The 72,089-nt window shown below is 42.6% G+C and overlaps 1 protein-coding gene, 2 non-coding genes and 1 pseudogene across 3 annotated transcripts; all 4 read right to left on the reverse strand.

Annotated features, from left to right (window-relative positions):
* Positions 1-879: 879 nt before the first annotated feature.
* LOC121196719 lies at positions 880-991 on the reverse strand. Its single transcript, XR_005896150.1, has one exon. It is a non-coding gene; the product is annotated as a U5 spliceosomal RNA (small nuclear RNA).
* Positions 992-1,375: 384 nt separating this feature from the next.
* LOC121196711 lies at positions 1,376-1,591 on the reverse strand (annotated as a pseudogene).
* A 13,072-nt stretch (positions 1,592-14,663) lies between these two features.
* Positions 14,664-35,456, reverse strand: LOC121195772 (NLR family CARD domain-containing protein 3-like). Its single transcript, XM_041059433.1, has 9 exons — positions 35,417-35,456; positions 35,164-35,304; positions 34,315-34,393; positions 33,931-34,159; positions 31,965-33,765; positions 31,073-31,246; positions 26,899-27,075; positions 25,974-26,102; positions 14,664-14,685 (listed from the first exon to the last, which is right to left on the reverse strand). The coding sequence occupies exons 2-9, from the start codon at positions 35,229-35,231 to the stop codon at positions 14,664-14,666; spliced, it is 2,679 nt and encodes an 892-aa protein (XP_040915367.1). The 5' UTR covers positions 35,232-35,304; positions 35,417-35,456.
* Positions 35,457-41,210: 5,754 nt separating this feature from the next.
* On the reverse strand, positions 41,211-41,321 carry LOC121196718. Its single transcript, XR_005896149.1, has one exon. It is a non-coding gene; the product is annotated as a U5 spliceosomal RNA (small nuclear RNA).
* Positions 41,322-72,089: the final 30,768 nt, after the last annotated feature.

The raw sequence follows: 72,089 nt of genomic DNA on the forward strand, positions 1-72,089 counted from the left end.
AACTGCAGTGATACTGTAGAAAAAAACTCGCACGGAACGAAAACAAAACACAATTTAAGGCAACTGCTGCGACAGGAACTAACATTATTCACTGCTCACCATTCTCATGTAATTCTACACGTAGGTCACCTGTTTGGGCTTCAAAACGGCGAATTTCGCCATAAGGTGAGCGATTTTCATGACTGTCCATCACCTAAAAGTCCCGGTATTATCCTAACATTACTACCTGATACCTGCTGTGCCTGTGCTACACTTCCCTGGTCACTCTGTCCCTCGGGTTCCCTGTCAACAGTCTCTGGCTGCTCCCTGTTCACCTTCAACCTGGGCTGCAGAGGACATGGAGGCTACAGCGGCCCCTCCAGAGAAAATGTATTTTAGCACATTTTGCAGCGTCTATAACGAGATTATTGAATCTTTTCAACTTCTCCGCACCTCCTTTCCTCCGCTTCTCCATGTTTCCACGCTCAACACTATGAAACTGGCGGGAATCAGTGCAGAGAAAGGGGTGGGGCCGCTCTGGTAAGCTACTATATCCTGATTGGTTTAGTCCACTGTCTATATTGAAGATGGACCAATGGGCCACCCCCTCTAAATTGCGGGCCGGTTTAAAAAAAAAAAAAAAAAAAAAAAACAGCATCGGCCCCTAGGACTGTCAGCCCACCGGGAAAGTGCCCGGTATGCCTGATTATCAGTCCAGGCCTGCTCTTGGGAAAGAAAGCAAAGGCCCACGTGCCTAAAAGCCTAAAGTCTAAAAATAAAGTATACCAGCGAAAAGACAACATCTAGCACACATTTCTTCCGCAAAGAAAGAGCAAAGTCGGACAGGGGAGCTCCCACTTGTGGCGCTCTATAAAGATGTTTGACTTTTCACCAACTCACCAACTCAAGGCCGAGCCAGCCAAAAATAACTTCAACTCATTGGTGTTCCTCTCCACGGAAGTCTTTAGTAAAAGGCGAAAGACTTGTGCGTTATGAAGAGAAACAAGAGTCAGAACAGGCCTGTCTCAGAGAGCAGCTGAAGACCCTAGTCGTCCCAGCTACCACCGTCGCGGTGCGCCTCCCTTGGCTTGCCGCGTGCTAAATCCCAGCCTCCCCTCCATTGCCCCCCAGCCTGAAAAATCCAGGCCTGGCTTTTACATGGAGACTACAAAGTCTGGGAAACGATCAGGCGTCTTCAGGGAGTCCACGACCAATCATCGTAGCTGAAGTGCACTGTGTTGTTGAGCGGGGTTCCCTGGGTGATATCAGTAAATCAACTGACTGGTTGTGCACAATTCACTTGATAAAAACTTAGCCGCATTTTCCTTCAGCCACTGTAAAAGTTTGACTCCTAACTAAACATGCGTGTCAGAGCTTGATTTTCTACAAAGCAAGAGAAAGGTGCACCGTTCCCGGCGACACTGCAATGCCAGGTCGATGCGGGGAGTGAACGGAGCAAGCTCCCTTTTCAGCTCCCTCTCCTAAAAATGGGTTTAATACGTTATCCCCATATAGGGGACATATCAGATATTAATGTGCCAATTTTCCATATGAGCTGTCGTCTTCACCTTTTGTCCTCAGCTCATGTTTTTAGAATTATAAAGGCAGATACTTGAGTCTGACTCATGTTGTTTCCTGCATTAATCAGCTCATCTTCTGTCTTAAGGAAAATAAACTTGCACGCATGTATTTAAACTACACATGGTCAGTGTCAGTGAACATCACACAGCTTTAATATGTGATAAAAGAACTTTTTTTTCCCTCTGGACATTAGACAGTGTCCACTGTGACTGTCCACCTGAGTATGAATGTTTAACGGTGCAGAGACAGAATAACACACACAGACACAGTCGCTTCCTCTCTGGATAACAGTTCCGGTAGGGGTCGCTAATGTCCGTGTGAAAGCAGCAGAAGAAGCAGCGACAGAGTCTCCAGCTCTTGTGTTCATCAGCAGCGTTCACACTGGGATTTCTTCCTCCGCTCGGCTTCATCTGCAGCGCTTTCTCTTCTGGAAATGAACCGCTGGACACGGAGCTTCGTCGGGAAGAGCGCGGAGCTTTAGCAGCTGATTAAAGGACACCATGCTTTACTTCTGGATACACACCGTGTGGATCCCCGCCGTCGCTTTCCTCTTTGGATTTCAAGGCAAGGGATCGTTTCATTTCATGTCCTGGCGTTTTCCACTAGGAAACACCGGAGCTGAGAGGGAAATTCCAGCTACCGTGGATGTTCATCGTGCGTGTGTCCGTCTGATGCTGACTCGAGTTGTGAAGGTCTGTGAAGTGACGTCCCTTCCTGAAAACACCTGACATGACAGAGAGGTCTGCGCTCCTCACGGCGAAGCCTCTGACTTTCTGCTGCTTCCTGTTACAGCAGAGCTCTGTTTGCTCTAAATGAAGTTAGTGATGAGTGGAGCTGAGCCGAGCTGACAGCAGTCTTCATGTACAGTAGCAGTGTGTGACACAGAGAGCAGAGCAGCCTCATTCATTCAGAAAATCTGTTTCCTCTGAACATCATCCAGCCACATTATGTTTCACACATAATGGATTTGCTTTTCCACACTTTACTACAGTTTAGTGTATTTAGTGTATGTGGTTGTAGTGAGCAAGGGAGTGAGAGAATGAATACAGGAAGACAGATGGATCAACACGGTGAACAAAACATACAGGTGTACAATGACAGTGTTGTGGTAAAGCTGAGTTACAATCCAATATCATAATACAGAGAGGGAATATATACTTCATTAAAATGAGCAGTGAAAGAGCACAGACGAGTCACATCAATTCACTGAACTCCTCCTGTCACAGTCACAGAATAATGATCACATTACTATAGAAACTTCTGGATAAATGATGGAACAGTTCCTCATTTTCTCCGACCACCAAGAAAATGTGTTTTTCTTGGAATCATGAAAATCTTTAAAACGAGTTTTGTGAGAAAAAAAAGGGAAAAATGACAGAAGAAATTTTCTCCTCTCTCTTCAAAAACTTTCAAGAGTCATCATGAAGAAATAAAGTACATCATTGTGTTTAATAGTGAACTGGAAACACAGAGCCTGGAAATGACAGTCAAACTGGCTCTTGTGGTGTAATTGTGGTCATAATAATAAAATTCTACAGCTGCTGCAGTGAGAACTTTTCCTTCATCCTTCTTTTCCTATCAAGATGTCAAGATGATTGTGTGCTTGCATCTTAAAATAAGTGTTAGTAGACACATTAAGGTCTCATCTATCTGCACAAACAAATCTCTCTTGTGTTCTATTCATCCAGTCAGCTAATAATATTCACAGTTTCATAGTAAAAAAAACAGAAACATAATGTCTCACTCAAGCTGCTCCACATAGACCTAGCATAGCATTTGGAGCAGGCACACAATTAAATTCCTCAAAGGCCAAATGTATTTTCTGATTGTGTCATTCTTCAGAATGACTGTGGGCTCTGTTACATCTAAACAAGATGTGTGTGTGTGTGTGTCTCACTTTACTCCAACACACCAATCAAATATTTCATTAGTGCTTCAGGACTGTGCAGTTTGTTAAAGTTAAATTTAGGATCCATTTTTCAAGAGAACTTCCCAGAACCTTTTCAGTCTATGAACCTTTAAACATATCAGCTCTCTCACACTGACTGAGGCTGAATTCTGAACAGATACAAGATTTGGAGCTTAGTGACCATCATCAAAAGACAAGGAAACAGAAGAAAGGAAACATTTCAAAGAATGAATGTACCATTTCCTCATATGAAATAGTTTCACTGCTTAATAATTAAGATCCTTCAACAACTAGGACTTAATACAGTCCTGTAGATGAGCTGCATGGAGCAGAAAACAAGAATCAGAGCTGAGAGTCTAAAGTGGCAGAGTTAAACTTCCAAACTTATTCTGTCCTCACAGTCATCAACAGTTTTCCTCCTACACTCAAAACACTGCAAATGAACACTCATCCAAATGCATCACATGCCACCTCAAACACATCAACATATTTTAGATTCCAGTTTCAGGACTAAGGTTTTCAAGGCAGGAAGAATTCTCAGCAGCCTAAATTTCCTCCACAGTGAGGAAATCACTGATTGTTTTACTGTCCCTTAACCAAAGAGGGTGAACATGAACACAGCCTGAAACGCTTCATGCAACAGCTGATCCAGCTTTAAGTCCTACGACTCATTCTGCAGATTTACTACAGGACATAATTGTATTGAACTGGAAATGAACTAAAAATCAAGGCTCAAAGCCAAAAGGAGATTTGAACCTAGTGTTCAGTATAAGACACAAGTGGACTCAGTGATAGGTAAATGTAAGAAGGCTGAAACTTTAAAGCACAATAATAAGTAGATGATTGTAGAAGTGGAAACAGTGTGTGCTGGTTAGTTTGCATTGGACTGGGAGATTATTTCTCCTGAGTCTTAAACTGTGCTTCTTTGTTTTTGGGCCAAATCTTGAGAGATGATGAAAATGATTCACACATTGGAAATAAGAAGATTTTACCAACACATCAAACTGTTTCCTGTTCACAGCACTTAAAGTGAAGTCCTCCATCAAGTATCATAATACATCACAGACCTGACCTACAGTACATTGACGTAACTTCCTAAAATAACACACAGCACTCTCCACTTTGTGCTGTGACATCCAACTCCATCATTTCCATTAGAATTTCTTTAGAAAGGATCTTGTTGCAGACAGTACAGACTTCCTAGAAATCCTTTCCTTTAACACAAACTACAGAGCATCACACCAAAACAAAGTTAAGAAGTTGAGCAAGCATGAGAATATCTCACAGTCATGATCAGCATAAAAAAAAAAACAATATTGTCCATGAATGATAAGCACACAATCAAACCACCGGGCTTATGGGTATGATTACTTGCCGTCACAGTTTCACAAACATATCATTTGGACAAAACATTTCAAAACATTAACTTCTAAACTAAACACTGACATGAACTACTAACATGTACTGACTTACTGAAAACCTTGGAGGTGATCTGGACTTTCCTGTAGTTTCCTCTTGTCCTTGTAACAGCAGTAGCTCCTCCCTTCCTTGTCAATAATTGTGCAGAAATATCTGAGTGCTTCTTTCTTCCTAAATCATGAGCAAGTCCTGTCCAGTCCAACTGTTTCTGCTCCTGTTTGACTTCTGAACTTGTCTCTGGCTGTGTGTCCACTTACTGCAGCCTGTGACATCAGGCTGTAGAATGTTGATACATCAAAGGCATCAAAGGACAAACACACTCTCTCTCTCTCTCTCTCTCTCTCTCTCTCTCTCACACACACACACACACACACACACATTGTTGTCTTAATATAGTTATGAGGACACATCATAACTGAAATACCAAATGAATTACAACAATAAGCACTCAGGACCATTCAGCTGGGTTGGTGAATTCAGCACCAAGGACAGCAGCAGCTGAACTGTACACAACTACATGTACTAACACACAGCAAATTCACAAACAGCTGTTGTTTGCAGATAAGCAACATACAGTATTTGTTCTTGAGACAGCTTTTTTTCTTTCAGGAACACTTCTATGATATTCAAAGGAACAAAGGCCCTAAACCTTTCTTGAGTGGCGCATGAAGACAAATCCAGAACCACCTCTTCATCCCAGAGTAGAGTGGAGCTAAAAGGAGGTCCCACATCATCCAGAACATATGATGATCAGCCAATCAGAGATGAATGCATGGAAGCCATATCTCTCCTTCACCACACAGCTGATCCTGACTTAGTGTTTCAGAGGATGAGAGAAACCTTCTCCTTCCGTCAGCAGATTACGTTGTGTTTTGTGTCGTACAAAGTTGTGCTGCAATGTTTGTATGTAATATGTGATTGTGCCTTCCATGTATTATGAACCAGTGTTTGACACTGCACCGATTTCGTGATATAAACATCACGAAACGGGGGAAACATGGAGTCAGGTTTTGTGCAATGTGTTTATCTATGCCTCACTCATCCTCACCCATCTATGCTTCACCCATCTGTGTAATTCCTCAAGGAGGGTGATTCCATTAGTATTTACATATCCAGCACCTGCTGCTGTCTTTGTGCCACTCTGTCTGTAACTGCTGTATTACAAAGATGTTCACATCCATGTGTTTGTCTGAGTATACAACCTTAGAAAAGGGATTAGTGTGGAAATTGTGGTACATGTGAGACAAGAAGAGACTCCATTAGAGATCAGGTCTGAAAAATACCAGGAAAAAAAGATCTGACGTAGAATTTAAAACAAGTAAAAACACACCAACCAAACAAAGGCAAATAGAAAGGGACATGCCCAGTTACTCCCAGACCTGTCCCAGAACCTGGTCAACAGTCTGCCACTGGTCATGTGTAAAGGCCATTTTTCATACATGATGGGAAGGGCTAAATTTTAGATAAGTAGAATCATCCCAAAAATAACCAATGAAAGGGAAAAAGGGGCAAGGTCAGACATGCCCCTTGGTCTGAAACACACCTACAATTTACAATAAGTGATGCACAGATGGTAAACATCAGTTTTTTCTGCAGAAGAAACTCACGCTTTTGAATTCTGTTTTTGAGGAATAAAGCTTTCTGGATTCAAGTTCTCTGATCTCCTGTATTTGATTGACTTTGCAAATTTTTTCTCAGCAGAAGACTTGAACACTTAGAAGTTTTTGGAAGAAAAAGACTTAGAGAATAAAAGAGAGGGTAAAAGAGTAAGGTGAGAGGACTCAGCCGGATTTGGACTCAGCTTTAACTGGCCCTTGGTGGGGTCCACAGCCTGGCCAGAAAAATCTGCATCAATCCCCCTCTTCAGGTTAGCTCTAGTGGTGCTGTATCATGCCCTATCACCTGACCTGAAGGCGGAGTCAGGGACTGAGGAATGACCGGATGTGGCTGTTCATCCAGGCTTTCTGATTGGAGAAGCCCTGGATGAGTCTTTTTGTTGTCACATGTTCCACAGAGAACCTGATGTAGTTCAGTACAGCTTCTGTGTGTTCAGCCAGGTCCTGGTGTTTGAAGAGCTCCCACTCTGTCTGTGAGAAGCAGTGTTGGAGCTGAGCGAGTGCTTCATCAGGCCAGCTCCAACACTGCTTCTCACAGACAGCGTGGGAGCTGCATGAACTCATCTTCAGGGGATTCCTCACCTGTTCAAGACACCAAAGAAGAAAATGGGACCTTTCTGTACCTGGAAATGAAAATAAATACCTGAAGGTAACTTAACCTTCCTCTCACCTCCTTTAAAGACTGATTAACACCAAAAAGTCAATCAGAGATCAAGAGAAGCTCAGTGGAATGAGGTTCATCAGGGTTTCTGACCAGTTGCAGCATCAGGAAATGTGACCTTACTGTACCTGGAAACCAAAACAGTACATGACACTGCAGCCAGCTGACGTCTATCTATAAATCTAAATATAATAATATGGACAGACGCAGCAGAGCACTGGTTCAGCTATCCCATGTTCTAACATGTAGTCTCTCTGCTCTTCCATCTGTTGAAGCTTTCCTACCAGCAGCCAGTAGGAACGTGGTTAATATACTGAGCATCCCCCACATCCATGTGATGCTGAATCAGGCTGGTGTGTGATGGTGTATCTGAGAAGAGAGACAAGAGAGAATTAAACAGCTTCACTGGATCTTTCCTCTGAGTGTGTGATAGATAATCTGACCGACCGTCTACGAGGTTCAGATGCTCAGAATAGTTGAGTCTCCCTGTTTAGGTGAAGATAAGACTCCAACGAGCTGAACAGGTTCAACTGTCTGTGGAAACTTCAGAGAAAAAGTGAGCACAGTGATGGATGAAAAAACAGAACTGCTGCTAAAGCTGCTGAAATATCACTACAGTCATTAGACCAACTGTTTCCACTTACAGTTACCACTTGCATTGTTTATTCATCTGACAGCTAAATGAATGTGTGTTCCACTGGTTTCAGGCTCCAGAGCTCAGGAGATGTGAAAGTTTGGGTTGTAAATCACTCACATTAATTCAGACTGTGCGACTCAGAAACTGACATAATCAGAGCACTTTAAATCTGTGCACTCCTGACCTCTAGTGGCTGGAGTCAGTGTGACATGCTCTCACATACACCTTCTAATGCACGTTTGAATTTATTCATCAGTTAATAAATGTACTTTAGAATTTTAAACATTAATTTAAAGGAAAATGGGAAATTTATCAAACAAAAAAATTCTTTAGATAAACTAAAAATTAGGTCAGAAAAGAATAAAAAATCATCCCAAAAAAAAAGCATTGTATTTTTGATTAGTATTTTCTGTTGTGTATGTTCTGTCATTATACTGACATATGAACTTTTACCTCTGTCATGGAAGTTATGCCAATTTGGTCTCAATCGACAGAATTATTACATTTAGAAATGTTTTCAATGGTTGAAATACTTTTCTAAATACTTTGGGACTTATACAGGTTTTGTGCATCTTAGTACATAAGTCCCAAAGTATTTAGCAAAGTATTTCAACCAGCTAAATGCTAATTCATTTTTCATTTTTTTTTTTGACTTTAGAAGAAAATTAAAGTTTGAAGGAAGGACTTGGAAAAAGAGTCAGGGTAAATACTTACCATGACTTTTTTTATTAAGCGTTATTAAATACAGTTAAGAGTTAAAATGTATCTTACACACTAAACAGACTAGAAACTTACCTAAACAGTAAAAAGAGTAAAAAGTCATAACTTACTACTACATCTATGTACTAACATGCAATAAACATATATACTTTTTTTTTTTAGGAAAGTGTAGAAGAAAATGAAAGTTTGAAAGAAGGAATTGGAAAAAAAACATTACTTTTTAATACTAAAAGAGAGAAACTGCAGTGCATCAAAAGCAGAGGGATGGTGAGCACCAGGCTGGGGGACGGGCCAGAGGGACAAGTGCATGACGTCATCCTGCTGAACGTGGGCCACAGGCTGTGGGAGGACTCTGGGCTGGATCATATTACAGAGACAGAGAGTGGAGGAAGGTCAGACTGGATCAGCTACACCCTTTAGACTGCTGCAGCAAAGTGGGACAAATGAGTGTGGTGACCACTGAGCCAGGATAAAATGCTTCTGACCAACACAAAGACAGGAGGCAGGTGAAAACCAACACTTGTCTATACATTTAGAGCACTGACGTCCTGCGGGACACTGTCTGGTATGGTCTGTGGAGCAGAGGTGGAGGGCTGGGTGCTGGGGCTCTGGTCCAACAGGACAGCAGGAGTCTCATGGCATCTTCTCGCTGAGGGCTCTGGAGCTGGTCTCCTGCTCCCTTGGTCTCCTCCTGCATACAGCAGCCTGTTACAGAGATGGACACAGAGAGAAAGTCAAGGACCAGGTCAAACTGGTTCACATAAAGTCCTCTCAGACTGCTGCTGTAACATCAGTGGATTCAACACGAAGCTCTGAGGAAACAGAGCAGAGGTGCTGTTACACACAGCAAACGCCACATATTTAACGAGTGTGGATGCTGCTCAGGACGACAAATACTGACTCGCTTGATCGCCAGATGAGACCGAGTGAGGTTTACCACCTCGGCCAAACAATGAGCTGCTATAGCCCACTCCACAAAGCCCCCATTCACAGCAACAGCCAAGGAAATCACACACGTAACACTCCAGCACACACCTCCACTCCACACTTCCACCATCCACAGCTCTCATCAACATACAACCACTCCCACTGGTCTCTGAACAGCAGCCACACATCAAACTTACTGATCACTTAGCATAAAGAACCAACTGAGGCCCAACCAAACGCACGCTCAGCACAACCGTTCAGCATCATCTGGGCAGCGCATGAAGACCTGCAGGAGGACAAACAATCAGTGGGACGGCTGTCTGCAGGACAACCAGAGAAACTGAAGACAGGTGTTTCTGCTGCTCCCAGCAGAGGGACAGAGGCCCACATCAGGACTTTACAGGCAAAACCACATCTCAGCAACTTGGGGATATGATGTGACTGGCAGCCATGGCAACACTGGACAGGACCAAGTTAAACTGACAGGATGTCAATCCTGGAGGTGGGAGGCATCGCCAGTCTGTAACATTTTACTATCTAATATCTCCACTGACTCATTTCAAACTAAATGCAAATAAACTCTTTCATGTATAGTAATAAAGGAAAAATCACATTTTTCCATGAATCCCTCACAGTTCACCTTCAGTAGTGACCATTTGTTCAGAATTCAAATCAAACTAGAAACAAATTTAAAATCAAAAGGAAAATAATGTACACCAGCAAAACAAGTCCATTGTCTACACAACGTCTTTGTCTTTTCTTGAGGGTCATAACTGTGTGATTGTATCAGTGTAGAACTTGATGGGTTGATGATTAATAATTATTTTGTATTTTTCAACTAATCATAAAACTATTTACAGTTTTATGCCACATGTGCTCGTGAGTGTTGGTTTCCCTTCAATCTTACATGAACATTTTATATGTAACCAGTGGAATCACTGAGGTTAATGACAATTACGCTCATTTAAAAACGTTAGGTATTAAAGCACTAAATCAAACTAAAGATAATATTCATAATCATATTTCAAATCAGCACAAGCTCATAACAAATCTAACAGGATCCACATTTTTGCCCAGACAGTAAAAGAAAGGAGTCTCACCCTGTTGGTGCCGGTGCTCATCTGGCTCCTGGTGGACTCTCTCCTCCAGTAGCTGTGGTCACGGAGGTGAAAAGGCAGATCACACATCTGGAAGCATTAACACAGAGTTTAGGATGGAGCTCTGCTTAACTCAACACAACTATATTTGACTCAACACTCAATAAATGTGTTACTCCCTTTGACCTGCTGAGCTAACTGATGTTTCCCTTCATTAGAAAAACATTTTTCTACTCTGTGTGGAAATGTCCCTTTTTTTTCTCTTTCCTTTCCTAATTTATCTGCTTATTTCTTTATTCATTGCTGTAATATCACATTAAAACTGACAGTACAGAAACAAAAACAACAACATAAAAAGTCATCACTTATACACTGGCCAATAAAATAATGAATGTGGGTTCATCTACAGAAAAATGTCCGGCTCAAAGTGGAAACTACTGTATCTTTAAAAGCATTAATTTACTGAAAGTGGAGGATGAATGCAAACCTGTGCAATATGCAAGATTTGATTTTTCCCTAAGAAGCTTAAACAAGCTAACACTGAATGTGTTTGCTTTAAAAGCAGGTTGACAGCTGGGCAGGGTTACTTCTGTCTGAAGGTTACATTTAATTCAATAAAAGAAATGAATATTATGCTTTGATTGGGGTTGAATGATGTTTTGCTTTGCATCTAACGCTATTGATTTGCACTAAAACATGAAGGAAAGAAAAAAGTGGTGTGGAGCTTTGTATAAAGAAAACAATGGATTTGACTTTGTTCAACAAGGAATAAAATGATGCTGAGCTTCTGTAACACAACAGATTGTGGAGGATACTTTTGTTACATTACTCTGTGTGAATTTACAGCAACCATAGCAGCTCATGCAGAGGCACATTAAAGGCTTTACCATGCACAGTGACTGTAACCCTGACTAAAAAACTAAATATCTGAGGCTGTGATGTTCCTGGTAAGTTTATCCTGCAAAGAAGATCAAGGGAGATCATGGCTGGATAAAGTCACTCTGGGCAGTGGGGGCAAAAATGATGTGTGGCCCCACCTGAGTCCTCTTTACCTCACTCTATATGTCCTACACCAACTAGTGATCTTATGATGGAAAACTACAAAGCCCCAGGTTTGATGTGTGTTAGTTTAAGATCATTACAAAAAAGAGAGAGATGATAGAGAGGCTCTCTCTCATCATTTCATTTGATATTTATAAAACTGAGACACACATTTCAAAACAAGGGGGTTTCAGGGTCTGAGGACCTATAGGGCAGCCTGCTTGGCCTGGTTGGCAGGTCAGCCCTGAAAGTTTCCAGTTTGTCTCTTTTTCTTGTACTATATGGACACAAGGCTCATTTTTTAACACAGCATAGTCCGAATTTTTTATTTGTCACCTTTCTGTTAAGGGCTAGTTCAGGTTTCCCTCCCTCTTCCTTTTGTATCCTGTATGTCCCCTGCCTTGTGTGTATTGTTTGTCCTCTTTTGTCTGTGTGGTCGGTGGTGGTGTGTGTGTGTGTGTGTGGCTCTCTTGCCAGGATTGAGCGTGGGGACGTCACGTTCTCAACCAGTAATTGACACAGCTGTTCTGAGTCCATCATCAGCCTTCTATCTTCCACTCATGATTTAAGCTGGCTCCTCAGTCCTGTCGTCGCCAGTTCGTCTGACCACGTCTACGGTAGACACGTTGGCTCTGAAACACTTACTAAGTTACTTACCTGTGTTTTGGATTCCCGTCGTAATTCTTGTACTCATGTTGTCCTCCCTCTGTTCCTGTAGGATCACCTGTCTATTCTCCACTGCCAGGATAATCATTCCCGGACACCTGCTCCCCCCCGCTCCATCAACCATTCCACCCATTACCTTCTACCTGCAATGGACTTTGTCTTGCCTCAGCCGAGAGCAGCCTCACTTCCCCACCACGCCATCTTCTCAGTAAAAGTGAACTCTGCACTTCATTGTCTCAGAGTCCTGCATTTGGGTCCTTCGTGGTTAACACGGTTGCTTCCCACTTCGCCACAACACTTTCATCCCATTAAATGTGAATGAGTACCATCATTTTTGAAGCTTTTGCACAGGTGTCTACCTGTATGTGTATTTTTCCTGTTGCTGTCTCTCATTTGACTTGTTTACTAATAGTTTATACAATAGTTTGATCAAGTGTAGTCAACATTTCACTTTTTTATTTTTTTACACAAGCTGATCTCCTAAATCTATTCAATATCCCATATATACATTGTATGTTTATTTTTGTTATAAACAACCAGTCCATCTGTAACTTCCTGTATTGTTCACTTTATTGCTCTGCTTGCTAAAAAAAGAAGGGATTTAAAATCTCAGTGGGTTCAAATGATTGAAAATAGTTCTATTAGTTTCAGAGACTTGCAGTTAATACCCACTCTGTTTTCCTGTTTCAGTCGTTCTCTCTCATCTTTTCTTGGAAACCTTCATTTTTGCTTCCTCAGAGTTAAAAGCCAACACCTGGAAGTCAGTCTTTAGTGCCTCACTGATCTGAAACAAGGACAATAAAAACATACAGTGGGTACGGAAAGTGTTCCCATTTGCTAAAATCATTAGCATGGTCATCATTTTTTTCCCTCATTAATGTACACACAGGCCCCCATATTGACAGAGAAACACAAAATTGTGGAAATTTTTGCAGATTTATTAAAAAAGAAAAACTGAAATATCACACAGCCATAAGTATTCAGACCCTTTGCTCAGTATTTAGCAGAAGCACACTTTTGAGCTAATGGCTGCAATATAACAAAGAGTGAAAAATCTAAGGGGGTCTGAATACTTTCCATACCCACTGTAAGCTCATTATTTCAGATTCATTCATACAAAAGTCAGTTATCACCATGGGTCTAAAAAAAGCTACAGTGACAGATGCAAATAATGAGTGGACCATACAGAAAAACATGTATTTCTATTACATTAACCTGTAGCTCTTTCTTTCCAACACTGATGCATATCATATCAGTACAGGTGAGTGATGTCTGTCGCGTTCAACAACATGATACTAAGAAGTCAAAGTGGAAGCACTGGGATCTAAAATCATTCTGGGATGGATGTGACTTCTCTCTGTTAGTTTCAACAACATAGTGTCCCAGTGTTCAGAATAAAATCCATAAATAAATGAAGACATTTTCAACAGCTAACTGTTGTTGTGAAGATATTTGAGTCGCAAGGACTTTTGCAATGTATTTTACAAGTAAATTAAGATATATACAAACGAAGTATTAACATTTATACAAAACACCTCGCAGTTTATAAAATGAGTAAAAATAGTTCTATGCAGCTGAATAAAATATTTAAATGCTGCCTTCACATTACCTACTTTTACTTTGATAGTTAAAGAACATTTTGCTGACAATGCTACAGACTTTCACTTAAGTAACATCAGCTGCTAACAGTCATGTAAAAGACAGTTTACATGACATTTGTTCATCACAGGTGACACAGGTCCAACATGATGCCTGTCAGTCAGAGCAAGGTAAAGAGACTGAAACATATTTAATTAGAACGTTCATCAGGACTAAAGAATAAGAAGTATGGTGAATAATAATATATGTCTTGTGTACTTTGTACAGCAGACACATTATGATGCCTCAACTTACTGCATAACTATGAACCTCCAAGATCTGCAAGACAGAAAAAAATAATGTGGAAATTAGCTGCAATTCTCCATCACACCACATGATGGAGCTGATTAATCAGATTTATCGCTTTGGGTTCAGCATCTGTGAATGAATAAAAAAAAGACCAAATAAAGTCCAGGTGGAGGGTGGAGGAGGTGGAGGAGTCTCAGTGTGTCTGCAGAGACTGTGTAGAAGGACAGAGCAGCAGCAGAGCAGTCCAGATACACTGATGATTCTCTTTCAGATCCAGAGGAACACACAGGGATGATGGTGGACTCAGAGCAGTTCAGACTGCAGCACTGAGAGTCTTCTCCACTTCTTCTGGTTCCTCTGTCAGTCACTGCTGGATGAAGCTCTCCTCTCCACTCTACCTCCCAGTAAGATGGACCAATCAGAGCCTCTCTACACACAAGCTGCTGCTGCTTCAACCTCTCTGGATCATCAGGACACAGCTCGTCCTCTCTCAACACACACACCGTCCTCTTCACTCTCACCTTTAGAAAAATCGCCCCCTCCATCTGTTGAGAGAAGAAGACAGAGAACAGAGGTGATAAATCAGTGTTTACAGAGACTCACTTCATCAGCTGTCAGTCACTGATGCAGCACATCCAGTATAAAGAGCAGCAGGGACTTCAGTCCTGTTCAGAGCAGAAGTGGAGCAGCTGTGTAGTGTAGCAGCTTCCTCTCAGCTCTCATGTTAACGCATTGGAGTGAAGACACTGAGCTGGAAGCTCACACACCTGCAGAGACTTTTAGCATCAAGTCTGTTTACTGTGAACATTTCACTCAAGTCCACAGTGGAAATAAACTGCTGAGTCATGAAGCTTCATTACTGCACAAACAGTTTAGTGATGGATTCACTGCTGTTACATGTCAACTCATGTTCCATTTAAAGAAAGAGTCTCTGTGTGTTGATGAACATCTGATCTGCTTCTGAAATATCAGCTGACAAATAAACATGGAGGCTGTCACTGAAAGTATCTGACAGATGGACAGATATACAGATGTGATCACTGGACTTCAGCAGAGGTTCTGCTCTGTATCAGACCACATGCTTCCAAAATGTCATGATGCTTCTCTGAAATCAGAGCCAGTGATTTGCAGGCTGCAGTCAGACTGATCTCAGAGCTGTGACAAAGATCAAACTCATCAATTCTTTAGTGTTGAAATGAGAAAACAAACAGTCTCAGATTAGATGTGATGGTAGGACAGTTGGACCAATGAGGACAACTGTTTCTACACATCCTGTGAGGCTGTCAGCTGTGATCCAGCTTTATTTCCTGTTGACATGAACACAACAACAACAACAGATCACAATGAGCTTGTGGCTGCTGTGATTGGCTGACTGTCCTCTGCGTCTCTGTCTTTCTGTCCAATCCTGAAGCCTGTCCCCGTTCTCCTCTCACAGCTTCAATGAGGAAAGCAGCCACTGAGAAGGTTGGAGGTTTACAGGAGACACTGGATCTTTGTTTTGATACAAACTGTGTTTAGGACAATACTGATGAAAGCAGCATGGACTGACTCCAACCCTCTACTGACCTCAGAGTCTCCAGTCCACAGTCTGGACTCTGCACAAGATCAGACAGATCCTTCACTCCTGAATCCTGCAGGTTGTTTTTACTCAGGTCCAGGTGTCTCAGATGGGACGGGTTGGACTTCAGAGCTGAGGCCAGAGAAGCACAGCTGATCTCTGACAAACTGCAGCGCCTCAACCTGAATAAAAAATAAAAGATGTGAGTTTAGGAGACAAAGTTCCTGCTTGAAAGCGTTGAGTGTTTCATCATCTGTTCAGAGCTGAAGAAGGTTGAGAATGTACAAGTTTGGAAAATGGAAACTCCAAACACCTGAACCAACAGGATGCAGCTTAAAAACAGTCAGATACTAAAAGTCAAACACAGCTCTCATTAATATTAATGACAACATGCTGCTGCTTCAATAAAGACATAGTGACTTCAGCTCTTAAACTCTTCCAGCTCCACCAGTGGCTCCATCTATACAAACTCATGTTGTTGACATTTGTTTCAGATTCTACTAAAGATCCTAAAGTTTTGACAGAGAACAAACATGTCAGGCTGAAGTTTGGAGGAAAGTCAACAAATGATTGAGACAAAATGGAAAAGATTTTCACTTCATGTAACGGTGACGACATTTAACAAACATGCTGAGTTTGTTCTGAATATCTGAGTCACTTTGACTTTAGTCTCATCACTTTCTAGTCGTGTTGGAAGAAGAAAATACTGAATATATATTTGTTGATGTGAGTGTGGAAAAAACTTGGATGTGATTTAAAGAGTGAAGCTTTTTTCTTGTTAAATGAAACTTTGAAATCTGTAGCTCAACATTGCTCTGCCACAGTCAGTGGACTAAACCACAGAAGAAGAAAACAGACTTTACCATGAAGATCCTCAGTGTGGATCAGTATAATATCAGTGTGATGTCTGCACTTTACTGTCAGCACAACTTTCACATCATATTCATCTCAGCACACAAGTAAACAATGGAGTCTGACCTCAGAGTCTCCAGTCCACAGTCTGGACTCTGCAGAAAACCACACAGATCCTTCACTCCTGAATCCTGCAGGTCCCTGTTTGCACTCAGGTCCAGGTGTCTCAGATGGGAGGGGTTGGACTTCAGAGCTGAGGCCAGAGAAGCACAGCTGATCTCTGACAAACTGCAGGAACTCAACCTGAATAAAGAATAAAAGATGTGAGTTTAGGAGACAAAGTTCCTGCTTGAAAGCGTTGAGTGTTTCATCATCTGTTCAGAGCTGAAGAAGGTTGAGAATGTACAAGTTTGGAAAATGGAAACTCCAAACACCTGAACCAACAGGATGCAGCTTAAAAACAGTCAGATACTAAAAGTCAAACACAGCTCTCATTAATATTAATGACAACATGCTGCTGCTTCAATAAAGACATAGTGACTTCAGCTCTTAAACTCTTCCAGCTCCACCAGTGGCTCCATCTATACAAACTCATGTTGTTGACATTTGTTTCAGATTCTACTAAAGATCCTAAAGTTTTGACAGAGAACAAACATGTCAGGCTGAAGTTTGGAGGAAAGTCAACAAATGATTGAGACAAAATGGAAAAGATTTTCGCTTCAAGTAACGGTGACGACATTTAACAAACATGCTGAGTTTGTTCTGAATACAGCTCTGGAAAAAATTAAGAGACCACTGCAAAATGATCAGTTTCTCCGTTGTTACTATTTATAGGTATGTGTTTGAGTAAAAAGAACATTTTTGTTTTATTCTATAAACTACTGACAACATTTCTCCCAAATTCCAAATAAAAATATTATCATTTAGAGCATTTATTTGCAGAAAATGACAAATGGTCAAAATAACAAAAAAGATGCAGTGTTCTCAAACCTCACATAATGCAAAGAAAACAAGTTCATATTCATTTTTAAACAACACAATACTAATGTTTTAAGTTAGGAAGAGTTCAGAAATCAATATTTGGTGGAATAATCCTGATTTTCAATCACATCTTTCAAGCATCTTGCCATGCTCTCCACCAGTCTTTCACGTTGCTGTTGTGTGACTTTATGCCACTCCTGATGCAAAAATTCAAGCAGCTCAGGTATATTTGATGGCTTGTGACCATCCATCCTCCTCTTGATCACATTCCAGAGGTTTGCAATTGGGTTCAGGTCTGGAGATTGGGCTGGCCATGACAGGGTCTTGATCTGGTGGTCCTTCATCCACACTTTGATTGACCAAGCTGTGTGGCATGGAGCATTGTCCAGCTGGAAAAAACAATCCTCAGAGTTGGGGAACATTGTCAGAGCAGAAGGAAGCAAGTTTTCTTCCAAGATAACCTTGTACGTAGCTTGATTCATGCGTCCTTTCCAAAGACAAATCTGCCTGATTACAGCCTTGCTGAAGCACATCACCCATCCTCCACCAAATTTCACAGTGGGTGCGAGACACTGTGGCTTGTAGGCCTCTCCAGGTCTCCGTCTAACCATTAGATGACCAGGTATTGGGCAAAGCTGAAAATTGGACTCATCAGAGAAGATGACCTTACTCCAGTCCTCTATGGTCCAATCCTTATGGTCTTTTGCAAACTTCAGCCTGGCTCTTCTTTGCTTCTCATTGATGAAGAGCTTATTTCTAGCTTTACACGACTTGAGCTCTGCCCCTAGAAGCTTGTTTTGAGCCGTTCTCACCGTGCACTTCACCCCAGCTGCCATTTGCCATTCTTTTTGTAGGTTACTTGATGTCATCCTACGGTTGCTGAGTGGCATTGGAATGAGTTGACGGTCATCCTGGTCAGTGGAGAGTCGTTTCGCCCTCTGCCAGTCTGTAGCTTTGTTGTCCCCAGTGTCTGCTGCTTGACCTTGTTCTTATGAACAGCCATCTTAGAAATTTAAAGGATGGAAGCAACCTGACGCTCACTGTATCCCTCTGCCAGTAAAGCCAGAATTTTCCTCTTTTTTCTCTCTTTTCCTCAAACAAAACTTTTCTTTTCAACTATTTTGGCATGGTCAATAGTTATTTTGTTGATTGCTATTACTTTTGAGGTACTACCAGCACTGTTTGTGCCATCCATCCAGTCCTATTGCAAGAGCATAGTGATGACCACAGCAGTGGTTTTTATACTTTTCCTCATTAAATAGGATTTGGTTCAGGTGATCACCTAATCAGTACCTCATTAAGTAGACTGAGATGTGCTTGTGTTGGAATTCAACATACACAGGAATGGAATGGCTGTCATACCTGTAGAGATATTGATTTCAAAAGAATTTGCAGTGGTCTCTCAATTTTTTCCAGAGCTGTATCTGAGTCACTTTGACTTTAGTCTCATCACTTTCTAGTCGTGTTGGAAGAAGAAAATACTGAATATATATTTGTTGATGTGAGTGTGGAAAAAACTTGGATGTGATTTAAAGAGTGAAGCTTTTTTCTTGTTAAATGAAGCTTTGAAATCTGTAGCTCAACATTGCTCTGCCACAGTCAGTGGACTAAACCACAGAAGAAGAAAACAGACTTTACCATGAAGATCCTCAGTGTGGATCAGTATAATATCAGTGTGATGTCTGCACTTTACTGTCAGCACAACTTTCACATCATATTCATCTCAGCACACAAGTAAACAATGGAGTCTGACCTCAGCGTCTCCAGTCCACAGTCTGGACTCTGCAGAAAACCACACAGATGATTCAGTCCTGAATCCTGCAGGTTCCTGTTGTAACTCAGGTCCAGGTGTCTCAGATGGGAGGGGTTGGACTTCAGAGCTGAGGCCAGAGAAGCACAGCTGATCTCTGACAACCTGCAGTAACTCAACCTGAATAAAGAATAAAAGATGTGAGTTTAGGAGACAAAGTTCCTGCTTGAAAGCGTTGAGTGTTTCATCATCTGTTCAGAGCTGAAGAAGGTTGAGAATGTACAAGTTTGGAAAATGGAAACTCCAAACACCTGAACCAACAGGATGCAGCTTAAAAACAGTCAGATACTAAAAGTCAAACACAGCTCTCATTAACTTCAGTCACTATAAACATCACAGATCATAAAGCAAAGAGTGAAGAAACATTTCTTTCTGTCTTAATGTGGAATATTTGCTTTGTATGTGAAGAAATAGAAAAGTCAACTGAAGGTGAAGATGAAATTTTTCCAAAGTAAAGAGTCAATTAGCAAGTGTTGGATTTTGAATCTTCATTCACTGAGTTTGAAATATGAAGCTGAACAAGATGCTCAGTGTGGATCAGCATCAAATCTCTGAGCTCAAATCTCCTTCAAAAAGTCCCACATTCACACTCAGGTTTAACAGTTTGGAAGAAAGTTTTCAAAGTGTTCACTAAGGTTTCAAATGAAATCTTTCATATTGTGTGAAATAATAGTTTGAGCCTTTGATGTTTTGAGTGTGACTGAAGTTTGTGTTGAGAGTTTGAGAAGCTGCAGACATTCAGCACATGTGCAGTGTGTTGAATGAGACATTTCATCACATTCCAGTCATGTGTCTTTGGTCCAAAGCAAGTTCAGCTTCATCCAACACTCTCTGCTCACACATTTGAATGTGCTGTTCCAGCATTGCATTCTGGGATTCCGGGCCCCACCTTCCTGGTGCGTGTCAGCTTAGGGGGGGTCTGTGTCCCACAGTTTGTGTCGGTGTGACAAAGACACAGTGGGACGTTGACACCCAGTGGGCTCAGTGATTGGTCGGCTGTGTGGAGCTGAGAAAGGAGCCAGGGTTTGAACTTCTCTCTCTGCTCTGTTTTCATTGGTTCCACGAATATTTGTGTCCCTGTTCAGCTCAGCAGCTGAGTGTAGCTCTATGAATGTCTTCAGGAGACACTGTGTGAAAATGTCCTCTCCGTATTTAAACCATGGTGACGTGTCCTCTCTGTGACAGCAGGCTTTTCACTGTGCCTGTGAGTGAGGCCATTGGGAGCAGCTATGAACACTTGTGCCTTCAGACCTGCTCACACGTGTTGTACAGATCAGTTCTTGTCAAACATCCTGATCTCAATGAGACTTTGTGAATAACACAAGCTCAACTCAGTCAAACTGCTGACACTGTCAATGTGGACTGTAAGAGTCAGAATCCAAATCATTTTCAAAGCTTTAAAAATCACTTTGAAAATCAGAGTCAGCACTTTCACAACTTCCTTTCAACCATTTCACACTTTGAATGTTAGAAATTCTGAAGGAGATTTGACCTAATAAATACTGAATAAAGCACAACTTTCACATCATATTCATCTCAGCACACAAGTAAACAATGGAGTCTGACCTCAGAGTCTCCAGTCCACAGTCTGGACTCTGCAGAAAACCACACAGATGATTCAGTCCTGAATCCTGCAGGTTCCTGTTTCCACTCAGGTCCAGGTGTCTCAGATGGGAGGGGTTGGACTTCAGAGCTGAGGCCAGAGAAGCACAGCTGATCTCTGACAAACTGCAGGAACTCAACCTGAATAAAGAATAAAAGATGTGAGTTTAGGAGACAAAGTTCCTGCTTGAAAGCGTTGAGTGTTTCATCATCTGTTCAGAGCTGAAGAAGGTTGAGAATGTACAAGTTTGGAAAATGGAAACTCCAAACACCTGAACCAACAGGATGCAGCTTAAAAACAGTCAGATACTAAAAGTCAAACACAGCTCTCATTAACTTCAGTCACTATAAACATCACAGATCATAAAGCAAAGAGTGAAGAAACATTTCTTTCTGTCTTAATGTGGAATATTTGCTTTGTATGTGAAGAAATATAAAAGTCAACTGAAGGTGAAGATGAAATTGTTCCAAAGTAAAGAGTCAATTAGCAAGTGTTGGATTTTGAATCTTCATTCAATGAGTTTGAAATATGAAGCTGAACAAGATGCTCAGTGTGGATCAGCATCAAATCTCTGAGCTCAAATCTCCTTCAAAAAGTCCCACAGTCACACTCAGGTTTAACAGTTTGGAAGAAAGTTTTCAAAGTGTTCACTAAGGTTTCAAATGAAATCTTTCATATTGTGTGAAATAATAGTTTGAGCCTTTGATGTTTTGAGTGTGACTGAAGTTTGTGTTGAGAGTTTGAGAAGCTGCAGACATTCAGCACATGTGCAGTGTGTTGAATGAGACATTTCATCACATTCCAGTCATGTGTCTTTGGTCCAAAGCAAGTTCAGCTTCATCCAACACTCTCTGCTCACACATTTGAATCTGCTGTTCCAGCATTGCATTCTGGGATTCCTGGCCCCACCTTCCTGGTGGCTGTCAGCTTAGGGGGGGTCTGTGTCCCTGTGACAAAGACACAGTGGGACGTTGACACCCAGTGGGCTCAGTGATTGGTCGGCTGTGTGGAGCTGAGAAAGGAGCCAGGGTTTGAACTTCTCTCTCTGCTCTGTTTTCATTGGTTCCACAAATATTTGTGTCCCTGTTCAGCTCAGCAGCTGAGTGTAGCTCTATGAATGTCTTCAGGAGACACTGTGTGAAAATGTCCTCTCCGTATTGAAACCATGGTCACGTGTCCTCTCTGTGACAGCAGGCTTTTCACTGTGCCTGTGAGTGAGGCCATTGGGAGCAGCTATGAACACTTGTGCCTTCAGACCTGCTCACACGTGTTGTACAGATCAGTTCTTGTCAAACATCCTGATCTCAATGAGACTTTGTGAATAACACAAGCTCAACTCAGTCAAACTGCTGACACTGTCAATGTGGACTGTAAGAGTCAGAATCCAAATCATTTTCAAAGCTTTAAAAATCACTTTGAAAATCAGAGTCAGCACTTTCACAACTTCCTTTCAACCATTTCACACTTTGAATGTTAGAAATCCTGAAAGAGATTTGACCTAATAAATACTGAATAAAGCACAACTTTCACATCATATTCATCTCAGCACACAAGTAAACAATGGAGTCTGACCTCAGAGTCTCCAGTCCACAGTCTGGACTCTGCAGAAAACCACACAGATCCTTCAGGTCTGAATCCTGCAGGTTGTTGTCACTCAGGTCCAGGTCTCTCAGATGGGAGGGGTTGGACTTCAGAGCTGAGGCCAGAGAAGCACAGCTGATCTCTGACAACCTGCAGTGACTCAACCTGAATAAAGGATAACAGATGTGAGTTTAGGAGACAAAGTTCCTGCTTGAAAGCGTTGAGTGTTTCATCATCTGTTCAGAGCTGAAGAAGGTTGAGAATGTACAAGTTTGGAAAATGGAAACTCCAAACACCTGAACCAACAGGATGCAGCTTAAAAACAGTCAGATACTAAAAGTCAAACACAGCTCTCATTAATATTAATGACAACATGCTGCTGCTTCAATAAAGACATAGTGACTTCAGCTCTTAAACTCTTCCAGCTCCACCAGTGGCTCCATCTATACAAACTCATGTTGTTGACATTTGTTTCAGATTCTACTAAAGATCCTAAAGTTTTGACAGAGAACAAACATGTCAGGCTGAAGTTTGGAGGAAAGTCAACAAATGATTGAGACAAAATGGAAAAGATTTTCACTTCATGTAACGGTGACGACATTTAACAAACATGCTGAGTTTGTTCTGAATATCTGAGTCACTTTGACTTTAGTCTCATCACTTTCTAGTCGTGTTGGAAGAAGAAAATACTGAATATATATTTGTTGATGTGAGTGTGGAAAAAACTTGGATGTGATTTAAAGAGTGAAGCTTTTTTCTTGTTAAATGAAGCTTTGAAATCTGTAGCTCAACATTGCTCTGCCACAGTCAGTGGACTAAACCACAGAAGAAGAAAACAGACTTTACCATGAAGATCCTCAGTGTGGATCAGTATAATATCAGTGTGATGTCTGCACTTTACTGTCAGCACAACTTTCACATCATATTCATCTCAGCACACAAGGAAACAATGGAGTCTGACCTCAGAGTCTCCAGTCCACAGTCTGGACTCTGCAGAAAACCACACAGATGCTTCAGGTCTGAATCCTGCAGGTTGTTTCCACTCAGGTCCAGGTGTCTCAGATGGGAGGGGTTGGACTTCAGAGCTGAGGCCAGAGAAGCACAGCTGATCTCTGACAACCAGCAGAGACTCAACCTGAATAAAGAATAAAAGATGTGAGTTTAGGAGACAAAGTTCCTGCTTGAAAGCGTTGAGTGTTTCATCATCTGTTCAGAGCTGAAGAAGGTTGAGAACGTACAAGTTTGGAAAATGGAAACTCCAAACACCTGAACCAACAGGATGCAGCTTAAAAACAGTCAGATACTAAAAGTCAAACACAGCTCTCTTTAACTTCAGTCACTATAAACATCACAGATCATAAAGCAAAGAGTGAAGAAACATTTCTTTCTGTCTTAATGTGGAATATTTGCTTTGTATGTGAAGAAATATAAAAGTCAACTGAAGGTGAAGATGAAATTGTTCCAAAGTAAAGAGTCAATTAGCAAGTGTTCGATTTTGAATCTTCATTCACTGAGTTTGAAATATGAAGCTGAACAAGATGCTCAGTGTGGATCAGCATCAAATCTCTGAGCTCAAATCTCCTTCAAAAAGTCCCACATTCACACTCAGGTTTAACAGTTTGGAAGAAAGTTTTCAATAGTGGTGGGGCGGATCGATCCAAATATCGATAGTATCGATACCAAGTTGGTATTGGTATTGGATTGATACTAGCCTGGTGAGATCGATACTTTACTTTAAGCTCCGCTCTTGTTTGCAATGCTGCAGTTTCAGCAAAGAGGAAACAGCCAGGTCGCCAGACTCGCCGCTCCTGTGTCAGCGCAGAGCAGGCACACTTTGCCCCCCCCCAGATGTTGCGCCGTCACGTGAGTCACGTGACATGAGTTAGACGCGCAAAGCAAACAAGCAAGTTGCCGGCTCAGGTTCATCAGCACAGGGAGAAAATACAATAGAAGAATGGCAGAGAGGAAGAGGAGCGCCGTGTGGCTGTATTTTCAAGCCGAAAACGAGACAACAGCAAAATGTGGGATTTGTAAAAAGCTAGTCAGGTATAGTGGAAACACTATTATTTATATTTTCACCAGTTGTTGTTTTTGTTGTTGAGAATTTTAATTAAATTTTTGTATTATAGCTTCTCAACAGTACTTGTTTGTTTTAATTTGTTTACTGGTTTGCGTGCACTTTTTATTTAAGATTTTTCTGAAAAAATTTTGATAATAAAGCATTTTCTATTTAATTATAAACTTTGTCCAAATTCTGTCCTGGGTTTTAACTATTTAATAATAAAAAAGGAAACATCACAAAAAACACTTAAGGTCATGAAAATTAATTGAGATTTTGCAATTCAATGACGCATCCACCTTATTTATTAAAAAGTATCGGTATCGGCGATACTGGCCCGTATTTACTTGGTATCGGATCAATACCAAAATATGCAGTATCGCACACCACTAGTTTTCAAAGTGTTCACTAAGGTTTCAAATGAAATCTTTCATATTGTGTGAAATAATAGTTTGAGCCTTTGATGTTTTGAGTGTGACTGAAGTTTGTGTTGAGAGTTTGAGAAGCTGCAGACATTCAGCACATGTGCAGTGTGTTGAATGAGACATTTCATCACATTCCAGTCATGTGTCTTTGGTCCAAAGCAAGTTCAGCTTCATCCAACACTCTCTGCTCACACATTTGAATCTGCTGTTCCAGCATTGCATTCTGGGATTCCTGGCCCCACCTTCCTGGTGGCTGTCAGCTTAGGGGGGGTCTGTGTCCCACAGTTTGTGTCCCTGTGACAAAGACACAGTGGGACGCTGACACCCAGTGGGCTCAGTGACTGGTCGGCTGTGTGGAGCTGAGAAAGGAGCCAGGGTTTGAACTTCTCTCTCTGCTCTGTTTTCATTGGTTCCACAAATATCTGTGTCCCTGTTCAGCTCAGCAGCTGAGTGTAGCTCTATGAATGTCTTCGGGAGACACTGTGTGAAAATGTCCTCTTCGTATTTAAACCATGGTCACGTGTCCTCTCTGTGACAGCAGGCTTTTCACTGTGCCTGTGAGTGAGGCCATTGGGAGCAGCTATGAACACTTGTGCCTTCAGACCTGCTCACACGTGTTGTACAGATCAGTTCTTGTCAAACATCCTGATCTCAATGAGACTTTGTGAATAACACAAGCTCAACTCAGTCAAACTGCTGACACTGTCAATGTGGACTGTAAGAGTCAGAATCCAAATCATTTTCAAAGCTTTAAAAATCACTTTGAAAATCAGAGTCAGCACTTTCACAACTTCTTTTCAAACATTTCACACTTTGAATGTTAGAAATTCTGAAGGAGATTTGACCTAATAAATACTGAATAAAGCACAACTTTCACATCATATTCATCTCAGCACACAAGTAAACAATGGAGTCTGACCTCAGAGTCTCCAGTCCACAGTCTGGACTCTGCAGAAAACCACACAGATCCTTCAGGTCTGAATCATGCAGGTTGTTTTTGCTCAGGTCCAGGTGTCTCAGATGGGAGGGGTTGGACTTCAGAGCTGAGGCCAGAGAAGCACAGCTGATCTCTGACAACCTGCAGAAACTCAACCTGAATAAAGAATAAAAGATGTGAGTTTAGGAGACAAAGTTCCTGCTTGAAAGCGTTGAGTGTTTCATCATCTGTTCAGAGCTGAAGAAGGTTGAGAATGTACAAGTTTGGAAAATGGAAACTCCAAACACCTGAACCAACAGGATGCAGCTTAAAAACAGTCAGATACTAAAAGTCAAACACAGCTCTCATTAATATTAATGACAACATGCTGCTGCTTCAATAAAGACATAGTGACTTCAGCTCTTAAACTCTTCCAGCTCCACCAGTGGCTCCATCTATACAAACTCATGTTGTTGACATTTGTTTCAGATTCTAGTAAAGATCCTAAAGTTTTGACAGAGAACAAACATGTCAGGCTGAAGTTTGGAGGAAAGTCAACAAATGATTGAGACAAAATGGAAAAGATTTTCACTTCATGTAACGGTGATGACATTTAACAAACATGCTGAGTTTGTTCTGAATATCTGAGTCACTTTGACTTTAGTCTCATCACTTTCTAGTCGTGTTGGAAGAAGAAAATACTGAATATATATTTGTTGATGTGAGTGTGGAAAAAACTTGGATGTGATTTAAAGAGTGAAGCTTTTTTCTTGTTAAATGAAGCTTTGAAATCTGTAGCTCAACATTGCTCTGCCACAGTCAGTGGACTAAACCACAGAAGAAGAAAACAGACTTTACCATGAAGATCCTCAGTGTGGATCAGTATAATATCAGTGTGATGTCTGCACTTTACTGTCAGCACAACTTTCACATCATATTCATCTCAGCACACAAGTAAACAATGGAGTCTGACCTCAGAGTCTCCAGTCCACAGTCTGGACTCTGCAGAAAACCACACAGATCCTTCACTCCTGAATCCTGCAGCTTGCTGTTGTCACTCAGCTCCAGGTGTCTCAGATGGGAGGGGTTGGACTTCAGAGCGGAGGTCAGAGAAGCACAGCTGATCTCTGACAACCTGCAGCCCCTCAACCTGAATAAAGGATAACAGATGAAGATGAAAATCATTGATAATCCAATCAGATATGTCCTAATCAATGAGCTTCTCTCTAACATGAACAGAGTGACTGTGTCCTTCTGTTGCTGTGGATTATCATCATGTCAGCCTTCTACACACATCATCCACATGTCACCACAACATTCACACACCTATTCATGTCAACACAGATTCATATCAGTCAGGTCTGTCATTAGAGGATCAATATATTTAGTAGCTCAGTAGGTTTGTGCAGTTAAAATGAGAAGTCCACATGTTCACAGCTGGATCTGAAAACAACAGTCAGATGTCAGATGCAGATTAAAGGAGTTGTTGGTGTCGTCCTTCAACTCTCAGCTTCACAGCTCTGTTTGGAACAGCTTCCAGCCTTTTTACAAACATCAGATCTGATGGTGTCGTTCATCATCATCACCTCTATGACTTTAACCAGGTGTAAAACCTGTTTGTTGAAGAGCTCTGCACCTGTTGACAGGTAGAAATGAGCAGCTGTAGCAGAAGATCTGAGCTTTTGCTGCAGTTTGATCTTCATGGAGTGTGGTAAACATTTACTGACGTGTATCTGTACACTGATGAATCACTGTTGCACTGTCTTCTGTAATAAGTCCTGAGGGTGGTTCTGACCTTTGACCCCAGACACTCCAGTCATGGAGACTGTAGTTTGTCAGTGTGTGAGATCTGCTCATTGGAAACTGCTCTTACTGGAATTAGTTGCTCAGAGAACAGACTCCTGCTGAGCTTGTCCTCACTGCAGTTTGGTATCATAGGCTGGTGGAGGAAGGAGCAGTTCAACACATTCTATCATGTCTCTCATGTGTAGAGTCTATTTCCTGGATCCACAACGAAAACATTCATTCAACTCAACAGAGACTGAGCACAAAGTGGTTTTCATTCATAACAGAGCTTTGAAAACTTTCCTAAACTCTGTCATCCAAAGATCTCTTCATTCACTCCATGTTTGATTTCTCAGAGATTCAACAGTCAGATGATTGTTAAATAAAGTGGGATTTGTTAGGAAACAGCAGCTTTTTCACATCTATATCCAGTGTGTACCTGCTCTAAATCCCAAACACTGTGACTGGTCTCAGCTGCCTTCTTTTTGTAGTCATTACAACAGAGAGTCCTTTCTCCTCTCCAGAAGCTCCAGAAGAATTCATGTCCCTCACACTCTACAGCCTCACCTTCACTGACTGATGGACCACAACATCAACCTCTGGAAGCTAAAAAACTGTCCTGTCCAACACGTCCCCATCATGACTCTGCTCCTGTCGCCCTTTAAATAAACCCTGCTCAAGTCTTTGACTTTTATTTGGAGCCATAAGGAAACCATTTGGAATAACTGAGAACTCTGATCTGACTCCACTAAGTTATCATGAGGCCGTCTCCATTAGAAAAACATTTTTACTGTCCAGGATTTTTCTCTGACTCCAGGATATTTTTCTCCAGTTGAGCTCAGTGAACAGTGACAGCTGCTAAAGATGATCTCTCTCTGTGAGCTACCTGCTGCTGTTAGCTTCACGTCCATTAGCTGCAACATGGACTGACTGTTACCAAAAGGTACAAATGAAACTAATGGACTGACAATATCAGAGCTGCACATATTTAAATATGAAAGGATGAAATATTTAGACGATGTAGTGTCAGATTTTGTGCAATATGTTTGTATATTTTTTCTAAGTGTGCAAATCCCATTGTGTTCTGTTTTATGTTCTGCTTATCCTAGACCTGATTCTCTGTTTGCTTCTGTATCTCACTCACCCCCTCCCAACTCCCTCACACACACACAGCTCCACTATCTCCTACACACACACCTCTACTCTGCCACATGCACACTCCTGCATCGTTCCCCATGCTGCTCTCCCACATACACACACTCACACACGCACGCTCCCTTACTCTGTCTCTCAGGAAGCTCTCTGTCAGAGCACAGCCCATTTGCAACTGTGGGTGTCCTTGGCACCACACTAAACCTCAAAGGTATAAGTCCCTCTGTCCCGTACATTATTCCCCATTGTTCCCCATATACAGATGACCATGCTCCTGTTGCTCCCCTTGTGACTCCCCAATTTTTTACTCATCTGTGTATGCTCCTGTGAATGTGCTGTACTCATGTCATACTCACTCCTGTCATACCTGTTGCTAATTTTGAGGTAGTCTCAAAAGTTTTTAAGAGAGCAAATGACAGAAATTCAGGTCACATTGAAAATAAAATTGAAAATAAAATTTAAAATGGACAAGCAATGATACACAAGATAAGCAATGATCCCAAGAGAGACGAAGCCAGCCAAATTCTAGGAAAAAAGACAAATTTGACGTAGCAGTTGACGCTGGCTAAAAGTGCACCAACCAGACAAAGGGAAAATGAAAAAAGACATGCCAATTCACGCCCAGTAGTGTCCTTGGGATGGGTACAACCCCAGGTATATAATATGATGTATCTTTTGAGATTTTCAGATGCTCCTGCAGGACTTCTCATGCTTGTAGACTATGTGTTTGTAGAATAAAGCTTTCTGGACTCAACCTCTCTGATCTCCGGCACCTGATTGACTCTGTGCATTTTTCTCTGAAGAAGATTTGAACACTTAGAATTTTTCGAGAAGACAAAAACTTAAGAGAGATAAGATTAAGGTGTGGGGACTCAGCCGGACCTGGACCCAGCTTCAACTAGCCCTTGACTGGGTCTATCGCCTGGCCTGAAAAATCCACATCAACGAGCGTGGCAGACGACTGAATAATGATTTGTCGTCAACACAAAACTGATCGAGCACAAACACAATTAACAAACCAATAAGATTGAATTCTTTTCAACATGATGTGATCAGAGAGATGTGATCTGTCTTTAGGAGAAATTAGGGGTGGGTGATATGGCAAAAATATCACATCACGGTTTTTTAATGGTAAAATCACGATCACGATTTTATCAGTTCATTTTCATTCACACTGCACACCTGACAGGTTATATTTTTACAACATTCTATATATTATAGTACATATTATTCTCCTCCGTTTTTATTTTTTTTATTTTATCTTATTATTAATATTATTATTTTTCTTGTCTTATATATATATATATATATATATATATATATATATATATATTTATATTTATATTTATATATATTTATATATATATATATATATATATATATATATTTATATTTATATTTATATATATTTATATATATATATATATATATATATATACATTCACTCTTTATGTCTTTATACTTTGTTACACTGTATTTTGTAGAGTTGCTAAGTGCTGCCAGTTAGCTGTCAACTTGTCCTTTCCTTTCTTTTTGTGACTGTTTTATTTGCTGCTGTAACATAACAATTTCCCCCTGAGGGATGAATAAAGTCTTTCTATCTATCTATCTATCTATCTATCTATCTATCTATCTATCTATAAACCAACAGTGTGGTCCTTTAAGTCTTTGCTCCTTAACACATTTAACAAGTTTAACATTTAACAAATTCAACTCAATGATAAAAGACCACAATTTACCACACTTGTGTTAAATATCAAAACACACACACACACACACAAACTGACATTAGTCCTGACACTTCATTGAAATGAACTTCAAGTGTTTTTCAATTGATTGGCACAAATATTAGTTGTGAGGATCTTCTGTATATTGTTGTGATAAAAATGGACTTTGAACAACTCACACTGGTCATTTTCTACACTTCATTTAGAAAACCTTAGTCTGCTGACTGTGACAAATACGAGTGTGTGAGTTCTGAAGGTTTCATTGAAGTCAACAGACATTATTCATGACAACTGACTGAAATGAAGTGAAACTGAAGGAATAATTCTTAGTCTGAGAGAAGAAAAAGTCACAGTATGGAACAACAACTATTTCAAATCTCATTCATTCAAGATGAATGGATTCAAGTTCTGGATGAAGATAAACCAGGTTCAGTTGTGGATTAAAGATATAAGATCTACAACAGTAACAGACAGTGAACTGACCTCAGAGTCTCCAGTCTACAGTGTGGACTCTCCAGTCCAGCAAACAGAAGCTTTACCCCTGAATCCTGCAGCTTGTTGTTACTCAGGTCCAGGTGTCTCAGACTAGAGGACTGGGAGCTGAGAACTGAGGACAGAGCTTCACAGCTTCTCTCTGAGAGGTTACAGCTGCTCAGTCTGAAGAGGAAACAATGAAGAAAAAGTCAAATAACATTTGTGTTGAAAGGACAATCAAAGGAACAAAACTCTCAGTTTGCTCTGCAGCTCACAGCAAACTAACAGACCTGCATTTGAAAACTGGGCAAAACATCAAACACAGATTTGTTGAGTGAAGCAGAAATATCAGCTCTTTATCCACCTGCTAACCAATGAGGAGTTTCTACATTGATGATCATCTTTCATTGGCTCTGATTCAAATCCTTTGTTTTATGTTGGAGACATGACAGTTAAATATGATACAATCAGTAATGTGCAGTCAAGGCAGTAAGTATTTGGACAGTTAGACATGATATGTTATTTGATTTCAGCACATTGAGTTTAAAATATAATAATAGATACTACAGTCAATGACTGCAAAGGATTTTACAATAAATATTAAATGTGATGAGTTTGTTTCACTTCATGTGTATTTGTCCAGTTACTTTTGAACCACTAAAAGGGCTGAATCTCCCACACAGTTCTTTCTATACTGATGTCAACCTGCTCAAATTAAAGCTGAGACTTGGCTCTTTAATGTAGGATCCATTATTTTAATTCAGATTCAATGTGATGAAGATCAGAGCTCATAGATGATGATAAGAAATTAAAGAAGAGAGGAATTTATTTTCCCTCCTGCTGAATAAAATAGCAGAGTCTTTATATAATGATGAATAAATCCAACTATCTATACACTTACAGAGCTTTGTTAGAGGCTTTGACAACTGGCAGCAGCTTCAGAAGAGCCTCCTCTGAAGCAGAGTATTTCTTCAGGTCAAACACGTCCAGATCATTTTCTGATGACAGTAAGATGAAGACCAGAGCTGACCATTGAGCAGCAGACAGTTTTTCTGTGGAGAGTCGTCCTGAACTCAGGGACTGTTGGATCTGCTCCACTAGAGAACGATCATTCAGTTCATTCAGACAGTGGAACAGGTTGATGCTTTGCTCTGCAGAGGGAGTCTCTTCAATCTTCTTCTTGATGTACTGGACTGTTTGCTGATTGGTCTGTGAGCCACTTCCTGTCTGTGTCAGCAGACCTCGTAGTAGAGTCTGATTGGTCTGCAGTGAAAGACCCAGGAGGAAGCGGAGAAACAAGTCCAGGTGTCCATTTGGACTTAAGGCCTTGTCCACAGCATTCTGGTAGAGCTGAGTTGGATCACATTTGTCTCTGAATAGTTTAGACCTGTTGGAGGCTGATTGTTCTTCTGACAGCAGATTGACTCCAGAGTTGATGAAGGTCAGATGGACATGAAGAGCAGCCAGAAACTCCTGAAGACTCAGATGGACGAAGCAGAACACCTTGTCCTGGTACAGTCCTCTCTCCTCTTTAAAGACCTGTGTGAACACTCCTGAGTACACTGAGGCTGCTCTGATATCGATGCCACACTCTGTCAGGTCTGATTCATAGAAGATCAGGTTTCCTTTCTGCAGCTGCTCAAAAGCCAGTTTTCCCAGAGACTCAATCATCTTCCTGGTCTCTGGACTCCAGTGTGGATCTGTCTCAGCTCCTCCATCATACTTAACATTCTTCAGTTTGGACTGAACCACCAGGAAGTGGATGTACATCTCAGTCAGGGTCTTGGGCAGCCCTCCTCCCTCTCTGGTTTCCAACACATCCTCCAGAACTGTAGCAGTGATCCAGCAGAAGACCGGGATGTGGCACATGATGTGGAGGCTTCGTGAGGTCTTGATGTGGGAGATGATGATTCTGGCCTGCTCCTCCTCTCTGAACCTCTTCCTGAAGTACTCCTCCTTCTGTGGGTCAGTGAACCCTCTGACCTCTGTCACCATGTCAACACACTCAGGAGGGATCTGATTGGCTGCTCCAGGTCGTGTGGTTATCCAGAGGCGAGCAGAGGGAAGCAGTTTCCCCCTGATGAGGTTTGTCAGCAGCACATCCACTGAGGTGGACTCTGTAACATCAGTCAGGATCTCAGTGTTGTGGAAGTCCAGAAGAAGTCGACACTCATCCAGACCGTCAAAGATGAACAGAACCTGGACCTCTTCAAACCTACAGAGTCCTGCTTCTTTGGTTTCAGTAAAGAAGTGATGAACAAGTTCCACCAAGCTGAACTTTTTCCCTTTCAGCACATTCAGCTCTCTGAACATGAATGGAAATGTGAAGTGTATGTCCTGGTTGACTTTGTCTTCAGCCCAGTCCAGAGTCAACTTCTGTGTTAAGACTGTTTTCCCAATGCCAGCCACTCCCTTTGTCATCACTGTTCTGATTGGTCCATCTCTTCCAGGTGAGGCTTTAAAGATGTCTTCTTGTCTGATGCTTGTTTCTGGTCTGGCTGGTTTCCTGGATGCTGTTTCAATCTGTCTGACCTCATGTTCATCATTGACCTCTCCAGTCCCTCCCTCTGTGATGTAGAGCTCTGTGTAGATCTGATTCAGAAGGGTTGGGTTTCCTGCTTTACAGATCCCCTCAAACACACACTGGAACTTCTTCTTCAGAGTAGATTTAACTTTACGTTGACAAACTGCAGCAATATGTCCTGAATGAACAAACAAGAAACAACATCAATGACTGATTCATAAAGAAAACATGACTTGTTCTTTCCCCTAAAGAACACACATGAAAATATGTCCCTCCATGTCTTGAGACATTAGTAAATGTCCCGTTTGTCCATCATGTTGAATCTTTAGAGAAATCCTCTTACTGCTGTGCAGACAGTCAGCAAGCTCCTCCTGCTTCATTCTCCTCAGGAAGTTCACTGTGATCTTCACAAAAGCCTCTCCGCTGCTCCTCCTCTGCTCTTCATCCTCAGCGTCCAACACCTCCTCATCCTCCCTCTGACTCTCTGAGCATTCTGGGTAATCTGGACTCACAACCTTCTGGATCTTCTTCAGCTCCTTCTTCACAAAAGTGACAATGTTCTCCTCCAGCAGCTGGAACAGAAAACTATATGAATGACACAATCAAAGTAAAACCATGGAGCCAAACATCAGATCCATGTTGGACACACTGACTGCTCTAAAAAGTGCAGCATGGAGATTATTGTCAACACAACAGATGTCAAAGTAGTTGTTGTCCATGTACAGACCATAAATATGGAGTCCAGGTGTGTTTGATGCTGCTGGGCAGACTGAGCACTGGGAACCTCTGAGCTCTCCTGGTCCACTCTGTGGAGGAATCATGAAGAATTAGCTCACATTATGTTTGCAGCATCTGTGAGTGTTTTATGCTTTGTACACAAACAACAGCTGCTTTTATGTTCTGTGGTGACTGTCCTGATTAAAGCAAACACTACTGTGCTGTGACATTCTCAATGAGAGGAAACAAGCAATCAATTCTGTACCTCATGACCAAGAGTCATAACAACAAGTCCACCTTTTAAATGATGACTTTTAAGGACTCACACTGGGTTTGACAGAAGTCTCACCTCTGCTACAGGACACTAACACAAACACTGGAACTGGATAGGTGCTGAGTTACAGGGAGTTTTAGTTCTGATCTGAATGACACACATAAGAACATAAGAAGTGCTTTTCTTGAAAAGAGAAACATCAACTTTGCCACTAAAGCCTGTGTTTCAGCCTGATCATGTTCATATACTGTCATTCATGAAGCCTGGAGACAAAACACAATCACTTCATCTTTCATAGAAGACCAGTTATACAGGACAGCTGTCTGATACATTTTAAACTCAGCTGCAGCTCACTTCTTTGCAGTAGAGGGAGGCTGTCCTTTGAAATCAGGGGGGATATCCTTTGACCTGTCACTCTTTATGGACACACAGCTGAACTCGGGTACAGGGAAGTTTGGTCTCTGATGGATCCTGGTGGACACAGAGATTAGGACCATCAGGGACATGGGGACAGGGACAACATATCTATTAATCATACAGTGTTCTCATAGTAAAGACGAAAACATGTTTTCAGTTGCAGCTCACTTCTTTGCAGCAGAGGGAGGCTGTTCTTTGAAATAAAGGGGCTCATCCTTTGACGTGTCACTCTTCATGGACACACAGCTGGGCTCAGGTCCATGTTCAGGTCCAGGTCCAGCAGAGTCTGGTGTGTGCTGCTGCTCTGGCCTTCAACACAACACACACAGAGCTTTGAGTGTGAATAATGATGGTGCAGTGATGTGAGTGCTGAGCTCTGACATGGAGAAGAGTCATGGACAGTTAGAGATCCTCATCTCACCTCTGAGCTTTGGTCTGGATCTCATGGTCCCCACACAGACTGCTTTTAGGGGGAGGGGCTCCCTCCTCTCTGTCCTCACACTGATTCATGATGCTGAATTCACATCCACATCAGCTCACACACACTTTCTACCTTCATCTGGAAAGAAAACACAAATCATACTTCCACTGTCAGTCCACTAGATGGGGTCATGAAGCTGCAGTGAAGTGCAGAGCAGTACACACAGGATCCAGGGACGAGCATTTCTATTGACTGACACACAGACTGAGATCCACTGGTTTTATCCGACACAATCTAAAAATCCTGCTTTCTAATTTCACTTGAGTAAAAGTACACGAGTGTAATCAGTAAAATATACTTAAACTGTCAAAAGTAAAAGTGCTGATCATGCAGAACAGACTCATTTGGGGTTTTTTTTAGATCTTAATCTGAAAAGTAACTGTAGCTGTGAAATAAATGTAGTAAAACAGTGAAATATTTCCCTCTGAAAAGTTGTGAAGTCAAAGTATAAAGAAGCAGAAAATGGAAACACTGGAGTTTCAGTGCAGCACTGCAATCAAAGTACTGAGTTACTTTTCACTACTAAAGTATTAGATTCCAAACAACTTGCACATGCTTTTCAAAATAAAAGACAGACAATTTCAATACAGCCTTTACAATAATTTTAAAACTTTTTTAAAATGAAATCTCTTTAATTTAATCATTGATCACATTTAAGTACAATTTTACATAAAGAACCTAGTTCCTGTTGGAGGAGGACCAGAGGCCTGAGGCCTGTACTACGAAGCAGGATTTGGGTTTGGCACAGTAACTCCAGGTTTAACAACATCTCCACGACAACCCCACAAAAACATGAACGTCAGAAAACTCAGGTAACAACAGGTGGTGCTCATGTATAAAACATTAAAACTGCTGACATTTACCTTCAGACAGAGAAAATGTAGTTACAGTTGCAGTTACTGTGGCGATTTAGTTGGTCAACTTGAAAAATGTTTTTATCTGCTTGGATCCAAAAGTGTGACAAAGCTTTTATTCAGTGAACATTCTGTATCTCCAAGAGACTAAAACCTTAACTTCAAATGTTTTACATGAATCATCATCTCCATCATTTCCTCTGTAGAAATCTCAGCTGCTCCTCCTGCTCTGAGAAGGAGGTCCATGACCATATCCTGTAATTTCACCATGGTTCAATATCGTCTGTAAAGTACTTTACAGACGATATTATGTACTTTTGATATTGATGTACTTTTCATCAGGACTTTAACATTTTCACTAATCTGACTTGTAGACTCCTCACAGTTTCTTTTCCTGCTTACACACATAAAAGTTTCATGAATAGACGGCCATCTTTACTCGTCTCAAGTTTCCAAGCTGATATTTCAGTTTGAGATGACGACTGTTTCAAACCTCCTCCTGATTTAAACACACTCCATCCAACTGTAAAACACTGGTAATAAAGCAGTTTCTCCAGCTAAAATAACCAGAAGAACTAGTGACGTCATTGTCAACATTTTACACAAACTAGAGAAAACCATGTCCCTTTAATGAAGACAAATCAAACCAATCAAGAGCTCCACTTACTCAGTTATTCCCATGAACTTCATCCCTCTGCACCTCTCTCCTGTCATTGTAGGAAAGGCTCTTAGTTCTTCAGTTCAAGCTTCTTTTTCCTCAGCTTCTTGTGTGAGGGTGCGCGCACTTTGACTGACAAACACACACAAAAAAACCCCCCCGAAAAAAACCCTCAATAACTCAAAGGTCAGAAATCCCAGGTAACAAGAGTGTTGATGAGTAAAACATTCAAACTGCTGACATTTACCTTCAGATGGAGAAAATCATCTGTTCCACAAGGTTTGGTCAAAATGAAAGTAAACTGCAAGGCTTTGGCCAGGGAGGTGTGTGTGTGTGTGTGTGTGTGGGTGTGTCGTCTGTCCACTATGCAAATATGTGTGACTGGTTGGACTGAGTCTCGGTCAGACTGAAGTTCACATGCTGAAGTGTTATTAAGACATGAAACCTCCTCATGACTCCCAGTGTGAACACACACACACTCTGCTGCTGTTTGATGTTTTCATTATATTGATCAGTTGAATCAGCTGAGCTCCAATGGAACTAAATTCTCCATTTCTCTTACAGGTACCTGGGTGTCTCTTACAGGTACCTGGGTGTTCACCTGAACAATAAACTGGACTGGACTGATAACACTAATGCCCTATACAAGAAGGGTCAGAGCAGGCTCTACCTTCTTAGGAGACTCAGGTCCTTTGGAGTGCAGGGGGCGCTCCTCAGGTCCTTCTTTGACTCTGTTGTGGCATCAGCCGTTTTCTATGGTGTGGTCTGCTGGAGCAGCAGCATCTCTCCGGCGGACAGGAAGAGACTGGACAAACTGATCAGGAAGGCCAGCTCAGTCCTGGGTTGCTCCCTTGACCCAGAGCAGGTGGTGGGAGAGAGGAGGATGGTAGCAAAGCTATCATCAATGATGGTGAATGAGTCCCACCCCATGCAGGACACACTGACTGCACTGAGCAGCTCCTTCAGTGAGAGGCTGCTTCACCCCAAGACAGTGAAGGAGCGTTATCGCAGGTCCTTCCTTCCTGCGGCTGTTAGACTGTACAACCAGCTGTGCTGAGCAAACCACATGCACACAAACCACTTGCACACATACTCTGTTCTGGACTTAAAAACTGGTGCTATATGTGCAGCCTTCTTCTTCTTCTTTTTTCATACGGTTTACTGTTTATAGTATTTATTATTATTGTGTATTATTGTGTAAATCCTGAGTGTTTTTTCTGCTGCTGTAACAGTGCAATTTCCCCATTGTGGGACTATTAAAGGTTTATCTTATCTTATCAACAGTGATGTCTTCAACACAAACATTCAGGCTTCACATTAATGTGGATGGAACTGGACTGTTCACAGAGAAACTACCATGATCACTGCCCTCCAGTGGTCCCTGTCAGTAACTACAACTCTGAACACACCACACTGACACTCTTTTCCTTGTTCCTGTCAGTACTCACACTGCAACATTTAGAATCAGCTGGAGAGTCTTTAGATTATAATAGATAACAATAGAATTGCAATAGTCCAGCCTAGAGGTAACAAAAGCATGGAGCAGTTTTTCTGCATCATTCTGAGACAGGATGTTTCTGATTGTTGTCACATTAAGGAGGTGAAAAAAAGTTTCCTTGAAGTTTCTTTGATGAGGGAGTTAAAGGACAAGTCTTGATTAAAAATAACTCTGAGGTTATAAATGACCTTTTAAGTACATCAGACAAAGAACTTGTCTCTGTACTTGTCATATCTTAATGTTGCATTTGACACCACTGATCATCAGAGACTGAAACTATTAATTGGCATCAAAGGAACTTCACTAAGCTGATTTAAGTCCTACTTATCAGAGTGATTCTTTGACACCTTTTGTTCCACCCATTGGTTTTCAAGTCCTAGTAACAGTAATAATAACAGGTCATATTACATGGCTCTGAATTTGTATGACTGTCTGAGACAGAACCCATGAGATAAATATCACTTACTGTTTCCACCAGTTTCATATTTGTATCTTTAATGATGGCAGATGTGTGTGCAGAAAGACCATAATGGGGCCCCTGTTATTGTGACTTCAGACAAGCTTTACAATGTAGAATAATCAATGTGCTTTTCTGTCCTAGTGTTTAAATGGATCTGGTCAACCTGCTAGGACGAGTACATCAAAGTATAAAACATGACAATTCCTGTTGCCAGTAAATGGTGCTATGACTATAACTGGATACTGGCCTATAGGTGTCTTCAGGCCAGGACTATCATCAAACATGAAGTTTGGAGCAGAGCTGACTGCATATTTGAGTTACAATAACTCTTTTTGTGATCAGAGTCAGAATCTGCCTGGGATCACAGCCACATATGTGTAATGGATCAGTTAGGTTGGACCCAAATGCTGACTCCAGGATGGTAAAGTGAAGATATTTTAATAACAGAACAGCAGGTTTGCAAGTAGATGAGCAGACCATGATGACTGGCAGGAACACCACTAGACAACAACTCTCTGAATCAGAACAAGAGGCAAAACCAAAACATGAACAGGAACTAAGCAGAGGCATGAGGAAACTCAGAGGAATGAAGGGAACTGTGTAACAAGTGAAGGACATCAGGGCGGGACAGACAATCACAGAAGAGGGAAAAAGACATAAAGACAGAGAGTAAAACACCAACACACTAGGTAAGTAATTTCACAGTAAAACAGGAAATGTCCAAATCCAAACAAATAAACCACGGAACAAAGAATCCAAACAAAGAGTCACTCAAGGGGACATGAGCCACAGAGTCTTTGTGAAGCAGAGGTAGGAACCAGAATCTGAGTGTTGAGGGTAGGGGTGAGAGTAGGGAAGCTGAGCAGGTCAAGGCAGGGGCGTTGGTACACTGTAAAAACTAAAATGTTGAGAAAACTCAAATTTATAAGGCAACATAATGCAAGAGATTTTTTAATTTGCTCAACCTGAAACTACCGTTGTTGACTTTACTGAAATGAAATTCTTCCTCCAGTGCCATGTATTTCTACCTTCAACAAACACAGATACTCTTATTGAATAAACACACAATTATTGCTTCAGTGAGAAAAGAATTTGCTTTTATAAAACAGGGAAATTCATGTTGCTGTCAAACTATTTAAAAAGTGACCAATAAATAAATGTTTAAAGTTAGCAGCATATTTATTGTTAGCATGGCTGTGAACACAGGGGTTAACAGGTAAAGTAGTACCACATTAACTGAACAGATGTGTGTTCTCACATTACAGTATTGTTGACTGTAACAAAGCTTCCTGACAGTTATGACCAAATAGTGTTAAATCCTACACGGCCTCAACCACTTCACAGCATTCAATACTGGATATACAGCTCTTATAAACATTTCCACAAATTACACAACAACACACGAACAGATGAAACACAGGCTGAAGCCATGCCTGGCTTTCCCTGCAGTGTAGAATCTGTTTAGTTCCTGGTTTTGTATTTTAGCTTCCCTCATGTTTAATCTTCTGTATTGATGAATTCTTGGCCTCCATTTCATCCATTAATGACCCACCTCACTCATCCAGCTTGCCTCAGTATTTCTCTGCATTTTAATCCTGTTCTCCTTCAAATCTTATACCAACAGCCTGTAAAAGAAACAGTGTTCTCCTGTTGGCTTTTCTCTCTCTTCTGTTGTGGGGCTCCTGTCTCCTGATCTCCTTCAACCTGGATCTTCTTCTTCAGATCCTAAAACAATGACTTATTTTTATGCTGGTGTGAGAGTTTACATGCAAGTGTGTTTGTTAGCTGTGAATCACATTGTGGTTTGTGTTTGGGAGATTTCCTCCATGTGTTTATGGATACAGATGAAGGTATCAGGTCATTCCATTATTTGATGATCTCTACCTGTTAAACCATCCAAAGCAGCTCTGCAGTGTTTCCATCTGTGTTCATGTTGCTGTTTGAGGGTTAAGACTTGGTTTCAGGGTTAGAATTGGGTTTTGGTTAGGGTTAGGGTAAGGGCTAGGGAATGCATTATGTCAGCAAGTGTCCTCACAAAGACATAAGTACCAGTATGTGTGTGTGTGTCCTTTGATGTTTCCATCTCTGCTCATGTTGATGATGTGAAGTGTCATGAATTCATGAAGTGTGTCTATCTATCTATCTATCTATCTGTCTGTCTGTCTGTCTGTATATGTGTGTGTGTGTGTGTGTGTGTGTTTAAACCACAAGCTCACACTTGTGGCGCTCTATAAAGATGTTTGACTTTTCACCAACTCAAGAAGCTCAGCCATAAGGCCAAGCCAAAAATAACTTCAACTCATTGGTGTTCCTCTCCACGGAAGTCTTTAGTAAAAGGCGAAAGACTTGTGCGTTATGAAGAGAAACAAGAGTCAGAACAGGCCTGTCTCAGAGAGCAGCTGAGGACCCTAGTCGTCCCAGCAACCACCGTCGTGGTACGCCTCCCTTGGCTTGCCGCGTGCTAAATCCCAGCCTCCCCTGATTGAGCTGATCTGGACTTTCCTGTAGTTTCCTCTTGTCCTTGTAACAGCAGTAGCTCCTCCCTTCCTTGTCAATAATTGTGCAGAAATATCTGAGTGCTTCTTTCTTCCTAAATCATGAACAAGTCCTGTCCAGTCCAACTGTTTCTGCTCCTGTTTGACTTCTGAACTTGTCTCTGGCTGTGTGTCCACTTACTGCAGCCTCTGACATCAGACTGTAGAATGTTGATACGTCAAAGGCATCAAAGGACAAACACACACACACTCACACACACATACTGGTACTTATATCTTTGTGAGGACACTTGCTGACACAATGCATTCCCTAGCCCTTACCCTAACCATAGGGTTAGGGTAAGGGGATCCTGGAGAGAAGAATCAACTTGGGATCCGGGGAGGATTCAAGCCATTCATCACAAGACTATCATTGATAAGGCTATCTTCACCCAAACTCCACCAAAGGGTAAAAAAAGCGGTATAAAAAGCGGTATAAAACCAGATTGACCCAGTCAACAATTGAAACTGCTCGTGCTTTTCTTGAGTGCCACTCGGAGCCCTCCCATATCTCGGACTCGCTGCCTCCATCTTCTGTGGAGTCTCCGGGAGACACTCCATCCAACCCAGGTCTGGAGGACAGGGAGGAGTTCCCGCTCCCGCCTGAGCCACAGGGAGTGCCACTATTTCAGCTCAACGTGATGGGTGAGCAGACAGGGGGTGGGGAGACGCCAACAGAAGCACAACAATTAGGTGACGGTGAACCACCTAGTAACAGAAACAGTCTGAATCAGATTGGCTTGAGAAATTCCCAGTCAACACCTGTGGGGGAGAGAATAGATGAAATTATCTCTACAGAGAGATTAAGAGATGCTCCTCCCCCACTGACCCTCTCGCCTATTGTGTGTCTCCCTACTGGGGAGATAATCCAAAATCCTCCAGCTACACGAGCTCCCCCAGCCTCCCGCCCGGCGGCCCCTCAGCACTCCCTCTGGCGTGGACAGGATAGGGAACAAAGGTCGCAGTCACCTTCATTTGAAGATGATGACCAGTCAACAGGATGAGGAGATCCTCTATAGAAAAAAGAAATAAGAGTGAGGGCTGCCTCCAAACAACAACAACAAAATTTAAACAAAAACACACAAGGGAAGGAAAATCCTATCATGAGGCTAGATTCACTTACTCAAATGTGGCAATAAGAGAGAACAACCCCCAGATACTAAACATTGAACAAATCCAATCCCACACGGGGGCGAAACCTGTCCGAAAGTGGTGGGAGTAAACATGATGACTCAAGGGTCACAAAAGTATAATCATAGTGACCTGCATGGCAGAGTGACCCAGTCTGAGCCCACCCAAAACACCTCGGCGGGACCCCCGGTGAACACTGCCTCGACCTCTGGGCACCACACAGATGAGCCGTTGACTGGGGCAGCGGGTGCGCTCGCCACCGGCCACTCGCTGGGGGCGGTGTATCTCCCGTGCCAGCACAAGGCCAGGAAGGGGAGAAAAATCCTGGACTGGAACTTTAAAAGAAAAAAACCCATTTGGTTCTTGGGGGATTCAAATCTTAACCGTTTCTTTCTTCTTTCTCTTATTTTAGTATTAAAACTTTTTTTCTTGTTCAACTTTGTGTGTTATGGGACTTGTCAGTCCAATTCATTTGTTTTTTGCACCAACAACACCACGTCAAATTCCTTGTATGTGTAACATACCTGGCAATAAAGTTTTCTGATTCTGATTCTATTAAACAACTATGCCTCGTGTACAGGAAAGCCCAATCGGTTTTCCCTAACGCAAACATCCTTTTCCCCATCATTAATTACTCACCTCTCCTCCCACAGGAACAACAGAACAACCTGAATGTCATTAACAAGTTCATTTCCAGTCATCTCCCTTTCCTGGGGCCACTGCCGTCAAACCAGTTTTTTACAGCAGTGGATAATATCCACTGGATCCCGGAGACAGATGGATGCATATTCCGGCTCTGGTGCACAGAATCACAAATAAATTTATGATTTATTCACAGCTTAATCAGGACGCTGGAGGAGGGCTTCCGGGAGCCGTGGACTGGGGCCCCCAGCCCGAGGCGAATGATCCGAGACCTCGGACCCACCCCTCCCCTTCTCCCCCTACCTTACCCTCTCCCGTAATTGACCTTTTCCCCTCTCCTCCTCCTCCTAACTCTAACCCCACTTACCTCCCATCCAGGTCTATTGTTGCTTCTCCGGCCGTAGGCAGAGGTCTCGGTCCGCCGATAGAGAGCGATCTGCCCGGGGGCTCTCCATCCGACATTTTCAACCGATCTATAAATGTCCGAAATAAGTCTGGAATGTAACTATTCTGTATAAACTAACCAACAATACTCACAGGTGGAGAGCACAGCGAGGGGACACAGGCATGCTCCTCTTTATGCTAGCTTTTAGATGAGCGAACGGGAGCGAGAGAGGTTAGCCAAAGGTCAATTAAAACCCACCTTCCAGTGACGCTTCCTTGATGACATCACAGGAGACGGGGGACACGGGTCAGATAGTTTTCATGAGTTTATTAGCATTTCCAACAATCACTACCCTTCAATGAAAATAAAATATACACCCAAATGAAATTAATTTCCTGGACATAAAGAGTTTTTTTGATAAAATAAATACAAACAATAAAAGACTACTCACCAAAATCTAAGTCTAAACCAAAGATAAACACATGCAATACTGCATAAAGTCAAATACCATTCCAGGCACATTTCTTAAAGTATATTCAAGTCGCAGATCAATTGTTTTCACAGGGACAGAGAGGGTACCCAGTAGACTTCTCACATCCACTGAATAGTAAACCTAGGCACCTCTCGCTCCCTTAAGTCCTGTTGCCGTGTCCTCCACCGAAGCAGTTGAGCAGTGGTCCCAGGACAGGAACCAGGACGCAGAAGAACCAAAGGAAGTTCCTATTTAATCCACATGGGTTGCTGGACGACCAGTAATGGGCGAGTCCAGCCTCCACAGCTCTAATCTGACTTATTGCATTGTTTGTGGTTCCTGAGGGAAGATGTGTGTGTGTGGGGGAAACGGGGAAAACTGTATTAACATGACTTCAACAGCACATCCGCACTTTTGTAGAGTGCAGATTGACCACCTCCCTGGCACAACATTTCCAGATGCAGTTGTTACAGCATCTGAAAAACAGGCATCCAGACGTGTGCCATTTGGACAGAGGGCCAACAGAAAAGCGACAGGGGAGACTGTGGATTGAGAAATTAAAAACAAATCCATAATCCTAACCTAACTACTACTCCCCTACCCCCATTATACCCTGCTAGCTCGCCGTTAGCGTAAAATTCAGAAGAATTCTCGGCGTTGCAGCGTCGCTTATGTGGAATTTTACTAACACCCGCATAACTGCTCCATTATACATATTAAACACCTGAAAATGGGAAACGAGATCTAAAAGAAACATGACATACACACACACACACATTCTGGTACTTATATTTTGTGAGAACACTTGCTGACATAATGCATTCCCTTGCCCCTTAACCTATAACCTGACGTAACCTTAACCATCATAACTGAAAGCCCAACCCTAATTATGATCCGTTAGCTCGGGGTTAGTAAAAAATCCGGTAGAATTCTTGGCGCCGGGGCGTCGCTTATATGGAATTTTACTAACACCCTTATAACTTCTACATTATACAGTTTAGATGTCTGAAAACGGCAAAAATAAATATTTCACACTTCCTGCATAATTATCAAAGCGTTTGATGTCGTTATATTTGGCTTTTTCAACTAATAAAACCTTTTTTAAAAAAACTGGACTTTTGCACTTCTTTGTTTGGCAGCAAGAGACCGTGTAATCATTTTCACACCAAAAATTCCTTTGGGCGAGACCACGAGTCGAAAAGTTGGAATTCCACAATACAGCCCGGTGGTACTTCCGGAACTTGAACTTACCCACTGTTCTCTCTAAAACGCCCCCCCTCACGAAACTCTCCCGGGCATGTGTCTGTGTCACTTAACCAATGTACATCCGTTTCCGAAAGCTTTCATGTTATCAGGTCGAATTCCTGGAATTGGTCGGTAATTTTTACGGAAAAATAACTTGGTGTCACCTGGTTCCAAGTGGGTGTGTCCAACCTGAGCCCCATATAAATATGAGCGATTTTCACCTGCATTTAGAACCTGGCGAAGATGAAGGTAAGAACCCAATTATTTCATGTAGATGTGCTCTTGTTGTAGATAAATATTTCTGACATATTCTTTCAAGTAGATGTATAAGGTCATTTTCCTGGATGTAGACGTGCTCTTCCCGGATGTCAACTTACCTGACGTGTTCTTTCCTGTAGATGTATAAGGTCATTATCCTGGATGTAGACGTGCTCTTCCTGGATGTAGACTTACCTGAAAATCAATGTTGCTCATCAACATTTGTGGACATTGATAAAAATTTCAAACATTTTACATTGCCATGCCTTCCTGTACCCTAGGCAAAAAACAAGTGCCCCAAGTGCGGCGGATGTTATGCCTCCCTGTCCCGCCATTTGCAGGACAAGCATGATATAAAAGACGTCCAAAAGAGGCGTCTCATCATAAGTAAAAAAAATCTGCAGTATGCTGGGAAACTGAGGTGCCCCATAAAAGAGTGCGGGTCAAACAAGGACTACGCCAGGCTGGACAAGCACCTCATCTCTGCGCATGGGAGAACCCCAGTATGATACACGACAAATTCACGGAAAACATAAACCATATTCTTGTTTCCTTTTTCGTTCAATCATTTCATTTTCTTCCCACAGGGAAAGCGCATGACCACTCTCATGCTGAAGGCCAAGAAAGCTGCCATAAAAGAAAGGCTCCGGGCCCTAACCAGACCACCACCACCACCACCACCGCAAACACCACCACCACCACCACCACCCCCAGCTCCACCCACACAACCCCTGGGGACTCCGGGGGCAACAACCCCTGCACCCCAATCTCCACCTCCACCACAACTGCCTGCACAGACTGGAGCAACCCTGACCTACGTGGTGAATGGGTTGCAGTCCATCAAAGACAGACTGAAAAAGCTGTTGGAGGAGGTGGACCACCTTCAGACTGTCACACAGCAACTCTGTGCTGTACAGCCTGCCACACCTTCTGCCTCCGCAGCCAGCAGTCCCTGCTCTAGCCCTGCCTCAACCATGCCACAGCCTGTGGCAAGTACATCCGCTGCTCCGTCCTCTGCTCCACACACCCGCAGGGAGGGTGCCGTGGCTGCTCCGGCCACTAGACGTGGGAGCCTCACACCCAACTTCGGTGAGTATTACTGCTGTTTACAAGGAGACTATGAACATCCCACTCTTGTAGTAAGACAGTACCATTTTCTTTTAGACTACCTGCTGGACTTATTTGAAGCAACCCTCTTAGGGCCCAAAGCATCACCAAAAGCATTGAGGAACATTAAACAAAGGAAAGCTTATGTCAGAAAGTTCCTCCTCTATATGTCAGGAAGGGGCACTGACATAAATATGACCCTGTTGTTTTTAAACGACATGGTAAAACTGAATGGGTATGTAGCTCTGCTTTGTCTTCTCCAAATCCAAGTCATAACAATCATCACCATGTGTCACGTCTAGCCCCTGAATCAGGTTATGGCTTTCATTCCTCTCTGCCCTCCTAGTTTGTGTGCCCGTTTTACTTTGTTGTTCTAACCTCTGTCTCGTTTCAGAATTACTTCCTGCCCTCCTGTGTTTCCCACCTGTTTGATTACCTGGCCCCGCCCTAATGTGTTGCACCTGTTTCCCCATTGTCTCTCCACCCCCTCTAGTATTTAAGTCGTGTCTTCCCCTTTGTTCCCTGCCAGTTCGTCTTCGTCCTTGTGGCAAGCGTTCCAGCATTATTTTCCTCGTGTGTTTTTTCTAGTGTTTTTTGACCCAGTTTTCCCCTTGTGTTTCTGAGTTTGCCTAGCGATTTGGATACCTTTGCCTTATTCTTCTGACTACCGTGTACCGACCCCTGCTCGTTAATAAACCTTCCTTTTACTCACCGGAGCCAGCGTCGAGTTGTTGCTTTTGAGTCCCTGGTCCGAGCCCGGCCTGATACCATGTTTACAATGCTCATCAATTCCATCATTTGGTCATCAGGTACCTCAATCAACTCAGTTCCACACTGAAGCCCACGAGCCAGAAACATGTCCTTATAGACACTGAGGCGTTCCTGAAGTTCGTGAGGCTGGCTAATGTTGGAGTATGGGTGACAATTAAAACCATCACGTACATTTTGGACAAGTTGGCTGCGTGGAAGAAGGGGTTAGGGGCACAAATCGTCCTGCAGAGATTGGAATATAAAAAAATAAAGAAAGGTTTGTTTCAATGCAAAGAAGTTAAAATGGTTTATTCTTTATAACTCTGATGTGACTGTAACTTATCCTGGTTTTTCTACAGCTAAACTGATGGCAAGCAAGGACATTCTGTCATTCATAAAGCTGGCAGAAAACGACCTTGAGCTTGCCATCCGTGACCTCAGGACAGACCCGAGCAACATGCGCTACCTGGCCCAAGCTGTTGGTCTGTTGGTGGGGGTTATGGCTGCCACAACGGGCCACAGAAAGTGCGTCTTCCTGGGCTTGACCACAGACGATGTGTCCAAAGCCCAGGTATACAAAAAGAGCTTCGCAATCAGGGTGAGTTGTTTACTTATTAATGATGTAAGTTTTATGACGTAGAATACTTGGAACATATAGTGCCTTTTCCGGGAATTGAACTCACCCACCCTTCACTCCTAACCTCTATTCCCTCGGTCAAGCAGCTGTCCTGGGCATGTCTCTTTGGTACTTACCGCACGCTGGTCCATTTCCTGGAACTTGAACTCACCCACCCTTCACTCCTAACCTCTATCCCCTCGGTCAAGCAGCTGTCCTGGGCATGTCTCTTTGGTACTTACCGCACGCTGGTCCATTTCCTGGAACTTGAACTCACCCACCCTTCACTCCTTACCTCTATCCCCTCGGACAAGCACCTGTCCTGGGCATGTCTCTTTGGTACTTACCGCATGGAGGTCTTATAAAGTAGCATTTCAGGAATCTAAAGTCCCTTTTACAGAACATCAACTTACCATCAAGCCATAAATTTTCCCCTCAGCCAAGCCACTCTCTGGGGCATAACACACTGTTGTAAAGTTGTCATCTAAATGTAAGTTGCTTTTTTATAAACTTTTTTTCTACTTCTTACTTTCACAGGTGGCTGATCACAAGACAGTTGAGACGTTCGGCCCGGCCATGATCACAGTCACTAAAGCCATGATGGGACACCTTAAGGCCTTTGGCAATGTGAGGCCACTCCTGCCTGGCTTCAGAAAACGTCCCAAAACCTTTTTCTTTACCAGATCTGGTAAGGAAATGGAAAAAATGGGCCTCTACTTCACCAAAGCATGGAAAAACTTTGGTCTTCCAGGGGCCCCAACTCTACAAGACGTTCGCACGGCGATATCAACATGGGTGTGTTACTTTTAACAATAGTGCCTATTCCATAGCAATAACATGACCATATGTGTGTCCCATGATATATATATATATATATATATATATATGCCTTTGAAAGTGGTGATGATGTTCACCTACTCTCCTACAGGTTGACAGCTCTCTGACCTCTGAGGAGACAGAGAGAGTGAATAGGAGCATGTGCCATGACCCCAAAACAGCCCGTAAATTTTACGTGGTCAGCCCAGAAACAACACCACAGCAGGGACGGTCAGTGAGACTGAGTATCCTGCGGTCATTAATAGATGCTGTCCACCGGCCAGTGACAGTACAAGGTCAGTCTTATAGAGTGTGTAATGATAGCTCTATAGCTATTGCATATTCTTGCTATCTAGTCCTAAACTAAATGTACCTAACCTAACTCACTTTCTTTCAAAATCATCAGGAGTGGAGAGCCAGGAGCAGGAGGAGGAGAAGGAGGAGGAGGAAGGAGGAGACCCTAACCCTGAGGACTCCCCTGCGGAGAGTCAGGAGGAGGAAGGGGAGGAGGAGCAGGAGGAGCAGCAGCAGCAGGAAGAAAACTTCCAGCAGGGGGACTCTGAGGTGGAGGGCCAGGAGGAAGAGGGGAAGAGGGCGGAGGATACTGCTGAGGTTACACCTGGGGGGGCAGCCTGCAGATCCAGAGGAAATAAGACGCCAACTGACATTGACTTTGGATGAGGAGGGAGATATGGAGGTGGTCCCGGGCCCCTCAAGGAAGACAGACACATCAGCCAGTAGCGAGGCATCAGAGGGTGATGGCACCAGCAGCGAGGCCTCAGAGGGAGAGGACACACACAGCGAGGTATCGTGTAGCCCGTTGGAGTCATGGTCTGACGATGGCTCGTTTGATTATAATAAGGTGCCTGACTCAGAAACGGAAGAGTCTCTGTGAAAGTAATCATGTTCTTTGTTCTTTCTTTGTAATCATGCTACCTTTGATGTACTGTTGTGTTTTCATATTATATTTTGTTCTAATAAAAGACTGTTCTAATATTAATGGTTCATTATTTAGAACAATCAAAAGACAAAAACTTACTAAAACACATTGCCAATGGTTTATGACCATATTTCCACAAAAGTGAATGGTGGGTAACACCATTCACTCCTAAACCTAACCCTCAGTCAAGCACCTGTCCTGGGCATGTGTCTGAGGTACTTACCGCATGGAGGTCCAATTCCAGGAATGTGAACTTACCCACCGTTCGCTCCTAGACCTAACCCTCAGTCAAACAACTGTCCTGGACATCTGTCTGAGGTACTTAACGCATGGAGGTCCAATTCCAGGAAAGTGAAACTTACCCGCCGTTCGCTCCTAACGTTTGCCTTCTGTCAGGCAACTGTCCTGGGCATCCGTCTGAGGTACTTACCGCATGGAGGTCCAATTCCAGGAACATGAAACTTGCCCGCCATTCGCTCCTAAACTTTGCCCTCTTTCAGGCAACTGTCCTGGGCATGTATCTGAGGTACTTACCGCATGGAAGTCCATTTCCTGGAACTTGAACTTACCCACCCTTCACTCCTAACCTCTATCCCCTCAGTAAAGCAACTGTCCTGGGCATGTGTCTGAGGTAGGTACCCTAACCTTAATCCCTTACCCAGGGATAGGTGCCTGATCCGAGGCTTAACATTATGCCAAAGGCCCCTGGACTTCCAGGGGGATCATGCAGGAACCTTTTATGGCGGCGCTCTGCTCAGCAGCAGCTGTACCGGCTCGCGATAGTGATCCTGTTTTTTTTGCTCCTTCTACGTATTTTCAGCGTAACCTTCAGCCTGCGACAAACAGTCTAACGTATGAACGTAAGTCGTTACTAGAATTACAACTGTACAGTAAATATGGTAGTGTAGATGCCGCAGCAACGGAGCGTCTTCGCAACTACGGACTGCTACGTCGCAACCACGGACCGCTACGGTGGGACACCCCAGCGGCCTACGCAGCAGCGAGACCAACCACACACACCGGCCACTGCTGGAGGAGACACAAGCGGCGCTATAGGAAACAGAAGCCAGGCTGCCGAGGGGGGCTAACAGCCAAGCTAAAGGCTAACCCATGCAGGACCCCGCTACCGTCCATCCTGTTCACCAACGTACGCTCCCTCGAAACAAAACTGGACTACCTACAACTGGACCTCACAACAAGAAGGGAGGTGAGAGACTGTAGCGCCATTATTCTGACGGAGACGTGGTTACAACCATCCGTTCCAGACGCGGCCGTTAGCATGGAGGGGCTAACTGTTTTCCGGCTGGACAGGAGCCGTAAGCTGACTGGCAAATCCAGCGGTGGTAGTGTATGCATCTATACCAACAACAGATGGTGCAACAACGGTACTGCCATATCCACTCACTGCTCTCAGGATGTAGAGTTTCTGACTGTGAAATGCCGTCTGTTTTACCTGCCCTGGGAATTTAGCAATGTCTACCTCACAGCTGTTTACATCCCCCCCAGCGCTAACACCAGAGAGGCTCTAAACATTCTCTATCGCTCCATCAGCAACTTGCAAAACACACACCCTGAGGGAGTATTCATCGTTGCTGGGGACTTTAATCAGGCCAACATGAAAACTGTTCTCCCTAATTTCCACCAATATGTGAATTTTGCAACCAGAGGGAAAAATACACTGGACCTTGCCTACAGTAACATCAAAGAGGCATTCAGAGCAGTACCCCACCCCCACCTCGGCTCCTCCGACCACCTCTCCGTCAGGCTTATTCCAGCATATAGGCCCCTGCTGATTAGAGAGAAACCGTCGGTGAAGCAGGTGAGGGTCTGGCCAGAAGGAGCCATGGAAGCTCTACAGGACTGCTTTGAAAGCACAGACTGGGACATGTTCAGAGCAGCAGCAACAATAGACCAGCACATCAATGTGGAGGAGTATGCAACAACTGTAACAGGATACATACAGAAGTGCATGGAGGACGTCAGTATCATCAGGAACATCACAACCCGGGCCAACCACAAACCCTGGATGACCACAGAGGTGCGTGTTATGTTGAAAGCACGTAACGATGCTTTTAAATCTGGAGACTCGACGGCCCTCAGAACAGCCAGAGCCAACCTCAACCGAGCCATCAGGGCAGCAAAGCGCGCACACGGACAGAATATCCAGGAATATTTCCACGACCCCACCAACACCAGGAACATGTGGAAGGGTATCCGGGCCATCACAAATTACAGAGCAGCCCAGGTGCCCTGTAAGGATGACACTGACTTCCTAAATGAACTGAACAAACACTTCAGCAGGTTTGAGGCACTGAACACGACACCAGCACAGAAGGCAGAGCCCCACCCAGATGAACAGGCACTGAAGCTCAAAGCAGTGGCAGTCCGCAGGTCCTTAAAGAACATCAACACCCGGAAAGCAGCATGACCAGACAATATACCTGGTCGGCTGCTCAAGGAGTGTGCAGACCAGCTGGCCCCGGTTCTGACAGACATCTTCAACAGCTCTTTGAACCAGGGAACTGTGCCATCATGCTTCAAGACAGCCACAATTGTGCCAGTACCAAAAAACCCTGCAGTTTCCTGTTTAAATGACTACCGCCCCGTTGCACTCACCCCCATCATGATGAAGTGCTTCGAGAGGATCATCAGGCAGCACATGGTCACCAAACTCCCTCCCAATTTCGACTCCTGTCAGTTTGCTTACCGCTCTAACCGCTCAACAGAGGATGCCATCTCCTCTGTTCTCCACCTGAGCTATCAACATCTGGAGGAGAAAAATACCCATGTGAGAATGCTGTTTGTGGACTTCAGCTCAGCATTCAACACAATCATCCCCCAGAACATGGTGAGCAAACTGATGACACTTGGATTCAACACCACCCTGTGCAACTGGCTGCTTGACTTCCTCACCAACCGACCCCAGTCTGTCCGGGTGGGGAAGAACACCTCCTCGGTCATCAGGCTGAGCACTGGCTCCCCTCAGGGCTGCGTTCTGAGCCCTTTGCTCTTCACTCTGATGACCCACGACTGCGTCTCCAGATCCACTACCAACCACATCATCAAGTATGCGGATGACACAACGGTAGTGGGCCTCATCCGAAGCAATGATGACAGAGCGTACAGACAGGAGGTGGAGCAGCTGGTGGACTGGTGCAGAAGTAACAGTCTAATCCTCAACGTTGACAAAACGAAGGAGATGATTGTGGACTTCCGGAAGAACCAGTCCTGCCACTACCCACTGCAAATCGACAACACAGCTGTGGAGGTGGTGGGGAGTACCAAGTTCTTGGGTGTACACCTAACAAATAAACTAACCTGGTCTGACAACACCATGTCTCTGGTGAAACGAGCACAGCAGCGTTTACACTTCCTCCGCAGGATGAAGAGATCACACCTCCCCCCTCCCATCCTCACCACCTTCTACAGAAGCACCATAGAGAGCGTACTCACAAACTGTATCTCTGTGTGGTGTGGCAGCTGCACAGCTGCAGACTGGAAAAACCTCCAGAGGGTGGTGAGGACAGCGGAGAAAATCATCGGGACCTCTCTGCCTGCGGTCCAGGACACTGGACACAAACACTGCCTGTCTCGGGCTCACAACATCATCAGAGACAACTCACACCCACATCACAGACTGTTTTCTCTTCTGGCCTCTGGAAAGAGGTACTGCAGCATCAGAAGCAGAACTACTAGGTTCCACAACTCCTTCATACCACAGGCTATCAGACTCCTGAATGCTCTGTAGCCTTCCAACAGGACACTGACCCACACTTTTCACTTTTTCATATTGAAATTCCTTTTTTTTTCTGGTACAGTTGCCATGTGAAATAGTTTGCTCACTTTTATACTTAGAACTTATAAAACAAAAACAAAAACAAAAAAACATGTTACTATTAATATTAAATAGCTGTATGTATATATAAATATAATAAATATATATATTTTTTTAAAAGTATATATTTGGAAAGATATAGATATATCTGTGTATATATAAATGTGTATATTCTTACCGTCCTCAACCTCCACTATGCACAATCTCGCTGAAAATACTTACTTTGTTATTTGTAAATACTTTATGTCTTTTCTTTTTTATGTTATTCTCATCCTTATTTTTATGGTAACTTATTTTTCTGTAACTTTTTCTACTGCGATCTGCTGAGCTGGTGCAACGTAATCTCGTTCCTAATATGTACCTGACGTAGAAGGAATGACAATAAAGTTCTCTGAATCTGAATCTTTTATGTACAGAGTGTCTCCATGGAGCTCCAGGATCATGGGGGACCATGCTGGGGACTTTACCTGGGGATGGGTGCCTCATCCTGGGCATAACATCTTGCCAAAGAACCCTGCAATTCCAGGGGGACCATGCTGGGGACTTTACCTGGGATGGGTGCCTCATCCTGGGCATAACATCCTGCCAAACTTCCCTGACTTCCAAGACCCTCCAGAACCTCTATACCTCTATACTCCTAATCCCAGGCCCCTGGAAGTTTGTGCCCCTGGTACTCCTGTGGAAGTTCGTACCCCTGGTACTCCTGTGGAACTTTGTGCCCCTGGTACTCCTGTGGAACTTAGTGCCCCTGGAACTCCTGTGGAACTTAGTACCCATGGAAGATCCTGCCACTGGAACTCCTGTGGAACTTGTAATACAGATGACTTCCAGAGGTACCATGCTGGAGGCAACTGTCCTGGGCATGTGTTTCAGATACTTACCGCATGGAGGTCCAATTCCAGGAACATGAAACTTACCTGCCGTTCGCTCCTAAACCTAACCCTCAGTCAAGCAACTCTCCTGGGCATGTGTCTGAGGTACTTACCGCATGAAGGTCCAATTCCAGGAACATGAAACTTACCTGCCGTTCGCTCCTAAACCTAACCCTCAGTCAAGCAACTCTCCTGGGCATGTGTCTGAGGTACTTACCGCATGGAGGTCCAATTCCAGGAACATGAACATACCCGCCGTTCGCTCCTAAACTTTGCCCTCTGTCAGGGAACTGTCCTGGGCATGTGTCTGAGGTACTTACCACATGGAGGTCCAATTCCAGGAACATGAAACTTACCTGCCGTTCGCTCCTAAACCTAACCCTCAGTCAAGCAACTCTCCTGGGCATGTGTCTGAGGTACTTACCGCATGAAGGTCAATTCAATTCAATTCAATTCAATTTTATTTATATAGCGCTTTCCACAATCAAAATTGTCTCAAAGCGCTTTACAGAGACCCAGAGCCTGACCCCAGAGCAAGCACTTAAGGCGACAGTGGCAAGGAAAACTCCCTTTTAACAGGAAGAAACCTTGAGCAGAACCTGGCTCAGATGGGGGACCCTCCTGCCGATGGCCGGGCTGGGTGAAAGGAGGAAAAGGAGGAAGATAGGACAGCTAGGAATGGAGGAGAGGGGGAGAAAGACATGCAGCATAATACAGACAATGTGGGTCAGTATTTACATTACAGTTAGTGAACAGTTATTTGATAATGTGTGCTCAGCAGATTAGAATTATGAAACAGAGCACGGAGGCAAAAAGCTGTCATGACTGGTAATTATTTACATTACAGTTTGCAAAGAATATTAATCAAATATTTATCTGTAGCAGAACGGAACATTAAACATGTTAGAAATAGATCATTGTAAACAATAAACAGCAGCAGGTGGGTGGAGCCAGGACCATAGGACAAGCAGCTCCGGAGCCAGAGGTACCTGCAGAAAGGTACAGAGAAAGAGAGACCAGAGAGAAACAAGCACAGGACTACGGGACAGAGAGGACACAGAGTTAATGACATGTAATAAAGGCTAATAAATTTGAGAGTGGGTCTGAGGAGAGAAAGAGAAAGAAGAAGAAGTGCGCAGTAAATCATGGGATGTCCCCCAGCAGCCTAGGCCTATAGCAGCATAACTAGGGGATGATTCAGTTGCCTGAGCCAGCCCTACTAAGGGCTATATCCTTAACTGTAACAGTGTCTATAGAGATAATTGTGACTAACTATAAGTTTAATAAACAACTAGGACTGTAACTACAACTAATTATAAGCTTTATCAAACAAGAAGGTTTTAAGCTTCGTTTTAAAAATTAGAGAGGGTGTCTGCTTCCCGAACCCAAACTGGCAGTTGGTTCCATAGGAGAGGGGCCTGATAGCTAAAGGCTCGGCCTCCCATTCTACTTTTAGAGATTTTGGGAACCATAAGCAAACCTGCATTCTGGGAACGAAGCAATCTGTTAGGATGATATGGTACTATCAGCTCTTTGAGATATGAAGGAGCCTGGCCATTGAGGGCCTTATATGTAAGGAGAAGGATTTTAAAATCAATTCTGGATTTTACAGGAAGCCAATGAAGAGAAGTTAGTACAGGAGTAATGTGATCTCTCTTGCTAATTCCAGTCAGTACTCTCGCTGCAGCATTTTGGATCAGCTGGATGCTTTTTAGAGAGTTAACTGGACATCCTGATAATAGGGAATTACAGTAGTCCAGCCTAGAAGTAACAAAAGCATGGACTAATTTTTCAGCATCACTCTGCGACAGAATGTTCCTAATCTTACTGATATTGCGCAGGTGAAAGAAGGCGGTCCTAGAGACTTGTTTTATATGTGAGTTAAAGGACAGATCCTGATCAAAAATAACTCCAAGGTTCCTCACAGTCGTACTGGAGGCTAAATTAATGCCATCCAGAGTAACTATATGATTAGATAAACTGTTTCTGAGGTGTTTGGGACCAAACAAAATAACCTCAGTTTTGTCTGAATTCAGAAGAAGAAAGTTACAGGTCATCCAGGCCTTTATGTCTTTAAGACATGCCTGAAGTATGGTTAACTGATCTGTTTCGTCTGGTTTCATAGATAAATATAGCTGGGTATCATCCGCATAGCAATGGAAATTTATTCCATGCTTCCTGATAATATTGCCTAGGGGAAGCATGTATAAGGTGAACAGTATCGGTCCAAGCACAGAACCCTGTGGAACTCCATGACTTACTCTGGTATATATGGAGGGATCATCATTAACATGAACAAACTGGTATCTATCTGATAGATATGATTTAAACCAGCCTAGTGCTGTTCCTTTAATCCCAATAACATGTTCCAATCTATCCAATAGGATATTATGATCAATGGTGTCAAATGCAGCACTAAGATCTAGCAGGACAAGTATAGAGACGAGTCCATTATCTGATGCTATAAGAAGGTCGTTGGTAACTTTCACCAGTGCTGTCTCTGTGCTATGATGAACTCTAAATCCTGACTGAAAAACTTCAAACAAACCGTTCCTATGTAGATGGTCACACAACTGAGTTGCAACAGCCTTTTCAAGAATTTTAGAATTAAAGGGGAGATTGGATATAGGTCTATAGTTTGCCAAAATGTCAGAGTCCAGAGAAGGCTTTTTAAGTAAAGGTTTGATAACTGCAACCTTAAAAGCCTGTGGGACATATCCTGTAACCAACGAGAGATTTATCTGATCTAATATGTGAGTGCCAATCAAAGGCAACACATCTTTAAGAAGTCTGGTCAGGATAGGATCCAAAAGACATGTTGATGATTTAGATTTAGAAACTATTGAAGTCAATTCAGCTAGATCTATGGGAGAGAAACAGTCTAACGACAAATCAGGACTGGCAGACATTTCTAAAGATGCTGTTCTAGACATACCTACATCATTAACAGTTGTAGGCAGGATGAGATGGATTCTGTCTCTAATGTCTACTATTTTGTTGCTAAAGAAGCTCATAAAGTCATTACTAGTGAGAGCTAGAGGGATGGATGGTACAACAGAGCTATGGCTCTTTGTCAGCCTGGCTACAGTGCTGAAAAGAAACCTAGGGTTGTTCTTGTTTTCCTCTATTAATGATGAGTAATAGGCAGTTCTTGCCTTACGAAGGGCTTTTTTATACGTTATAAAGCTGTCTTTCCAGGCTAGGCGGAATTCCTCTAAATTAGTGGATAACCATTTCCTTTCCAGCTTTCGTGATATCTGCTTTAAAGTACGTATTTGTGAATTGTACCATGGAGCTAGCTTCCTCTGATTACTGACCTTCTTTTTCAAAGGGGCAACAGAGTCAAGGGTTGAACGCAATGAAGCAGCAGTATTATCAACTAGATAGTCTATATCTGCTGGAGTAACGTTTAGGCCATTGCCCTCTGTAAGACTGGCACATGGCAGCGGAGATAATAAAGATGGAATAGCTTCCTTATATTTGATAACAGCATTATCAGACAGAAATCTACAGTAGTTAATTTTTTTCTCAGATGCTGTGCAGTTCATTATTGTAAATTCAAATGTTACTAAAGAATGATCAGATAAAACAGGGTTCTGAGGGAATACTGTCAAATATTCAGCTTCTATGCCATAGGTTAGTACAAGATCAAGGGTGTGATTAAAACAGTGAGTTGGTTTGTTAACATTTTGTAAAAAGCCAATTGAGTCTAATACTGAATAGAAAGCAGTCTTAAGGCTGTCATTGTGGGTATCGACATGAATATTAAAGTCGCCCACTATAATTACTCTATCCGTACTAAGCACTAAATCAGATAAAAATTCAGTGAATTCAGACAAAAACTCTGAGTAAGCAGCAGGTGGACGATACACCACAGCAAATAGTACTGGTTTTTCTGTCTTCCAATTTGGATGTGAGAGGCTGAGGATAAGGCTTTCAAATGTACTATATTTCGGCTTAGGTCTAGGATTAATTAATAAACTTGAGTGGTAGATTGCTGCCACTCCTCCTCCTCGGCCTGTGCCTCGAGGAATGTGATAATTAATATGACTAGCAGGGGTTGACTCATTTAGACTGACATACTCTTCCTCCTGCAGCCAGGTCTCAGTCAGACAGAATAAATCAATCTGCTGATCCATTATCAAATCATTCACTAACAGAGATTTAGACAAGAGAGATCTAATGTTTAATAGCCCACATCTGATTGTGGTGTTTTTAGGTTCAGATGCTTTTGTAGTATAAATTTTTTTGAGGTTTTTATGAGTAACACCTCTTGCATTTTTTAATTTATGCACTTTTTGTTGACGGGGAGCAGACACAGTCTCTATAGGATAAAGGGAATCGTTAGAATGGTAGGAATAATAAGAATCATGAGAATCATGGGTGGGTGACAGCTCTAGAGAAACTGCAGAGAAGCGTGTAGGACTGCAACTCTGCATCCTGGTCTCAACTCTGGGTTGTCATGACTTTGGTTTTCTAATGAAATCTGTCATATTTCTAGATATGAGAGCTGCACCATCCAAAGTTGGATGGATGCCGTCTCTCCTAATCAGACCAGGTTTTCCCCAAAAAGTTTTCCAGTTATCAATGAAGGCCACGTCGTTTGCTGGACACCACCTAGACAGCCAGCGACGGAATGAAGACATACGGCTAAACATGTCATCACTGGTCAAATCGGGCAGGGGTCCAGAGAACACTACAGAGTCCGACATTGTTTTGGCAAAGTTACACACCGACTCCACATTAATTTTAGTGACCTCCGATTGGCGTAATCGGGTGTCATTACCGCCGACGTGAATAACGATCTTACCAAATCTACGTTTATCCTTAGCCAGCAGTTTTAAATATGATTCAACGTCGCCCGCTCTGGCCCCAGGGATGCATTTAACTATGGTCGCTGGAGTCTCTAACTTCACATTTCGCAAAATGGAGCTGCCAATAACCAGAGTTTTTTCCTCAGCGGGTGTGTCGCTGATTGGGGAGAATCTGTTTGAAACATGAAGCGGTTGATGGTGAACCACGGGCCGTTGTTTCATGCTATGTTTCCTTCGGACTGCCACCCAGCCGCCCTGGCTTCCCGGCTGCTCGGGAGCTGCCGGGGAACGGCTGACAGGAGCTAACGTAGGACGGCTAGCTGTAGCTAATTTAGGCTGGTCCAATTCCAGGAACATGAAACTTACCTGCCGTTCGCTCCTAAACCTAACCCTCAGTCAAGCAACTCTCCTGGGCATGTGTCTGAGGTACTTACCGCATGGAGGTCCAATTCCAGGAACATGAACATACCCGCCGTTCGCTCCTAAACTTTGCCCTCTGTCAGGGAACTGTCCTGGGCATGTGTCTGAGGTACTTACCGCATGGAGGTCCAATTCCAGGAACATGAAACTTACCTGCCGTTCGCTCCTAAACCTAACCCTCAGTCAAGCAACTGTCCTGGGCATGTGTCTGAGGTACTTACCGCATGGAGGTCCGATTCCAGGAACATGAAACTTACCTGCCGTTCGCTCCTAAACCTAACCCTCAGTCAAGCAACTGTCCTGGGCATGTGTCTGAGGTACTTACCGCATGGAGGTCCGATTCCAGGAACATGAAACTTACCTGCCGTTCGCTCCTAAACCTAACCCTCAGTCAAGCAACTGTCCTGGGCATGTGTCGGAGGTACTTGCCGCATGGAGGTCCAATTTCAGGAACGTGAACTTACCCTCCGTGCTCTCCTAACATTTCACCCCCATTAGGTCAACTGTCCGGGTCACATTTCCGCCACGGAACTTGGAAAAGGTATAATTCCTGGAATTCGAAAATAGAAACAGAGAGACAGCGACACCTGGTTGCCGTTTAGGGTATTTCTTCAAGAAATTTTCAGAACCTTTAAAAGTTTATAAAACAAGATAAATTTCAAACAAAAATAACATTTTTGAGATCTCCTAATTAAGGAGCATCTGTCATATTTTTCCCATTTCATTATTTCATCATTTTGCCCAAAAATGTGGAATTCCAACTCCACGAGCGAAGGTTAGTAACTTTACATTGGAATGTATGGGAATGCGGCATAGTGCATTGGCTAACCATTGAAAAACATCCGGCGCCCACATACACAATCATTGAAAATCGGTTCCACAATGTCGACATTATTCCGCAATATGCGCCTCGAGCTCATAACCCTAACCAAAACCCAATCCCCACGCATCACTAAAGACAAATCAACGTCAAGTTACAACTGCTACTATACCTCCATTTTGTTTACCCGGACCTCCATTTTGGAGATCAAGTCACTACTACCTCCTGGACCTCCATTTTAAGCAGTCTTCACTATCAAAAGAAAAACAACATCTACTACAAAGCTCAACAAGTGACCACCCGGACCTGCATCCGGGAGGCCAAGGTTCAATCCCCACGCACCACTAAAGAACCATCTACGTCAAGATATCCTTCATCTTCGTTACCTAAGGTAAGAGTCCTCCACCATATATTATTACTTTTATGTCTCTGTATAACTTTTTCAGAGTAAAGTCTACACACAGGAGCGGACCTCAAGATGGCTCCTCCAGCACACACACACACAGTCATACACCTGCATATACACATAGTCCCAACAATACACCACAACCACTCATGACACTTAATATACAACCTCTAACACATAGACAACATACCACATCCACACTCACACATGCACCAGACCCAATAACCAGACAAACCAGCAAGCAATATTTCAAATTGATACAGGCTATACATCACAAACATATCATGGACACTGCCTTAACCACCAGAACATTCCCCCCAGGTATAATAAGACAAGTAACACGCCTTACAGATTTCATCAAACCATCCACACCCACAATAGAAACCTGCAATAAAATACATCACAGTACAACAACCTGGATGCACAACACAATCACCATATTACATGACCACTACACAAACATCATTAGTACAATAGATACATCATCTTACAACTCCATAGCCTTGGATATAGCCACTGGTTGGGCCAGGAAACGTTATGGATCAAGACTGTCCATGACAACACTACAAGAAACTCATCGACTTCTGAAGACCACCAGCACCCCCCAACAACCAGAACATCATTCCACACATCAGCAAACAAGAACCAACATCTTATCAACCATCCCGGAAGAAGAATATCCGCCCCTACCCAAATCATCTGCCCCCACCACTCTCTCTGTCTATCAAGGCACACGGCAAACCACCATGGAAGAACTTAATCCAAAATTCTATCCCTCTAAGCCCAGTCCACCTCAACAGACTTCAACTGAAACCCAAACTACACCTCAACAGAAGATTACATCAACAGAGAAGGTGCAACCGGATCCCAGCAGCCCCCTCCCCTCTCCCCACCTAGTTTACAAACCCACTCGCAGAGGACCCATTAAGCCCCCACCCACCACAACAACAACATCTCGACCACCAAGACCGGACTCAGAAACTACTCCACCAGCTCCAACAACCTCTACTCCTCAACTATTAAAAATCTGAAAAGTGACCTTTACCCACGACGGCAGAAATACATTCAAGCACCCCCCAAAATCCTGTCTCCCCCATTCTTCCCCCTATTTCATCCACTTCACCATCTATACATACAATAGCGCAGATTCACCACCCCAACCACCACTCACATATCGCAGAAGAACTCCAAACAGTCACTCTCAGTACACACTCTAATGTTTCGGTTCATATGACTGACATGATTCTTACTTCTTCCCCTCAGATAGAAACCGGGGAGGTCCGACCTGAGCAGCATGTGCCCCCAAAAGAAAACAAACCCCAAAGAGAGTCGGGCAAAATGATGAAGGGGTCAACAAAGATCACCACTGATCGAAACAAAGACCCATCTGAGCCCTCTCCATCACAACCCGAGGGGGACGTGCTGCTCGATCGGACCTCCTCGATCAATATGGTAGCTACCACTCCCCATACACCCAACACCATTACTCCTACTAACCACCTTTCTCCACCACATCATACCTCATCTCCTCGCTCTCTCACTACTCAACCTGAAAACCCTCACCTTTCCCCTCCTTCATCCCCTTCCCCCCTGCTCACCTCTAGTCTCCCTTCCTCTTCTTCCCCACCCCACTCACCCACCTCTCCTATCCCAACTGCTCAACCCTCCTCCCAACCACCTCCCACCCTACTATTATCCCCCTCCACCCCCCCTTGCTACACCATGCCGCCGGACCAGACCCTTCATCGCCCCAACTACCCTATTGCACGCCCCACCCGCAAAATCCAGGACTGGCACTTCAAGACCAAGAAACCCATCCTCATCCTTGGTGATTCAAATGTAAACCGCATCCCAGGATACACCCACCCACAGATCCAGATAGACAGTTACCCCGGAGCCAACATCTACCACTTGCCCCCCCCCCCCCCCCCCAATGTCAAGATCCTCATCTTTTCTATTGGAATAAACAACAAAGACCAGGACCCCAAACAAACTTCCATTAAACAACTCAAGACCCTCTTCCGTCAAGGTAAGTCGACCTTCCCCAATGCAGACATTTACTTTCCTATAATGAATTTCTCATCCAACCTCACCTCCACCCAGAAACATAACCTCACTCTTATAAACAATGTCATGGCCACCTACTTCCCCATCCTCACTGAAATCCCTCATGACACTTTCACAACAGAAAAGGACAATATCAACTGGACACCCACCACAGCAAGTCTCATCTTTCAAAATTGGCTGGCACAGTTAAATTTACAGTAAATACCAAATCCAACCCGGACCTCTCACAACACAATCACACCACACATCAACCCCCGGACCTGGGGTGGAACTCCACTTCAAATATTCTCAACCTAGCCACCCTCTTTTCTCCCTCTACACCTCAACGCCAACTCTTGGAGAGGGGCCTAACTTTCATACCCAGACCCATACATCTCGACCGGGAGGAACTTCATAGGGATCTACATAACTTCCATAGACGACTTAAACTCATAGACTATTTCCACCTCCAACCTGATCGACAACCCTCCTTATTCACACATCCATCTCATTGGGAACCAGACCATAGCAAACTCCACTCACTCACTCACCAAACTATTCAACAGAATAATAGGGCCCTGCAACATTTCCGCCCCCCGGGGGATATCCCCGATAACTTCTCGGGGCCGGAACGCAGGGCCCTTTCTGAAATCATCTCCAATCCTAATATTATTCTCAAACTGGCAGATAAAGGATCCAAAGTCATAATCATGGACAGACAACAATACCTATTAGAAGCCAACCGTCAACTCAATAATCCCACCTACTATAAACCACTAGAGGACACCATTCAGCCACATACACAAAACCAACTCAGGAACATCATTCACACATTATACAATAAAAAATTCATTAATGCCAAACAAAAAGATTTTCTCTCCGGACCAGATAACCCAAGTCCCCGCTACTTTTATCTACTACCTAAAATACACAAAGAACCTGAGACCTGGACCGTTCCTAATGAGGTTCCTCCCGGAAGACCTATAGTTTCAGACTGCAATAGTTCCACATACCACATTTCTCAATACATAGATCACTTTTTAGGTCCCCTCTCCACCCACCACCCCAGCTATATCAAAGATACTTACCACTTCATTCAACTAATCAGACCCATGGCTGTCCCCTCCCAATCTCTCCTGTTCACAATAGACATTGACAACTTATACACAAACATAGACACAGAACTTGGTTTACAAACAATACACAACATTTTCAACAGAAACCCAGATCCAAACTGTCCCGACTCTGAACTACTTGACCTCATTCATTTATGCCTAACGAATAATGATTTTCTATTCAATAACCAATTTTATTTACAGATACATGGGACAGCCATGGGCCAGAGATTTGCCCCCTCCTATGCTAACCTGTACATGAGCGAGTGGGAGCGAGAAGTCCTAAAAAAATGCCCCCTTCAACCAACACTCTACCTCAGGTTTTTAGATGATATATTTGGCATCTGGCCCCATCATCCCTCCACATTTCCTGACTTCATCCACATCCTCAATAACCATCATCCATCCATCAAAGTTAAATACACAATAAATCCAACACATATCAACTTTCTAGACACCACAGTTTTTTTCGGCCCATCTAACACTACACACAAAACACTGTTAACACAGATCTACTTCAAACCAACAGACACACGTGCTCTCCTTCACAAATCGAGTTACCACCCAAAACACACATTTAAAGGCATCATCAAATCTCAAATCATTTGTTTCTTTTGCATCTGTTCAGATATCAAAGACTTTCATACAGCCACTTCCACCCTCTTCAATAGCTTACGTTCAAGGGGCTATTCTAAAAGATTCCTCCGATATATCAAAAATTCTACACTGGCCTCTCTCACTCCCACTCGCTCTTCCCCACCCTCTCCCCACCCCAGGTCCTTGGGTCTGATCCAGCCTCAAAGCCTTCCTCCCCCTACCCGAACAAGGGTTTGTATCTTTCTCCCTCCTTATCTGATTCCCGCCCCCCCTATTCCTAACCTATCCTTGACCCTAACCCTAACCATGTACCTCTTCTCATCCCTAAACCCATCCCTAATCTACAGGCTGGACCAGACCCATCATTCACACACACCACACACCTCATACCATTTGTTTCCACTTACTCACAACGAACCATAGGAATACACCGGTTTGTCAAAAACAGCTTCACCACACTACAGTCTCAACACCCAGCTTTTCAAAACTACAGAATTATCTCAGCATACAGAAAACATAAAAACTTACATTCCCTCCTCATTAGCTCCAAATATTCGGACCATAGACCTACACCTACATTACAACATAGCCACCACTATAAGAATAGAAAATTCATCCACAATCCACATGCAAACACTGCATTTCCCACAACAGGTAATCTCTCCATCTCCACCACAAACGTAGTCTACATTATCACTTACACACTCTGCCAAAAACATTATATAGGTGAAACAAAACACTCCGTCCATACTCGTCTTTCCCAACACCTTTATAACATTGGGGAAGGTCGACTGACCACCCCCCTAGTACAACATTTTCAATCACACCCGCCTTCCCATTTGATAATCTCTGGACTGGAAAATAACGATGCATGGACAATAAGACAAAGAAAGAGAGCAGAAAAAATCTGGATCCACAAACTCGGCACTACAATACCAAAAGGACTCAATGATAACTAAAGGACTCTTTCCCCCTTGTTTCAATTTTTTTTTTTTCTCACAATATGATTTCTCACTCCCCCTATCGCCTAATGGCTATGACCCCCGCCTGCCAACCAGCAGGCTAGGTTCCGTATCCCACCCCCAATTACTAAATTTCATTTCTTTCTAAGCTAATTTTAAAGTTATCCCACATCTCTCTTAAATAAGACATAACTCAATATCAAACATTCCTGTCTGTCACTCTGCAAACTCTGGTCTGCAGACCAGAGTTTGACCCCCACCTCTACTCAGTCCCATTTCTTCCTCCTTCAGTTAATTAGCTAGCACGCAGACACAGACACACACACACACACACACACACACACACGGGCAGCAAAGTAACTTTCCAAATACCTTCACTCCTTCAAAGTGTATCTATCTGCTGTGTAAGTGGTGACAGTGAGTGAATGAGTGAGTGGGAGTGTCTCATAGTGAGGTTATTTTACATCAAAACAGTAAATTTCCAAATGAAATTTTAAATCCAGTCATGAGATTCAACTGGGATGAGGACAAACACAATAACCTTATAACTAATATAGTTATATAGTCATTTATTAAATCATAAGTAACACTACAATATACTGTAAAGTCATTTTGAACTTTTAGGAACTAAACATGGTTCTGATAAAGATTCTGTGAGTTTAAAATAAATGCAGCAAGAATCTAAATAATTGCATCTGTAGACAGAATGTTTGTTGTATGTGAACCTACAGACGATCCTTTATGTCACTGTCTTCTCTGTCAGCTTTTGATTCTGAAATCTTGCCTGTTTTGTCATGTTTGACTCTCACCCCCTGCCCACACTTTGTTTCAGCTTCAGTACCCTCAGGAAAATGGTACAGATCCATCAAAACACCAACCACAAGACTGCTGAACAGCTTTTATCCCAAAGCCATAACCACACTCAACTCATCTCTGAAATAAAAAACCCATGTAACCAATCCACATGCAATATTTGATTGTTTGCAATAATTTTATGATTGTTAATTTATTCTTTTCTTCCCCAGTCACTTTATTTTAAATATGAAATCATTTTATGACCAGCATACTGCAGCACTTTAGCTGACATACGTGATAGGATTGTTTACATGTTGGAATGACTGAGAATCTTGATTGACTCAACTTATCTCTTTTTTTTTTAACTTACTGAGCATCATATTTTGGATGTGCACCTGAATTTTGTTGTATATACGAGAATAAAGTATCTTATCTTAAAATCCTTTCAGATGATATTTTGTCCACAAGGTGTCATATATTTAAACACAGTGTAAAAACATGAAATGAGAGGTCAGCACGGACCTGTTACAGTCACAGCTGTGGCCAAGAACACTAAGGGGGGCCCCTCCCCCTTACTATAGAAACCCCAAGACGTACGCACGAGTCAGTTAAAGTCCTCTTTATTAAAATCACTGGATCAAAGTCCAAGGCCAGGAAACAAAACTTAAACAACTAAATCGTCCAAGAAGGTGAAAAACTTCAGAAGCTCAAGTTCAAAACTTCAAACTTTGAAGTTCTTACTTGGGGTGAACAAATGAAAAGTGAATCCAAAGGGAACAGAGGACAAATCCCGGAGGTGACAAAGACAGAGAAACAGGTAACACTAAGAGCAGGACAGCAGGTGAACTGCAAATGATTTGGTTCTTACCAAGATAAAAAAAAAAAACAACAACAAAAAACCATAGATTTAGAAGTGTGAGATAATTTAACTTGTTTTAAGAGATAATTTTTTATTTGAAGTTTTCAACTTTACACTATAGTCTTAAATCAAGCACAACCTGATCTTTTTTGTCTCAAATAAGCAGGAAATCTAAAAAAAAAAAAAAAAGAGGGAAATAAGTGTTAAAATAAGATCCATTACATTTCTCACCCAAAGTCTCATCAAAATAAATCTTATTTTAAGATTCAGCAACAAACTTAAGTTGCTTGATTCAAGAGTCAAACAAAAGACTATTGCTCTGACTTCAAACTTCAAATAATGTGAAAGAAATGATACAACCTTAACCACAGCTCATCATACAGTCCATGGCATTTTTTGATGAGCAGTGTTTGTTAACAGGGCTGAAACACGCAAACATGATCACCCAACACATCAATGCATCACTTATTAGCCATATTAATGTCTACTTCTGTGGGCAATAATATCACAAAGACTATGTTCTTTGAAACTAACTGAAAAAATAGGAAATACAGTTAATGAGTTCATGTACACTCTGTAGCCTGAGCAACAGTGGGACCTGCCACCTCATATGCAGCAAGTCTGGACTCAAATTCAGTGTCTCATAACACTGGTACTCAAAAGCAACAATAGAGGAATCATATATCATAAAGATATCTTTTATCAGTCCAAACACTGGGAAAGCTCCATCTACATCTACAGTAATCATAGATTTCCCTCTGATGTACTTATTGCCATTGAGGATGTACCATTTCACTGAGACAACAGATTGCATGACCTCTATGTCTGAAAAAATCTTTGACTTTTCTCTTAACATGATCAATATTTCTGACAGCTGAGACAGGCCCCGATTTTCTTTCACTGCCAAAAATTGGATGTTCAATACCTGTTTGATTTTGACAGCATTCAAGGAACTGATTATGGTTTGCAAGTGATTTACAGACATTTTTAAAATTGAAGCCCACTGCTTAAAATAACTGTGCTTAGCTTCAAATGGCATACACATATTTCTAATTAAAGGACCAAGAGATATGATCTGGCTAGGTAGAGGCAACATGTCATGCTACTTGAGTTTTACATTGGCTAAAGGAAAAAGTTTGAACTGATGCAGATGTTGCTCAAACATGCGTCTGAGCTGTAATACAGTTTCCAAAGAAATAACAGGAGCAAGGACAATTTGAACAATTTGATCTCAATTAACTTGAGAATAAATTTGACATAGTCGTTGTCAATATGACTCAAAAGAAAAGGTAGTATTTTTAAAAGTATTAACATTTGTCCACATGACTGTTTTAATTTCTTGTCATTAGCAGCTAAAGTGCTGACACTAATAGGACATGGCTTATCCTGTATATCTACAGGTGAGTAGGGCTGAATGATTTAATGTTTTCTGACCGGAATTGCGATTTCAGACAACGCAATCATGTGATCATCAAAGCTGTGGTTTTTTTGCAGTGCTCCTGTCTAACCCAGGATCTGCTATTTTACACATACAAGCTGTCTCCTTACCTGCCAAGCTCACCAATCAGAAGCAGCATGCTGCTCCTCCACAGGTCATGCCAACCAGTACAACCTGCTCCTTAATTTCTGAAATGGACCAGAAGCGGAGTTACAGGATTTAATCCCAAAGAAAAACAGCACGTCGGCCATTTGGGAGTATTTCGGGTTTGAGGCTGCAGACGTGCACCAGAAACAGATACTGTGCAAAACCTATCGCACTAAAGTTGCAACATCTAACGTAAACACAACCAATTTATACTGGCACTTAAAAAAATCACCACAGGCTTTTGCATGACGAGCGCATGATGAAAAAGTCCCTCCACACCTACTTCAGCCAGGTTGCCATCCCACAGCTGTACGTGGAGTGTAAAGAAAAAGTGCTAACAGAGCTGAAAAATGTGGAGAATTATGCCACAACTACTGATATGTGGTCAAGCAGAACGACCGAGCCATATCTTAGTTTGACTGTGCATTTCGTAAATGACAACTCTGAGTTGAAAAGTCGCTGCCTGCAGACAGCATACTTTCCCACTGACCACACCGGACAGAATATTGCCCCGGGACTGAGAGAGTGTCTGTCAAGCTGGGGTCAGAATTGACGTGCAAGATTTGGGTGCTGCTGAGCTATAAATGAATGACTCACCTATTTTAATGTCTGACATTTTTCAGAAGGGAAGAAACAGGGTAATTTTATTTTAGTAAGAGTCTTATTTCATTACCATCCCTTTTCAATTTCTCTGACTGTAAAAAGATAGTCCAGGTTTCTTAATATAGGGTTGAATTTAGTACTGAAGTACTTTAACTGCTGCTATAGATGTTGATAAGCTAGCTCCCTTGAGCCATAAAAGACTGACCTTGACCTATACCTACATGAGTGTAAGGCTGTTGGGCAAGATCATTTGGTAATTGTTGAATTTTGTTTTTCTTAAAATGATATATTTAACTTTTTTTTTTTTTGGAATTGTTTTGTATTTTATTTAACTTAACACAAGGATTTTTTTGCACTACTTTAAGTTAAGACAGTCAAAGGTGCTCTTTTAGTTCATTAGAGTGCATTCGAGTAATGGCATTTAATGTTTTAATTGTATGATGTCATTTTTTGTCATGTTTGTAAATGTTACTGTACACTGTGAATATTGCACTGAAGCTTGATTTGAAGAAAATAGTGAATCAAATCAAAATCGTAATATCTGCCAGAAAAATTGCAATTAGATCTTTTCCTAAAATTGTTCAGCCCTACAGGTGAGTAAGGAAAATTTAGAGTAGCTGAGTTAATCTCATCTAATTCTACCTGTCCTATTTTGGGATGACCAATCCTAAAACTTATCAATGAGGTGCCAACATGCTGGAACAGCACATATGAAATGCTGTCAAGGCTACATGATGAGAGGGAACCAGTGTGGGTATCTCTGGCCTCTCTAAAAACAGATTTGACTCCACTTACAGCTGATGAGTATACCATCATAAGAGAAACACTTCTTGTGCTTGCTTCTTTCCATCAAGCTACAGTGGAGTTGTCCGAAGAGAGACGAGTGTCAGGGTCAAAGGTCATCCCAATGATGAAAATGCTCTTGCACTAGAGCGTAATGCTTCAACCTTGCACACACAGGCAGCCATACACCTACATGAACACCTGAGGCGTCGAGTCACAGACACTGCTTCCAATCTGGAGTCATTAAGTGTGTTGACCCTAGCAACACTTCAAGACCCCAGATTTAAATCACTCGGGTTCCTCAGTTCCTCCAAGTGCAATGAGTCCATCAGTAGACTGCGGTCAGAATGTGCATCTGTAATCGGACGCACAAATAAGCCCCAGCCGGGACCGTCTTTACAACAGCTGTCTGCACCCACTTCAGGCATGTTATTCAGCATTATTTGTTTGTTGCTGTTTGGAAATCATGTACTAAAATGCCAATTTGTTGTTTTTTTAGATAACCTTTGGCAACATCTTGACATCGAAGTGGGCAAGCAGACCAAAAGTGCCAAGGCTGATGCCATCCAGGAGGTGCAGAGATACCTGGTAGAGGGGTGATATTGCCAGGTCCCAGGATCCTATGAGATACTGGGACAACCAAAAGACAATCTATCCAAACGTCTTCCGGCTTTCCTTACAATTTCTCTGCACTTCAGCCTCATCTGTGCCGTGTGAGCTGGTGTTTTCTACAGCTGGAGAAGTTGTATCAAAAAAGCATAACAGACTCAATTTCAAAACATTGGAAAAACTTTTTTTTTTTTTTTTTATAAAAATTTGAAATTAAAGTCCCAGTCCACAAGCGTCCTCATTCACAACACGTTCACTTAGATTTTCACATTATGATACAAGTTCACATTATTGTATATACTAGCTCATCAAATCAGTGTCAGTTGAGTCTGTCAACTAGGTTGCCTGTAGGGATTTTTAAGGTCCAGCAGGTGTCAGTATTCAGTGACATAGTATTGACACAGGATCAATTCGCTTCATGACACCTCATCTACCCATCACTAGTTTCCACCTGTTTCCCATTACCCTGTGTCTATATATTGTCTGTCTCCCTTTGTTCTGTGCCAGTTCGTCTTGTCTCTCGTCAAGTGAACCAGTGTGTTATTCTCGTCAGTGCTCTTCTTGTCAGGTTTTGTGTTCTTTTGTACTTTGTTTATTTGATCTTTGCCTTGCTGCCCTGTCTTTGTTTGAGTTTGTTGTTTTTCCTCGTAAGAGTGATTTTGTGTTTCCTCGTTTGAGTGATTTTATGTTCTTCTTTTGGTATTTTATTTCCTTGCGTTTTCCCTGTTTGGGTGATTATTATTTACTACTTTGTTTAATAAAGACTTTATTTTTGATTCTGCTCCCTGGAGTCGTGCTTTTGGCTTCCGTCTTTGCTCAGTCGTGACATACTGTACTCGTGACACTCAATATAATATAAACACAACGGGCAGGATACTCAGCTGCAGGTCAAGAAATCTCTCAGCCTCAAACAAATGTGTTCAGGGAGAAAATGTCCTCTTCTTCCGGAAAACAAAGGGCTGATTCAGCTTTTTTTTTTCAATATTAACACATAAGGTAAAAAAATATCAGTTGTAAGGCGACATTCAAAAAAAACCAAGACCACAATGACCAATTACAGCACATTATTAGATGAATAAGACACATGAGGTGTCTGCCTTTGCTGGCTGTGGGTCATGAATGTATA

Source organism: Toxotes jaculatrix, chromosome 16 (genome assembly GCF_017976425.1).
Source record: "Toxotes jaculatrix isolate fToxJac2 chromosome 16, fToxJac2.pri, whole genome shotgun sequence".
In the NCBI taxonomy this organism is placed as follows: Eukaryota; Metazoa; Chordata; class Actinopteri; family Toxotidae; genus Toxotes; species Toxotes jaculatrix.

Excerpts from the sequence above, each read along its gene's own strand:
- LOC121195772 (XM_041059433.1), bottom strand. The coding sequence starts at position 35,231 with ATGAAGAGTGACACGTCAAAGGATGAGCCCCTTTATTTCAAAGAACAG. Across the intron at positions 34,394-35,163 it reads CCTCCCTCTGCTGCAAAGAA|AGTGGACCAGGAGAGCTCAG; the intron begins GTGAGCTGCAAC and ends ATTCCTCCACAG. Across the intron at positions 14,686-25,973 it reads GATTCAGACCTGAAGGATCT|ATGGAGGGGGCGATTTTTCT; the intron begins GTGTGGTTTTCT and ends TTCTCTCAACAG.